This window comes from Dermacentor andersoni, chromosome 3 (genome assembly GCF_023375885.2).
Source record: "Dermacentor andersoni chromosome 3, qqDerAnde1_hic_scaffold, whole genome shotgun sequence".
In the NCBI taxonomy this organism is placed as follows: Eukaryota; Metazoa; Arthropoda; class Arachnida; order Ixodida; family Ixodidae; genus Dermacentor; species Dermacentor andersoni.
Genome location: NC_092816.1, coordinates 134,250,523 through 134,322,611, shown reverse-complemented (window position 1 = coordinate 134,322,611; position 72,089 = coordinate 134,250,523). Strand labels below are relative to the sequence as shown.

At 47.5% G+C, this 72,089-nt stretch overlaps 2 pseudogenes; both read right to left on the bottom strand.

Annotated features, from left to right (window-relative positions):
- Nucleotides 1–11,808: 11,808 nt before the first annotated feature.
- On the bottom strand, nt 11,809–17,679 carry LOC129383128 (piggyBac transposable element-derived protein 4-like; annotated as a pseudogene).
- Nucleotides 17,680–26,790: 9,111 nt separating this feature from the next.
- LOC126525248 (uncharacterized) lies at nt 26,791–52,513 on the bottom strand (annotated as a pseudogene).
- Nucleotides 52,514–72,089: the final 19,576 nt, after the last annotated feature.

The following is a 72,089-nucleotide window of genomic DNA, read 5'->3' as shown; positions in this document are numbered from 1 at the left end:
AATTCATTTAAACGGTAGATTAAAGGATCAATTATGCAGTTGAAAAGAAAAGGAGAAAGAGGATCACCTTGTTTGATGCCTCTTCTTAATGGTACACGGACATTATCTGAGATACCCCCGCAAGTGTATGTGGTGGTACAATTCACCTATAAATTTTTAATTAAGTTAAGGATACGTGAAGGGACATTGCGTGCATCTAGGGCACTGAAAATAGCCGAGCGAGACACTGAGTCAAAAGCCTTGCGCAAATCAAGACTCACAGCAAAGAAAGATATACATTTAAGTTTAAGCAACCTTATAATAGCTTGCAAGACAAGTAAATTGGAGGAAGTACTGCAATCTTTGGCGAAACCGGACTGATATTTATGGAAATGGTTAGTGGCACTAAACCTACACAGTAAGAGCTTCGAAAATAACCTAAAAAGGATAGGGGAGACAGAGATCGGCCTAAAATCGCCTGGACCCCCCGGATTGGATTTCTTAGGTATAAATACGGTCCTGCTTTGTTTCATTTCCAACGGGACTAAGCCAAAAGCTAACCAATTATTGAAAATATGACACAAGATACCGGGGGGTATCTTTAAGAGTTCGGAAGTTGAGATATTATTGGGTCCTGGAGAGGACTTTGAAGAGAGCAATCTAATGGCAACAGCAACTTCACCCTCCGTGAACAAAGATTCGTCAACCTCGAGTGCTATTGTCGATTTAAGTGGGGAAGACAGTGGTGTAGAATAAGTGTTAAAAATAGGATCAAACTCTTTATGCAAGCCTGTTAAAGAGCATGCAACTGAAGAATCACCCATAAGAAGGTGATCAGCCAGAACTTTAGGACCTAAGTGGTAAAGTCCTTGGTGTTCAACGTAACGCGATCGCTTACGTTGATTTCTGTTTTTAGTTTGTTGAATGTTAGGACTGTTCTTGTGTTTACTTTTCGTTTTCATTTTCTGTCTAACTCCGAAAGCTTTGTAGATGGTCCGGAGATCATCCATAGAAGTAGGACCTGCTACAAGACATGAGACAGTAGCCTCGTCTGCAATTCCAACCTCGCAGAGCGCGAGGCGCACCTCAGCAGCATACTGTTCGAAGACTTGTTCACCCTGCTTAAGCAAATGTTGGAAAGTGGCCACACCTACTCCATCTTGCTGCATGCATAGGCCCACTACTTTGATATTATGTATTTGAGGAATATATTGTCCTTTGTTGTGTAGGGTGATGGGCGGGGGCCTCTAGCGCCTGCTGTGCACAACCAGCAGTGGCTCCAACTTTTTCCAGGGAGCTCTCCTCGCAGCTCCCACTTGAGCTACATCTAGAGCGCGCTGCAGGGTGTCCTATATTGTCTCCGGAGAGCCTCTGCTGATCCATATGGTTATGTCGTTGGCGTGCAGTGTCTAACATATGTCTGGTATGGGGAGTACAGATCCGAGTATGTGACACATTGCTATGTTGAACAGTGTTGGGGAGAGCACTCATTGCTCTTTGTGGTGTGCCCTTCTGTGGGTGTGGGTAGGGGTGAGATGTCATGCCACCAATTTTGAGAGCGCATGTACGGCGTTAGTAGAAGACCCGCATGTAGTTTTATATCTTTGTGCTGCAGTTGGTGAAAGAGAGCTCAACAAGCATGGCATTCTGGGCCACTTTGTCGGGGGCTTTCTTCAAATCTATGGCTAACATTGCTTTACATTGGGAGTTGCTAAGATGTTTCATGCATCTGGAGGAGATCTTATGCAAGCTGTGAAGTGTTTACAGCGTTTCCTCTCTGAACGAGAGACTTTGGCGCAACTCCTTTGCTCATCTATGCTCGCCCAGTACAATCAGCCACTTGCTTCCAAAAAGCTGCCTTCACAATTCACATACCGTCGGACGGTTCCAGCAACTCCGCTTGCATTGGTTAAAGCAGTGAGACGACACTCGGGGTGCCTTGTGATCCAGCAGTATACATGTGGTGCCCACGGTCACTGTCGAACGGGTTGTGCACCCGCGTCGACATATGCTATACGGCAGCTCCAACTCGCTCCAACTCGTCCGTCAGTTGGCTCGCTGGCGCGCTGCCGCCCCCTGAAAAGACAGCACGACTTTGCATTATGCCCCAATCATTTCTGAATTAACTGCACACGGCTAGCGTCGTGCTAAGTGTGAAAATGGTTTAATCATTACTTTTGCGATATTTGCGTGAATGGCAGTGGACTCCTCGCCGTCTACAGACAGCAGCTAATTTGGCAACGGCCGGTGTGGACTCGAGCTCGCGTTTATTTTGGTACACGCCGTCAAGCCACGGCCACGCGAGAACGTTATAAAAGTGCGTGCTTGCATTCGAGAGCGCGACATCCACAACATAAGAAATTAAAAGTCTTGAAGCAAGGTGCGAACAATCGCATGCCATATTTCACGGAAGCAACTTATCCTGGCACGGCGACGGAGCTGATGCGGCTAAGCCGCATTAGGCATACATCAAGGAGCCTCACTATCAGCAAAATGTAGCTTTACTCAAGCAAAACTAGCGAGTAGCAAAAACCGAACAGAGAGAACAGGAGCTCACCTGTCGTAAAACTTCATGTCGTCGGCCTTCCCTTTCCTCCACTTTTCTTTTAAATTATCCCAGCATTTGCGCAGTTCGAGTTCGGTGCGAAATTGAACGTTGGACCAGCAGTTGAATTCGTCCGTGATCTGTTTCCACGTCTTTTTCTTTTGGCCAAAGACACCCTATGTCCGTTTGTTTTCCACGAGATCCTTGTACTTGCTCCCCAGATCGATCAACACGCTTCACTCCTCTTCGCTAAAATTTATCCTTTCTTTCCCCTCCATTACACTTTTTGTTGTTAAGAAATTAATATTTAAAGAAAATACACAACACAAGAAAGAAAAACACGAGAATAAAATGTCCAAGGAATAAAGAGCACCGACCGACTCGCAAAGTAAACACACACAAAAAAGGGACGTGAATAGCAGCAACCATGATTAAGCATGTTGTTGTGACGGCACGCCGGAAACGCTGCATAGTGGCCAGCCGAAAATAAAGTTGTGTCAACAACGGGCAAACTTTCTGTCTAAAGTTGGCGGTGCTTGCTTGTAGGAGTGCTGTGGCACAGTTTTATTATTCTATTGTAGGAATAAGTTTTACGTATATGCACAGAAGATTAAAGCGTAAAAATGTGCCTAGCCTCGCTCCCATGTGACACTTATTCAGATAAGGGCGGTGGCCTTAAAATGTCGTAAGGTGGGTTTTTGATGGGCGCCTTAACCTTTCCTCACCCTTTAACTTAAGTTCTCCTTACGAAAGGCCACCTTTATGAGTAAGGAAAGGAGCATTTGTGAATACGCCGGTGAGACTCGCATTCATTTTTTTCGGACGGCCCTTTTTTGGACCTTTCTGCAGCCCCTAGGAAGTCCGAAAAATTGGACGTTGACTGTACAACTGACCAAGAGGATGCTTCAACTGGTCCGTGGGGCGAATGCGGGGCAGAGGGAGGACGAGAACAGAAAGGGCCTATGCATTGAGGAATGAATGGTAAAGGAAACGTGCCGCCTCTTCTTTGAAGGAGCTTGAGCTAAAAAAGGAAAGTGTTGGCTGATGCCGAGGTGCAGGTGTCCCTCATCCAAATCAAAATAAACTCTTTAAAGCAGTGAAACGCAACACTGAGGCGTTGTGCGTGGCCTGAGAGTATGTCAGGACAGTTGAGGTTGACTTTCCAGCTGCTAAGGGAGAATGTCACTTGTGACAAAGTTTGGGCAAGCTCCTACCAAAGAGCTTGCTATCATTTAATAGGAATAGCTCATATTTGAAAATATTTGCTTCTGTATGCATCTCTTTTTTATTCATATTTGAAAACGTTCGACTCGATTTGCAGTAGGTTTTACCATGTTATCGAAAATATTTTATTCACTCTGCATTATACTAACCCCTCCCTTCTGTTTTCTTTTTGAGTAACATAAACACTACTCCTAAATATGCAAACTAGATTGAGGCCTTGTTTTTTTAAACATACTTACAGAGAGTGACAGCATCGGGCGACATGGTGTCAGCCCGTCTTGACATAAAACAAAGTTCTTTGTCACTCAGGTATTTTTGCAAAGGCGCTCAGGGAAAACATGGAAAACTGAGGGAATTTGAAAATGTCAACTTGGTAGACACCCTGGTGAGTGATAGATTTCTTATATCGATTATCTGTGAACTTAACGCCGCTTCGCGCACTACTGGACTCCAGGTAACAATGCTATACAGAGTTTGCAATTTTTCCTACCAAGGCACGTCACCAAGAGTGGCCATATAACTTGCCTTTGAATTCTACGTTGAAGATATTACGTCAGTGCATATTCCTATGCTAAAAAGGGAGTGAGAAATCTTAAAGCCAAAATGGCAAGCCATGCAAAGAGAAGAGCTACGTGTCAGATGCTCTGGTTGATTGTAAAAGATTTGCTCCCGAAATTTCGCACGTTCCTCAAGTCGTCTTCCCAAGACAAGTGTCATGGGGTCAAGAAGTGAGAGGTGTAAGAAAAGGAATTTGTTATGTGTGCGTCTACATGGTCGACAAACGTGCAACCTATTTTGTAGTGTTCTGATCAAACAAGGCATCGCAAAATTAGTAGAATGCATAAAAATGCAAAATTGTTGCAGAAATAAAAGTAAAGAATAGGCTTGTGTGAATAGTAATATCTTAGTTCGAATTGAAATCAAAGCGAATAGCCCTTGGGGTCGAATACTTTCGAAGCGAATTCGAATTGTCAGGTGTCCGAAGAACACAACTGAACAGTTTAAAGTTCTATGCAAAATTCTTTATTTCTGAGGTTAGAACAAAGGCATCACAGAGAATCCTGTGATAACATATCTTAAACAGTAAAAAAAATTTCTGTATATTGACTAGTTGTAAAAGGAGGTGCTCCCTTCCACACAGATAACCTACAACACATGCATAAAACATCACAGAATATCATTTGGTAACATATTTCAAGTAAAAAAATAAAGGCATAAAGACTAGCAGCTCCACATGCAGTGAAGAAGGCACTCCTTTCTACTAGTTACAAGGCTACAACACGGAAAAAGAAATCAGAAAACAATCGCAGCTCTACTTGCAAGTAAAAGGTGTTCTTTTCTACAGTTAATAAAATGAAAGTCGAAAATTCTCATGCAGAAAAACTAGTTGCTCCACATGCTGGGGAAGTAGGTGCTCCCTTCTGCTGGTTACAATGGCACCCACTGTCAAAAATAACCTTTCACTTGTTGTTTGGGTTGCTGGCACTGAAAGGTACCTGCGGGCTACCCTTGCAAAGGACGGGTGAAGATAGCTGCCTTTGCTCTCCCACGATTCGAGCGATTCCTCACAGCGAGGAAGGAGGGGAGCTTTCAGGTCGCTCTCAACATCATCTTTGATGGAAGGACCAGACTTCATAGTACCATCTGATGTGAAGCTTGCAAAGGCCCCCCACACAGAAGCATCTTCGGAGCTATCTAAACCTGTACCGCTCACACTTGATGTTTCACAGCATACAACTTGCAGCGTTCCCTCTGCTGCTATAGTGAGAACAGCACAGGCCCACTCCTTCTCTGCCCTTTCTGTATAGCAGGCATCCTTAAACCTTGGGTCCAGCAACATCGCTAGGGCTGTATCCTCAGGTGTCTTGACACCTGGAAACTTTGCCTTGATGCTGCATGCCAGACTCGGAGCAATTGCCGACGACTCATCTGATTGAGCTGCGTGTCGAGCAAGTACAATGTAAGTGCACTCCAGCTTGGGACAATGTGGGATATCTGTCCCCAGATAGCTCTATTGTGGCTTGAGCAAGTGGATCGAGTACCTTCACAGCGGCAGTCATCAGCTTCCATTCAGCTGCAGTGAGGTTGTCAACCCCATCACACTCCGAAAGCTTCATGGTAATCGGTTTGCGAAGCTTGAGCAGCCTAGTCATCTGATGCTCACTATTCCAATGCGTCGGAACATCTTGCACCACTTCCAAAGCATTCAGCTGCATTTCCCTTTGTACTTCCATAAGGCGCGCCTGAGCCTTTGAGCTTCTCTTATAGTGGCCAACAATAGCCCTCGCCTTCGTGCACAGTTCGGAAAATCCAGGTTCATCCCATTTGACATCACTCGCACACAACTGCAGCGTGTGCCCGAAACATTTGGTAGCCCTGAGCTTAGCGTCACCTATTACGTACTCCCCCTCCTCCTCTTCCTTCTGAATGGATTGGTGCGGCTCGCTACGTGCATGCGCGCTCCTTTTTCGAGCACACATTGGTGTGCACCTGGTTTCTACATTGGGCTTTTATACGATCGCTTGTCGAGGCTTTCCTTTCCTCTGGATTGATTCGGCGCGGCTTGGTGCTGGCGTACAGGCTTGGTGTGCGCCTGCTTTTTGCACTGGGCTTTCTGCCAATAAGTTTCTATTTATTGCGTGTGAACACCCGTGATCATATCCACAAAGTTCATGCTATGGTTTACTGTTTCTCATTGCAGATTGAGGCTCATTCTAACAAACGCAGAAATAAGTCATTGAAGTGCGTGTGGCCATTAATTGACTCCACCAGAGCCATGTGAAGTGTGACTCCAGCAGCGGTGCACTTACCCTGCAGCCGGCGGAGAGGAGGCAGCACTTCACTTTCTGCCAATAACTTTCTATTTATTGCGTGTGAACACCCGTGAGCAGGTCCACAAAGCTTACGCTATGGTTTACTGTTTGCCATTGCAGATTGAGGCTCATTCTAACAAATGCAGAAATGAGTCATTGAAGCGCGTGTGGCCATTAATTGACTCCCACCACAGCCATGTGAGGTGCGACACCAGCAGCGGTGCAGTTACCCTGCAGCTGGCGGAGAGGAGGTGGCACTTCACATTCTGCCAATAACTTTCTATTTATTGCGTGTGAACACCCGTGTGCAGGTCCACAAAGTTCACGCTGTGGTTTACTGTTTCCCATTGCAGATTGAGGCTCGTTCTAACAAACGCAGAAATGTGGCCATTAATGTACTCCCACCACAGCCATGTGAGGTGGGATTCCAGCAGCGGTGCACTTACCCTGCAGTTGGCGGAGAGGAGGTGGCACTTCACTTTCTGCCAATAACTTTCTATTTATTGCGTGTGAACACCCGTGATCGGGTCCATAAAGTTCACGCTGTGGTTTACTGTTTCCCATTGCAGATTGAGGCTCGCTCTAACAAACGCAGAAATGAGTCATTGAAGCGCGTGTGGCCATTAATGTACTCCCACCACAGCCATGTGAGGGTGCGACTCCAGCAGCGGTGCACTTACCCTGCAGCCGGCGGAGAGAGAGAGAGAGAAAAACATTTATTGAATCATAAAATGGAATTCTCGCGGATCGAAGTCTTCTCTTCACGCTGTCTTCTCGTCGAAGGGAAGCCTCTTCAGCATGGGTGGTCCCTCAGTCCAGGGCTCCACTGAGTTTGGCCACGTCCCTAGCGTGCTCCACTATCCTTCTTTGGACGGCGAGCTCACAGCTGACGAGCCGGCTCTCCCAATGCTCCGCACTCGGGGGTTTATGATCGCGGAATGCATTGTTTCGTTCACACTCCCAAGTTATGTGATAGAGTGTGGGTGTAGCCCCGCACCAGGGGCAGGTGTCCCTATACTGTGTTGTGAACATCCTGTTGATTATGAAAAGGTTGGGGAAGGTGTTTGTCTGGAGCCTACGCCAGCCCGTTGCTTCCTCCTTCGTCAGCGCTTTATGGGGCGGTGGGTACTTGAATCTAGTCCCCCTGTAGTGTTGCAGTAATTACGAATAACTGTCACTGAGGATCCCGGCGTAACTAGCGCGGTACTCCTGCTGCTGCCCAGCCCGGAATCCATTAGCTCGAGCTAGACCGTCCGCCGCCTCGTTACCCCTTATGCCCTCGTGTCCAGGTATCCAGATCAGATTGTGTTTGATTTTCGCCTCCTCCGAGGCGTTACCCCCTCTGAGGATCCTAAGGGCAGTTTTGCATATTCTGCCCCTCATGTAGTTGCGACAGGTCTCTTTCGAGTCTGTGAGAATATTTAGCGATTTATTCTCCCTATATCCTTTCATCGCCGCCAGCGCCACGGCGATTTCCTCGGTTTCAGCTACGCTCCATATCTAGGCCGAGACGCACGAGACAAGCTTTTCCTCCTTGTTCATTACTACCGCGATGGCCTTTGCCTCGCTTCCTATTACACTTATGCTCGCGTCCGTGAAGAGAGTTCTCTTCTCTAGCCACTGTCTTTTCTATGTATTCGGCCCTAGCTTTCCTTCTGCCTTCGTGGAGCCTGGGATCCATGTTCTTCGGTATAGGCTTTACGTTAAAGGTTTTCCTAATTCCCACCGGTACGTCCTCGTACCGGTTGACGTCTCCTATTTCGAAGCCCAGCCTACCGATCAGGTTTCGCCCCGTGTAGGTCCCCGTTAGTCTTTTCATTTGCGCTTTCCGCTGTGCTTCCGCCATTTCGACGCAGGTGTTGCTCACCCCTAGTTGCATCAGCTTTTCGTTGGAGGTGTTTCTCGGGAGGTGCAGCGCCGTCTTGTAGGCTTTCCTCAGGACGACTTCAATCTCTTCGTTGGTCGTTTTAGTCCTCACTTGGTAGGGCAGCGAGTACATGACTCTGCTGACGATCAGGCTGTTGACGAGCTTGAGAGTGTCTTCTTCTCTCATGCCGTGCCTCTTCTGGGAGACCCTGCTTATCATTCTGCTCACGTTCTCGGTCGACTTCTTGTGGAGGCCGATGGTGTGGTTGCACTTTCTGCTGCCTTGCAGCCACATGCCGAGGACGCGTATCATGTTGCGTTCGGGGATGAGTTGTCCTTCGAGGCTGGCCTCCAGTTTCGCCTTGGTGGAATGTCTGCCGACTCTTAGTTCGGACTTTTCGGTGGAGCACCTGAGGCCCCTCTCTTTCACATAGTCTTCGACGCACTTAGCCGCATCTTGCAGCGCCGCTCACTTTTCTTCCAAGGTTCCGCAGGTGGTCCAGACCGTGATGTCTTCCGCATACATCGCGTGCCGGATTCCCTGGATCTTTTCGAGTCTCTTCGCTAGGCCCAGCATCGCCACGTTAAACAGTACGGGCGAGATTACCGAGCCTTGGGGCGTACCTCTGCTAGGCGTTGCAAAGATACCGCTCCTCAGCTCGCCCAGGCCGACCGTCGCCATTCTGCCCGAAAGGAAGTCCCTGACATAGTCGTGGGTCTTCCTGCCGCAGTTTGTATTGTTGAGGCCCTCCATGATGGCCTCGTGGCTGACGTTGTCAAAGGCCCCTTTGACGTCGAGGGCCATGACGACGTTTTCGCCCTTTCTCGGCATTGTAGTCAGGACTTCCTTCTCGAGCTGCAGCAGAACGTCTTGCGTCGAGAGGTTGGCCCTGAACGCAAACATCGAGTTTGGATAGTATCTTCCATTTTCTAGGTGCCGCTGTATGCGCTTGGTGACGATTTTCTCGTAGAATTTTCCTAGGCACGACGTCAGCGAGATGGGCCTCAGGTTCTCAATCTGGATTTTCTTTCCGGGCTTGGGGATCATTACGACGACGGCGTGCTTCCACTCCGCCGGAACTTTCCCTTCTTGCCACAGCGTGTTTAGGTACTTGACGAGCTGGTCTATCGTTCCGTCACTCAGGTTGCGTATGAGGGAGTTCCGGACTCTGTCCGCTCCCGCTGCCGTGTTCTTGGTGGCCGATCTTTTGACCTCAACGACCTCCTCCCTCGAGATGGGTCGGTCCATGTCCGGGTTGTCTTCGCCTCGGTACTCGCCGCGGTATCCCTCCGGCTCTCCCGTTCCGTAGCATTTCTTGCGAACCTCCTCGAGCAGCTGCTCGTCGGTGCCTTGGTATTGGTGGGTCAGCCTCTGGATCGAGTTACTGCTCTCTCGCTTGCTCTTGCTGGGGTCCAGTAGGCCTCGGAGTATCTGCCACGTCCTGGCCGTGCTGAGGGTGCCGTTTAGCGAGTCGGTGAATTGCTGCCACCCCTGTCTGGCCAGTTGCGTCGCGTACTCCTCAGCCTTCTTGGTGATCTCCGCAATCTTCTTCTTTAGCTTCTTGTTCATTCTCTGCTTCTTCCAGCGCTTGGTGAGGCTGCGGCGTGCTTCCCATAGCCCCAGCAGCCGCTTGTCCACCTCCGGTGCTTGTTCTGTTCTGTCCACCTCACGGGTGTAGAGCTCCTGGATTTGCTTCAACTGTTGGCTCCATTCTTTCGGGGAAGTGATGTCGCCGCCCAGTTCTCTGCTGTGTCTTCTGAAGGCGTCCCAGTCCGTCAGTCTGGTCGAGCCGATCTTTCTCTTCGTGTTTTCCGCCTCGAGTACTAGGCGGAGGACGTGGTGGTCGCTGCCCAGGTTTTCCAGCAGGTTCTCCCATTCCGCGTTCTTGGCGTTCTTGACAAACGTCAGGTCGGGGCACGTGTCTACACTGACGCTGTTACCCATTCTGGTAGGCTGGGCCTCGTCGGTTAGGAGCTCGCATCCCGCATTTTCCACGGCCGTGCTGATCTCCCTCCCTTTCTTATCCTCTTTGGCGTAACCCCACAGGGGGCTCTTAGCGTTGAAATCTCCCGCTATCACTAGGCTGTTTTGTCCTGCTAGCCTCTTGGCTTAGGCAAAAAGTTTTAGAAAGTCCTCGTCCCTTTGTTTGGGCAAGCTGTATACGTTAATTACGAAAGTGCTCTTCGATTTCCTTTTCTTTTTAGGAATAATCTCCGTTATCACGTGCTCGATTTTTGTATCCTTCATCTCGTCGTGAGCTATGGTGACGATTTTGTTACTTATGAGCGTCGCGGTATTCCCTTTCTCCAGACACGTGTAGCCCCTAAGTGCCGGAGTGCTAAAGCTTTCCTGTAGTAGTATCAAGTCTGGTGCGGTTCCTCTGTGATAAATGAGTTGCTGCAGGAGCCCTTGCTTGCGCTTGTAGCCCCTGCAGTTCCACTGCCAAATCTCTAATTCGTTGTTTCCTGCCATGTTGAGGTCTATGGGTTAGTCGCTCCTTGGGTTTCTGTGCTACCGCGAAAACGGCGCTCGTTAAAGAGTCTTTCTCTAGAGTCTATTATCTTTTGGGTGTTCTGGTTCTTAATGTAGTTTCGGAATCCCTGCTCCTGGAGGGCCATCTTTTGTTGGGTATTCTGCAGTTCCTTCTGCATATCCTTCATCTGTTTCTGTGTTTCTTGTTGCATTTGCTGCATACTTCGCATAAAGCTCTCTAGCTTATCATTAAAGCTTAGTTCTCCGGTCACCTGTTGAACGGGGCTAGGGGTCTTCGGTGGCGAAGCTACCCTAATAGGCGAGAAGTACGAGGGCGGCGAGACGAAACCTAGCCGTCTAATCTCTTGTAGTTCTTTAATTATGTCATTAAGTTGTCTCCTTAATTGTTGGTTTTCTTTCCTTAGTTCCTCTATTATTTTGTCCTTGGTATTGTCTGTGTTTGGGTTTGAGTGCGGAGCATCTGGAAAAAGCGTGATGGGAGGGCCGGCTCCCCAGCTTACCTTAACTCCTCCTTGCTTCTGTTGCTGCTGCTTCTTTGGCTGCTGGCCTTTCGGAGGTGGGGGTGGCCAGGACCCGTCCCGGTCTCGGCTCCGCCCCGCTGCTGGCTCTCGTCACCCTCGTCCGAGAACCACCGTGGACGTCTGGCTCCGCCGCTGCCGCGGCTCTTGCTGCGGCTGTGGCGCTGCTGCTGCGGCTGTAGCGGCTTGCCCCACCGCAGCTCGCTCGCCGTCTTGAGTCTCATCTTGCAGTCTGTGGTGCCAGCCGCGTGGTCGCCCCCGCACAGCAGGCACTTGGGTGTGCACTCGTGGCCTTCGACTGGATTCTGGCTGCCGCACTGCCGGCAGGTCTTGGACTCCGGCTCGGGCAGACGTCTGTCCGGTGTCCTTGCTGACCGCAGGCGTAGCAGACTTGCCGCGTCGGGCGATACGGGTAGCACCACATCTCCCCGCCGTAATATATGACTTGCTTGGGGAGACGTGGGCCCTCGAAAGTGACAACGGCGGTGCTGGATCGCCCGAGCATTCTGGCTGCCAGGACCTTTACTGCTTGGGCGGAGAGGAGGTGGCACTTCACTTTCTGCCAATAACTTTCTATTTATTGCGTGTGAACACCCGTGATCAGGTCCACAAAGTTCACGCTGTGGTTTACTGTTTCCCATTGCAGATTGAGGCTCGTTCTAACAAATGCAGAAATGAGTCATTGAAGCGCGTGGCGATTAATTGACTCCCACCACAGCCATGTGAGGTGTGACTCCAGCAGCGGTGCACTTACCCTGCAGCCGGCGAAGAGGAGGTGGCACTTCAATTTCTCCCAATAACTTTCTATTTATTGCGTGTGAACACCCGTGAGCAGGTCCACAATGTTCACGCTGTGGTTTACTGTTTCCCATTGCAGATTGAGGCTCGTTCTAACAAACGCAGAAATGAGTCATTGAAGCGCGTGTGGCCATTAACCCATTGGCTTCCGCCCCCTGCGCGGCGTTTCCTGCCTGGTATTCTGCGTGGAAATAGCGACGCGCATTGGGTGCGCGAGCCGCCTTTAAAAAAGGCGATAAATTCCGCTGCACACCTCGTAGAAAGACAAAATTTACTTTATTCTGTTCGGATGGGCTCACTGCATCATCCCGCCTAATATGACTTGCGTGTATGGTAAGCTTTGAAGCACACAGGCATGTGAAGTGCAACTTCACATTTTTCATATTCCCACCGGCTCTCCGACTTTTTCCTGTGTGTCTTGCAGACTAAGCATAGCCTTGATGGATTCTGCTTGATTTTGTTTGGTGGGATATGGCGAGGAAAATTAGCCCACTCGGAAGCCTGCAGCCGCATTGGTGTAGCCGTGACAGGCGGTTTACGTCGACCATGGTACTGGGGCGAAACGGCGGCTTCGAGAATCTCCTCTGCGAGGTTCATTTTCCAGTCTGGGTAGTGGAGCCGCTTGCCTGATGCTTTGGCAGATAAGACGTAGCTGTTATAAACAGCGATGTCCATAATATAAAAGAAGATTTTCTTGTAGCCTTTGGCTTATCTTCGCATAATTGGAAAGGAAGCCAGTTGTTGGTCCTCGCGATCCACTCCGCCCATGCCTCGGTTGTAATCGATTACAACTTGTGGCTTGAGAACTGGCAAGCCATTCCTGCGACCCTTTTTTCCGGTATCAGTGAGATCAGTTGAACTGTGGCAGGTTGACAACATTGTGACCTGCTTTTTGTCCTGCCAAGTGAGGGCCATGATGCCTCGCGCAGGGAGGGACTTGCATTCGCCTTTTTGCAGTTTTGCCTTGAAATCCTTCGGCATGTTCTTTCGGTGTAGGCGGACTGTGCCGACAGCATTCGAACCAGCTTCCTTTAGGTGGCGAAATAGCAATGGCGAAGAATCCCAGTTGTCCATAAATACTGTGTGGCCATCGGGCAGACGTTTTTCTAGAAGTTCAATTACAACTACCTCGCTGAACAACAATCCAGCAGTAACTGCAGTCTTGTCACTTTTTCCTGTGTAAATCGAGAACTTCAGGCAGTAGCCGCTTGAAGACTCGCACAGTTTGTAGAATTTAAGGCCATATCTTGCCCGTTTCAAGGGGTAAACTGGACGCAGGACAGCCGACCACGAAACTTCATAAGGCTTTCATCAACTGCCAGACACTCTTCGGGATCATAGGCTGTACAATGCATTTCAGTACGTGGTCGAGCACAGGGCGCAACTTCCACAGCTTATCTCCACTTTGAGGGAAAGAGTTGTCGCAGAAATGCAGATATTTTGAGAGTGCCCAAAAACGCTGCCTCGACATCACAGATGCAAAAAATGATGTGCTTATAACAGCCCTTGTTGACCAGTAAGATTGAATGCTGCTCTTTTTTACTTGGCTCATCTGCACACACATAGCGAAGTAAGCTTTCATTTCATCCGGTGTTGTTTCATGCCAGCTGTGATCGGGGTGCAAACGTTGTTTCTCGCATGCAAAGGCATTTGTGTGTAATGCGATGGTGCTCCAAATCTGGCTCCGAGGAGAGCGTTGAACATTGCCAGAGCACTGGGATTTGCACTTCCTTGTACTAGCTGGATGGCTCGTTTGATGCCTCGTTGACCACAAAAGGCGTTCTTCACAACCTTTTTCACTGTGTCATCCGCTTCCCATTGCCAGTCTTCTAGTTTTCGCGCCTTCGGAGATGGTGGCCGAGAGTCGCACGGATCTTGCGATAAACACAAGTTGTCTTCATTGTCGCTGTCACTGTCCGTAATCCGGTCACTCTTGTCATCTGACACAACATCCTCTTCATCGCAGTTGTCACTGTCATCACTCTCGAACACAAGATTGAGAATTTCCTTCGCCGTCAAAGCGCGCTTTCTCCGCGACACCATGTTTGGAAAGAGACGGGATCGCAAACTTTTTGTCAATAAAAATAACAAAACTGACCTCAGACAGTGCACAACTACGTCCATCTGGTAGAAAACACATGAATCAATCGCTACACAAGTTGTGCTGTGCTGCCGTCTATTGAAGAAACCCAAAAGAAACCATACTCTGAGCGGCCGGCGATTTGCCGGCCAAAGTGACTTTGGCCTCAGCCGGTGCAGCCGGTAGATCGCCGGCCGCGGAAGCCAATGGGTTAAAGGGGTTGAGACACCAAATTTTGAGGCTATAAAAAGCATACTGTAGGCTTCCTCTGTATGCAAGGACACTCAACATGAAGTTTTGGACACAGAAAATGTTTAAAATATATTTTAATTCGCTTCCAAAGAGTGCCTAAATGCTTGTTCTCATGATTGAAACCCATCACTACCGCAATTGACACTGATGTCACTGTGTTGGAAGCACAATGAAAGTTTTAGTGACGTCATACCACATTAGAGTGACGTGCAATGAGTGGTGACCCACAGCACCGGGCAAGCCTGGAGAGGCTCAAGTCTAGAGGGCAATGAGCCGCGTCAGTCGTAGAGTCATAATTGGAGCTGCCGCAGCTAGCCAGGACAACTGTCGCCGTGGTTTTGTTTGCCTGCACTGGTAGAGAATGTGTGTGCGAGAGCAGACGATGCAGCAGTGTGTGCGTCACAGCTTGGTGGGCCCACGTGACCAAGCTTCCTAGACATTGACATCACTGTCCAACTCTGCGCCCACAAACCGAAACTGAAAATCGTTCACATAAATAATGCAATATTAAATTATTTACTGAGAAGACAAGAATATTCGAGTGTGTACCATGCTTCCTAGAGCAATAAGAAACGTTTGAAACAAAGAATGCGCAAGCCACAAATTTGATGTCTCAACCCCATTAACGTGACTTATTTTGCCATACAGAGACTGGCTGACGTGTATCTTAGTGTTACTGGTTTTAAGATGAAGACTGAAATTCTTAGTAAATTGTTTCAGAAATAACGTAATCAATACTCAGAGGAAGATAATACTTATGACAGGAACAACATGCTTTTAGTTTCTAATTAGCCATGCAATTATATTGCCAGAGCCAAAGCACTTGATCTGTAAGAGAACAACCCAAGAAAGGTCTATTTCAAATGTAAAATAAGGGCAAGCACTGGCTTCACCTCTGCTGGGAAGGAACATGGCGCTTCCACTCCTGTAAAGTTTTTAAAGCTTCCTTGCATGGAAAGCACTAACCACTTTTACGATGCACATAATACGTTTGGGAAATGTATTGATGCAGGACTCGCAAAAATTGATGTGTTGCTAAAATCGATGATGAAAGGTTTGTGATGCCTGCCGCTATTATAACAATGTCGTCAAGTAGTCCCACCATGCTCCATGGGATTCTTGTTGACAACACTTTGAATATTTTCATTCGCTGTATTACACGCTCTACATATACTCTTGCTGATGCTATCTTTTGTGTCCTAAGTGAATCACCCTTTGGCATCTACTTTTGTTTTCTGAATCAAGGCCTGAGTAACTCAATTAAGTTGTCTGCACAAATGTCATCTGATATCAGGTCTAGTTGCTTGATGGGGCCGTTTTGCTCAAACAGGGCCTTGTCTGATGTGCGGCCTCCATATCCTTGGCTTATGTGGGCACTGAGACCACTTGGTGTAACAGTCATCATATATTTAACTGTGAAACCTTTCTTATAGAAGGGGTAGGTCTGTAATGCACGTCGCAAACAGGTGAGCTGGCCAATAGGAATAAAGGTGCAATCTACAATGACACGCACGTTCTGAAGTGTTTAAAACAGACAGGCAAATGTTCAACATCTTTTTCTTTTGGTGGCACAGCCACAGTTATTTTTAAAATTTCAGACATCAACTGAGCAGTCTCTGCAATTGTGTTGCTACATGTAGTTAGAGAACAGTTAAAAAGGCGACTCAAGAATGCAGTGGAAATATTATGCTTCAATTTCACCAATGTCACTGCAATTGTTTTTACGCATAACTGGTGCCATCCTGAAAGTGGATTAACTTATGTGTAGCACGTCACAAGAGCATTCAGAACATTGAATGATGGCAGGCCTGTGAACGTTTCTACGTTGCTACTATTTATCGTGTCCACAAACTTCTGTGGAAAAGAACCCGATGTCATTTGGACAGCCTTGCTTTCTGTAAGCCTTGTCCCTGAAGCCATTTCTAATAGGAAATTTGCCACATCTTTTTCTTCTCTTGAGTACTCTGCCATTAATGTCCAAGGGCCAGGCTGGCAAGCACATTCCTGTCGCAAAACAAAAGCAAGAGTTATAATGTCTGACATAACTGACGCGAGATGCAGCTTCTTTTTTTGGCATTCCAAAATGCACGTCAATGTGTTCAATTCAATGTTGGAAGTAGTAAACCCCGGGCTTTTGCATCAGTTAATTTGCACCCATCACACACCACAATGCTTTCGCAAAGTAAATCCAGAAAGCATGCCGCCGGCTAGGTAAAGACAGCTACCCCAACACAAATACATATACAAAAAGAAATTACCATATTTCCTTTGTCACTTATTCGGTCCATGCTGTTGCTGTCAGGGGATGGGAGATTGTCCTGCAATGTCAGACAGAGTTTAATCCCAAGGAATTAGTGGTGAAGCAATGTGTGCACAAGTTGCAGGCAGCCAATTTACCATGGTGGTCGTGCTGACAGGTGCATGGGGCAACACCCTTGGTTCTAATGGGGAGGCAGCAGTTTCTTTGCTTGATTCATTCTGTAATGCATTAAAAAGTGTTGACTTTATTTATTGCATGCTTGTAGTCATGGTGTATGTACCATTAGCATATAAGTGCTGCACTATGCAGTCAAATTAACTTACTCTGGCTGACCGATACGCATGTCGGCGAAGTCTAGCCAGTGAAAGCTCTTTCATACGAGCATCCTTGTTCTCATCATAACATGACGTCCTTGGCAGGTTTTCAGTTGGTATTGCATTTTCTTCAGCCGCCGTCTTTGACTTGTTACATCGGAAAAAATAAATGAATTGTTTATGCTTTATTGTTTCTCATTATGGGCTGCACCCAGAATATTTTCTTTTTACCTCAGAAACGAGGCGACAATATTTATAAAAAAGCATTTGGAAGGAAATTAAGCACAGGTTTGAGTGTGCAGGGCTATGCGACGTTGTACACCGAATGTAGCATCTGTAAATTGTAGTTTAAAGCTACTCATAACACAAAGTACACAGGTGCGAACACCACCACATGGCCAGAGTATTTTTGCCACTGACTTGGAGATGGTTTAATAATACAGATAATGCTAGTTTAGGTACTAATACTGCACATTTATATGGGACACGTCAGTAGACGGCGGGCGCTGTAAATTTTCCTCGCAACTAGCGAACGCGTGTAAAATTGACATGTGGCTGTCGCGTAAGTGGCAAACTTCTGCAATGAATGTGACTGGCTCGCTGTCGATGCGAAATACCAGTGTCATATGGGCACTCTTGAGCGCGTCGGAGATTCTCAAGTGCAAGTGGCAAATTCGTAATCAGTCGCGCTGGGAAGTGCCCGTGTGCAGTGCGCCTGTGCTGCAAGTTCATCTGCACCACGCATGATATTTATTGCGCTTTAGTATGCCACATACAGTGGAATACGATTCTCATGGGCACCGAAAATAAAAATGTATTATCCAAAAATCGTATTATCCAAAACGGACTACAAAAGATCGCGAATAATACATACTTGGCACAGAACTTGCTTTTATTAAAGCACTTTAAAATAATCCGTCACTTTGCGCTGCACTTTTTGCTTTTCGAGGTCCTGCAGCAAGCTTTTCTGGAACTCGTAAAAACGAGTAGCAGTTTCCTCGCTGAGCTCCGCAGACGCGACAAAGCCACGAAGCCCGTCCAAAGCTTCGAGAGCACCGTCAGTATTTAATGGCCGACGATCGCTGCTGCAATCTCCGGCGTCTTGGTTGTCATCGTCGTCGCTCTCCTCTTCAGCGGTAACATCTGCAATGATGTCTTGGACGGTGCGCATTTCACATGTCGCCAGTTGGTCGTCCGCCGATACAAACTCTTCCGGAGACGCGTCGACATTGAGGTCACCCCAGTCCGGGATGTCAATCTCTGCGCCGTCATCTCCATTTTCCTCAGTATCGCCAGGTGCACAAAAAAAGCCACACTTCTTGAAGCAGTTGGCGATGGTGTCAGGTTTGACGCGATCCCATGACATCGCCAGAAAATGGATGGCATCAAGAAGATCCACCTTCAAGCTGGCATCTTTCCGGTCAATCTTGGCCAAAAAGCGTCTGATCAACAAGCTCCTAAAGTGAAATTTCATGTTTCTAATGATTCCTGCATCTAGGGGCTGCAAGTGGCTGGTGCAGTTGGGCGGCAGGAAAATTACTTCTACGTTTTGCAGCCACGAAGTATCGACAGGGTGCGCGGCACAATTGTCGAGAACCAGAAGAATTCTACGGTTCGCGGCACGCATCAGGGCATCCAGAAATGTGAGGAACTCTGTGAAAAGGGCTCCGGTCATCCATGCCTTCTTATTCGCTTTATAAATGACAGGAAGGCGTGGGTTACGCGAAAAGCAGCGTGGCTTCCAGTATTTGCCAATGACAGTAGGCTTGAGCTTCTCGGTTCCATCAGCGTTGCAGCACAACAATACGGTGACTCTTTCTTTGCTTTTTTTTCCGCCTTGACACGTCTCACCTTTTATGCTGAGACTTTTCTCGGGCTGAAGATTGATGAACAACCCAGCTTCATCTGCGTTTCCGGGATCGTATTATCCAAACCGACGTGGAAATACGATCGTATTAGCCGTACAAAAATGCATTTACCTCTATAGGGCATCGGCCGGGAACGAAAAAAAAACCGTATTATGCCGAAAAACGTATTTAGCCGAATCGTATCAACGAGATTTCACTGTACATGGCACATTTACACTCAACACTTCCCGAACTTGCTAGTACATAATTCGTAAACATTTGAATCTCCAATGCCCGTATAAGTTGCGCGAGGCGTGCTGGGCATCAAAAGCCTCCCGAGTTACAGCTGGGTGTAGTCAACGAGTGCTGAGGAGACGTTCCTCGCAGAAACCGCTGTGAAACGTCGAACGTGAGCTCTAATTACAGCCAATGTGGTCAACGAGCGCAGAGGAGACGTTCCTCGGAGAAACCACTGTGACAGGTCTCGAACCTGGGCTCGAATTTCTCATTGCAGCTAACGTATGCAGCAAATAATGCACAGCCCAATCGCCAGTCCTCGCAATGTGAAACGTGTTTACATAAGGTGCCACAGCGACATGTATTATGGCCATGCACAATGGTCATGTATTAGGTTCGAGCTCACAGGTTCACAATAGTGTCTCACCTGGTAAGGAGAAATTATCCCATGCAAAATGCCGTGAGCAAACAGTCATTGTCAGCGTCACAGCCCTGCCCATGCGGAGGTTAGGGCTCCACCTGGTTCTGCGGCTTCGGTCTTTCGACTCTGAGGGAAATGCGTGAAAGGAACTATCGCTGTCCTTCCATCTCACTGACACGCCCTGAGGAACACAGCAGAACTGCTTGGCCGTTCGCTTTTTCTTTGCTAGCAGCTCCATTCTTCCATCCGCGACAGCAGCCTCTACGGCACACAAGGTGACTGGACCTCTGTATAGCGTTCCTCCCTACTGCCGCTAGGTGTCGCATGAATTGCTGGAGTTGCGAATAAGTGCGAGCAGCGAGCAACGTGTTGAAAGCCTAGTGCAAAAAGCAAGTACACACGAAGCCTGTGCGCCTGCACCAAGTCGAGCCGAATCAATCCAGAGGAAAGGAAAGCAGCGACAAGCGATCGTATGAAAGCCCAGTGCAGAAACCAGGCACACACCAATCTGCGCTCAGAAAAGCACGCGCAAGCACTCCAATCCAGAATGCAGAGGAGGAGGGGGAGTAATCGGTGACTCTAAGCTCAGGGCTGCCAAACATTATATGCCTACCCAAGGCAACCAAGTAATTGCAGCAGGGAAATTTCTTCCATTATCTGTAACAACGTGCACTGGCACAGTACCTGGATCAGGAAGTGCCCACTCCTCCACCATGCTTTTCAGAAAGCACCAAGTTTCCCGGTGTGGGAGCGTCTGCCATTTCTGTACATGCCAGTGCGCGCACATGCAGTTGAAATGAGCTGTCCATGACGTGGCATGTTACCGACAAGTAGCTTTCATTAGCACGTGATGTCCAACTGTCCATTGTTATTGAAATTGCCCCTACTCCACTGTCAATCACCGCCTGAAGGCTGCTTATCAAGTTTTTCTTCTTCGAAGCGTAGAGCTCTGGAATTATTGCTCTGGAAAGTGTTGTTCGCAACGGCACAACGTACTCGGGAATCGCAGCGTTCATAACGGCCACAAAGTCTGGCTCCTCAACAACACTGTAAGAATGCATCCTTCGCCTTGAAACAGTAAGCTACTGAAGGCTGTTGCGCGTCTGGGTTAGCGACAGCAGTAGACTTCACACTTTTCCATGCTCACCATTTTTTTTTTGCATGCCACGAATACATCGGGTGTCTCTTTAAATGCGTCGTTAGAGTTGTCGTAGAGTCGCTAGAGTCGGCATCTTCAGAGTAGCGTGGCATTTGAGACACTGAGCTTCCTGGCCTGGGGGGACCTTGACAAAAAAGTTCCATATCGGGTTGGCACCCGTGGACGCATTAGCCATGTCACTTGACTGATTGAAGCAACTGATGCAAACTGAAGTTCAAGCGCGCAATGTGATCAAGCCTGCTCACTACACGCATGCCACAGTGTAACCAAACAAACAATAAAACGGGGGCCTTGACTACCTTGACGAACGTGCGCGCGTGATGACTACGACAACGATGACGACAACACTCTGAATGTGGCTTAGCTTGTCTTGGCTCCACATGTAGTCAAGATCAATGCCTCCTTTACTATATATAAAAAAGGGAGGAAAGAGACGCTTATATTCTGCAGCCCATCAGGGAGCACGGCACAGCGTCGTGTGGGGGAGGGGGAGTAGAAGGTAAGGAGAAAAGAGGAGAGAGATGGTTCAGGGTATAGAATTTCTCACTATATTACCTAAAGGGAAATCTGGTGCTGCTGCGCTGTGGTATGTATGGGAATTCCGGTATATTGTGACTTCGGATTGGCATTGTTCTCTGAGAGCCAGGCAAGCACTGTTCCGTCTGTCACAGTGATTAATTTTCTACTGCCAGCACGTAAAAAGCTGTTTTAGTTTATTATTGCACAAGAACATGTTTTGTTTAACTAGGAGAACTTGTTGCATGTACAATTATATGATACGTCAAAAGTATCAGCGGGCCGCTAAAGTTCGAGGATAGACGGCGAGATTTGCGCTCGCTTTGAAACAGTTTGTCGTCTGTTCTTGCTTTTCTTCGCTTGGTCAAGCATTGTAAGCTGATAAGAACAGAGGTTTTTTGAAAAAATGTTTGTTACGTTTTCCCATGAAGGACGGTTTTGTTGATGTGAAGTTACTAGAATTTGGTGTTAGTTTTTGGGCAGGCATGGAGGTGTGTGTTTGTTTTAGTGCTTGTTGGGTATTTTGGAAGTTTTTGTGCTGGCATAGAAGTGTGTGTTAGTGTAGTGTGTGCCTTCCTAGTGACGTTTTTCACTTGGCTGCGATGTGCGCTGCATATATGTTTCGTGATGCAGCGATCGCCTCGCTCACGGCAAGTTTCTTGAACAGCCGCAGATATTTGAGGCTGCAGAAGCTACGCATCAGCCGGTCGTTTTTGGGATCCCACGATCCAAGTGCCCCGATGATGATTGCCACGACGGTCACTTTCTGTAATTTCCGCAGCAGGTACTCCCGGACTGGTTTGTACTTCTCCTTCCCCTGGCAGGCCGCGTTCAGGGCTGCAGGCCGGTTCTCAAACGGGCATAAATAAAGTTGCCTCTAATCCAATCCAATCCAATCTCGAACGGGCAGGTTACATCAACGATGATCGCCTCCTCGCCCCTGCAATGCACAAGGTCAGGACGGAGATTAGTACTTCCTACTGGCCGATTCTCATGGGTGACAGTGAACTTGGCAGAGGCAGCGGCTTTCACTCGGTTCACGATCTGGTTGTGGCGGTTTGTGTATGCTTGACTGTGAGTCATGCAGTGACACGGGACATGTGGCAGGGTCTCGGGTTGACCGCCACAAATCCTACACTGTTGGTCTATGGCCGTAGCCCACGGCCTTGCTCCGTTCAGGGCAACGACGTTGAGCCGGGCCCGGTGAACAAAACGCCAGTCGGCAAACCTCGTAAATTGGCCGGTACACCCAAAGTGGGAACTGCTCCGGTCGGTGGCAGTGCACTCCATCACTTTCCCCTGACTGGGTTTTTGGTGGAGATCGTGATTTCGTGCGTTCAGCAGTGCCGTCCTGAGTGTCCTCACCACCTTAGTATGTCTCCTCAGACCAAGTGTTATGTCACCCCTGGAGATGTGGGGGCCGTCTTCTTCGAATTCCCAGGTGACACCAAGGTGCCGAGAAGCCTTGCGGGCCTCCGTCCACACGGACTGGAGCTGCGTCGCCGGGGCCCGGATGTCACCCTCAGTCTCGCTGCTCAGGTAGGCGGCCATGTCACCAGGTTCTGCAATGCGTCTCAACCTCTTGCTTGTCACAACAATGAGCACCTGCAGTGCCACGTCCTGGACTTACCTGCAGTGCCACGTCCTGGACTTCAGTGTCTGCAGAGGAGAGAAGTTTGAAGGCATTGTCACTTCTGCAGATGTCACTGACTTCTGCCACCACAGGAATGCCAATGGCACCCGCTGTGGAGCTACCATAGAGGTAGTCGTTAGCAGCGTTGGCAGGCAGGTAGAGTGTCCGTTTGATGAGTGGGTGAAGCGTCGTGTCCAGGCAAGACCACTCTGTCTTACCAAGGGAGCCACACCTCATGGCAAAGTTGAGCGCCGGAAATACAAATGTTTTAACAGCGTCCGATCTCTGCCACGGGACGAGCATCGAGGTAAGCAGGCGGCGACCCACGTTGATGGCTTCGTCCACTGTTGCCTGGTCCGGTAGTACCGAGAACCCCACTGGTCGCCCAAGGAAGGTGTGTGCCTCGAAGTCGCTGATTGAGGGGATTAGGGTGCCGTAGACCGTGAAGGTCGTAGGTCTTGTTCCCAGGGATGTCTTCGTGGAGAGGTGCAGTGACTTGCACTTCGCGGAGTTCAGATGTAGCCTGAGCTGGCTCGACAGGGTTGCCACTACGTTAATGCGGCTCTGTAGCGTATCTTCCTCGTCAGCTAGCAGTGTTAGATCATTGGCGTAGACAAGCACATTGCGCTGCCTGTCGCCTCCCTGAAGTGCATGCACAACTGGGTCGAGCACCAGGTTGAACAGGAGGCTGCTCAGTGGGCAATCCTGACGTATGCCGGCAGAGATTTCTGTTGGTGAGGTGATCCCGGCTTGTGCGATGACGCTGGTCCTGTTTTCCCTGTAAATATCAGCAATGATGGCACGAAAGTTATCACCCGCACCAGCGCCATGCAGTGCGTCAATGAGAGCGTTGTGGGGAACAGAGCCAAACGCGTTGGCGAAGTCGAGGAATGCCGCGCACAAATCCCCAAGGCCAGCTCTCTCCGCATCCAGGCGCTCCTGCAGTACGAAGTTGTGTTCGTACACACCATCATACGGCAAGAATCACTTCTGACAACAGGAGAGCACTTCTTGGGAGGCGATCCACTCCTGCAAGCGAGCCGCCAAGCAACCCGCGTACAGTTTTGAAATCGTGCTCCCAAGGTTAATGGGGCGCCAGTTCGCAGCATCCTCGAGGTCTCCCTTCTTGGGGATGAGTACGGTCTGTGATTCTTTCCAGGCAGCAGGTATCCTCTGGTATTTCAGGCATACGTTGAACACTGCGGTGAGAAAAATAGCTTTGGGATCAGTTGAGCACCAGTGTTGGTAGGTAAGGCAGTCACTTCCGGGGGCGGTGTTCTCGCTCTTGCGAAGATGGGAAACTACCTCGCCATCAGTGAACTACGCAAGGCTGACTTTAGCCATGTCGCTTCACCTTGCTCAGAAGTAGAGCGGTGTCGACTTCACGCGGCCCCCAAGCCTCGCTGAAGTGTTCCTCCAGCTCGTCAAGGGGGATGGCGCAGAGTTGGGACTCACTCTCCATGATCAGCCTCTCTGCACGTCGGCAATTGCGTCGGTACAGTGTCTGAATCTGCTGAGCATTTTGAGGATTCAGAGGGTGGTATGGCTTCCTGTTAGCGGAAGCTACAGGAAGCTTTACTGCCTCGCATACTACCTGTATGGCGTCGTCCAGGATTCCGGTAAACTGCTCCTGTCCAGCGTCCAATATTGGCTTGCGTTGCAGCTGCCTCAGCTGTTGGGCGTGCTTGGCTAGCACGCCGTCATCCTCAATCGGGGCTGCAAGAGAAACTGGGTCGGTTTCCTGGGAGGCATTGTCGTTCTCGGTGGCTGCAGGCAACAGCAGTGCACCAGGAGAGGGGATGGCCGTGCTGCTCGTCGTGTCATGTGCTGCCTCATTGTTGACGTATGCCTGCTGAGAGGGGGAGAGAAGGTCAGCGCGCAGCAGGTTCGCTGCTTTCTTCTGAAAAACAGGGAGATGCTTCTATTGTCAAAGTCGGTGGAGACGGCATAGCCTGGGGGCTGCTACTTGCTGAAGCAGCTGGCATCGGTGCAGGCGTGGTCTCCCTCGAGGGGACCGGAGTCAGGGTCACATCTGGAAGTGGAGCGTCAGTGTTAGATTCGCTGCCAGCTGCTGAAGTCTGCTGGGTTGTGGACGAGGCTTGCTGCGCTGCCACTTTTTTCCTGTGTGCCTGCTGGTGGTTGTCGAGACCCTTCGTGGAAGGAAAGGAAGAGGGGCACTCAGTGCATTTGTGCGGGTGTTGAATCCGCATGGCGAGGTTGTGCAGGATGCCAGCGAGGCATCCGTGCGAAGTCGGCCGGGATCCTAGTATCTTCCTGCAAAGAGTGCAGAAATGTGTAGTTGTCAGGATCCTGGTGCCATGTTGTTGCTTGAGGCGTCGCTGAAGGGATTGTCGTCGAGATGTCCAGACTGCTGGTGAGTAGCTCGTTGAGCAGCCTTCTTCTGTACATCTGAAGCAACTGGGGAGAGGAAAAAACAATATTAGTTCCTGCTCGTGGCATATCGGCTGTGCGCCGGGACTGGCGTGGTTGAAGTCAGGTTGCGGCAGTGTAGCAAGCAGCGAGCGAACTGGGATCCGGCTTGGTGGTCTGGTGTCTGGGGAGCTGACAGGTGGCGCCATCTTGTCTGATAGCGGGAAAGTAAAAAAGAAAAAGGCGTCACGTGACCATGTCGCTTACAGCAACCCATGGAAAGACAGCAGGTTTAGTGAATGCAAGAGTATACGTACAAAATCAAGGATGCCAGCTGAAGAATAATAAAAATAAAGAGAAACCGCGGCGCAAAAAAGCAGGAGAAAAAAAAAAGCAAATGGAGTAAAGCGGGCTTGTGAACTGTACGTGGGCGTATAGCTCACGGCACCCTACGTGGGGCGAGCGGGTTCACTACATGCAAGAATGTGCACGCAAAGCGAGGGAAAAAAACAAAGCTGACCAGTGGGCCTGTGAACCGCACATGAGCGTATAGCTCACCGTGGCCCCAGGTTTGTTGATGCAGACATCAAGTGGCTGCAACTGGCCCGTCATGCCGCCCGGTATGACATCAAGGTCCATATTCGCTTGGGCAAGCACAGCCTTCACGTTGTCGGACCGAGTTCTTTGTCAAAAGGGCTCCTGGATGCCGTCACCACACAATCTTAACCCACTCTTCCACCATCGCACCCGTCATCCACCCGTTCTCATTTGCCCGCACAATGTCAATTCTTGGGAGAGTTTCTCGAGCAGGCAGTGTCTTCTTTTTAAATATCATATAAGGAGGGAGTTTAAGTCCATTGGCTGTGCAGCACAGCATCGCAGTTGCACGCTGCTTCTCGTAGCGGGCAGAGCGCACCTTCACCTCCTTGGCACCCTTTTCATTCACGGTGTACGCCACTGGCATATCAAAATACACAGCCGTCTGGTCGGCGTTGCCGATTTGCCCAAGGTTGTAGCCTGCCACTTCTCTCTTTCGCAGCACGTAGCGCTGAAAAGCTATCAGCTTTTCTTTTAAATCGCTTGGCAGCTTCTGGGTGATTGAAGTGCGACGTCGGAGGCTGAAGCCGAAGCGCTTCATGAATTTCTGAAGCCAGCCCCTGCTGGCTTTGAAATCCTTTGGCCTTATGCCTCGCTCCCTCGAAAGTTCCCTAGCTTTTGCTTGGAGCACTTCTGTTGTCAGCTGGTGGCAGCTGTTGGCAGCTTGTTGGCTGTTGGCAGCTGCTCTCTGCGTCCGAACAAAGTCAGCCAAAACTGTCTCCACTTCATGGTGACGGCCTTTCTTTGGTCCGCTAAATGCCATCCTTGTTGCGGCGCACGCAAAAAGCTGCTGTCTTCCCTTCCAACGACGGAGGTTTTCTCGTCAACGCCGAAGTCCCGCCGAGCTTGAAGGTTCAACGATGCCTCTGCGGCTATCACAACTTTTCGCTTGAAAGCGGCGCTGTAGTGGCATCTCCTGCTTGGAGCTATCGCGATAACACCACGCCGCACACCGACACGGCCAACACGACACAGGTCAAAATGGCAACCTCACTTGTATAGTGCCTAGAAGCTTCCTTCCTAGTGTGTCGTTCGCGTATGCTTGAGAGGCTACGCAAGCAATGAATGCCGACGGCTGCTGCGTGGGGCGCTGCCAGGCGAGAGGGTGCTGGCGGGTAGTAGTTGTTATGCGAGCCTTCGGCGCTGTCTCCAGAGCCGTAATGATAACTGCTGGCTTTCTCAATTTCTTCTTGTGGTTTCATGTTCTATCCAAAAGTGGCTTGGAGAGCACAAATTTGCTGAAGTATGCTGCATGCTTATCAAATAAAAAGAGCTCATCTCGAGCGCTGGTTGCTTTTCTACGTACATGGGGTGGCAGATTCCAGCCATCAGCCACAGAATTTACCAAATGGATTTTTTTTTTTTCGATTAGACGAAGCAATCACACTAGAACGCCAATTGCATATCTCAAATCTGCAACAATGAAATTATTCTCCTTTGGAGTAATCGCCCAGGCGTAACAAAGTTCGCGCCTCCCCTGCACACGGAGTAATAACGCAATGAGCAAAAACGAGAAACACAGTTGACAGAAAATGATATTTAATACTTGCGTAAGTCAAGCAGGCTTAGGACACACCGCGAAGGCAACGCTTCAACTCCAGAGGCAGCTAGTCACTGGCAGTGGCGTAGCTTGAGTAATTTCTGCCGCTGCCTCCGAGCGTCCCTTTCTTTCTTAGTGCTTTTTTACAAAGAACCAAAACCTTAGTAGCTGTGACGGCCCACTTATGGGGGCCAAAGGTTCGTGTTCTCAATGTTTTCACGGTTCTCTTAGGCGGAGCCTCCGAGAACCCAATTGAGGACAAAGCCGTTGGTTTGAACACACACACAAAGACTTTTAATCAAAAATAAAAAGGCATAAAGCAAATAGAACGAAACAGAAAGCATGCATAAAATAAACTTTGAAGAAAACATTGGGGTAAAGAACACACTTAGGGCTTTAACGAGGGTGCGAGTCCGGGCTTGCCAAGAGGGCGGGGACGCGTCGCAGTCTCGACGCGGCAACGCGGCGACAAGCTGGCAGAAGGAGTGGCGCCGGTCTCACCAAAGGTCGCAGCGTAGGTTGACCGACCGGGCGCCGGGAGCGCGCCAGCTCTGGCGAGGCGAGGTAACGCTGGCGGCTGGGTGGCAGGAGTGGACGGCGGCGGCGTTCTGGCCGGGCAGAGAGCTCGGGCCCGTAGCCCGACTGCTCCCCTCTCGCCCACGGCGCGGAGGTTCGAACGCCGGCCTCGGGCAGCAGGCGGCACGGCAGACGGGGGTGGCGTTCTGGCCGGGCAGCTGGCGTAGAACTCGGGCCCGAAGCCCGACTGTTCTCGTCCTGCCCACTGGCGCAAAAGCTCACCGGCCTTGAGGAGCTGACGGCACGCTCAGGTAAACGGGCGACGCACAGGAACAGGTTGGCAGGAGGCCCCGGGCGGGTGAAGTCCTTGTGGGCTCGGGTCCGGAACCCGACGGCCCGTCTTCAACGCCCGCTCCGGTGGTTGACCTCCTCCTGCCGTTGCTTCCTGGGACTCTCCTGGCGTCTCCCCGGCGTCTCCCTGCGTGTCCTCTTGCGTGTCGCCCCCCGTTCTGCCAGCGCACCACGCTTTTTCTTGTGGTCTGGCCGATTTGGCATTTACTGATTGGCTGCCTGACGCCCCGTGGTCTTTTCTAATTGGTTGCTTTTTTCTTTTTGTTGTCTTTCCTGCACCGCACGTTCACGTGCCGGGCGCTCTTCGGCGTCGTCGTTTTCCTCCTTCCAGCTCGGCGCGCGTGCACTCAGCGTCGTCTGCTCTCGACCGTCCCGAGCCCCGCACCACGTCGCGCACCACACATCAAATAAAACTTCACTATTTGTGATAAGGTAGCTCTTTCATGCTCTGTGCAGCCAAGCTGTGGCAGCGTCAATGTGTCGAGGTGCTTTGTGAAGTCAGCCAAGCTTCCTGCATGTAGTTCATGTTTGCTGAAGAAGGAACTAAAAGCATCTTACATGAGCTTCGCAGCTAGGGCCAGCGCTTGGCTGGGATATATAAGGCCACCATTGTCGAAATTGACTGTGAAGCAAGAGTTGGCATCTGCACCCGCTTGTCTTCTCGAAACACAAAGGTGCTCTGCATGATCTGGGCACGCATTTTTAGCAATCATATTTCTTGCTACATATCCTGCTGTATAATACATCAAAGTACTGTTGCTCCATTTCTCAGTGTATCCGACATGATCCCCATTTGAGCAAAGAGCCTGAATAATTACTTCAAGTTCGCTAAGCTTCCCTTGGCCCAGGAAATCATCTACGGTGTCCAAAAGGCATTTTTTGGTTTGTTCAGGCTGTGCTGGCCGGTTAAGTAATGCATTTATCATTTCTGGCGAGCAATTTCATCCTTTTGGTGGCTTAGCAAGATTATACGTAGTCAATAAGCTTACTGTGTTTCTCGTGCGACTGGCCCACCGTCGGCGGAAGTGGCGGTCAACAAGTTCGCGACAAAGGGCAGTACCTGCGGTCGCTGTGGTGGTGCCCACTCCCCTTCACAGTGCCAGTTCTCCGTGCTGTACAACGAGAGCATGCAACTCAAGACTCAGCTGGACGAGTGTCGCTCCTTGCTGTCGACAGCCAAAAACTCGCACCTTCGCCACATTGAGCAGATGGAAAGCGAGGAGTTGATTGTCCAGAAGAAGCCTCGCTCGGAGGTCATCCGCCTCGAGGACAACATCGCGCAGATTCATCGAGAGTATGAGAATCTACACATTGAGTTTGAGGCGTTGTCGGTGTCCAGCGAGCAGGCTCAGCCAATCAACCGGGAGATGCAGCACATTATAACGAGCCTGCAGAGCCACAACAGGCAGCTCAAGAGCGAGGTCTCCCGCAGCAAGCGCAAGCTGTGCGAGGCCCAATCAGAGACGCAGAAGCTGAAGCTGGCTGCTGACCAAGGGTGCCGTTCCGGGCCTTTGCCAGAGTCGGGAGCTTCAGTTATCGCCAGGAACTTCCGTCCTGGCCCACCCTGGTCTGCCGGACAGGTGGTGTCTCCTGCCAGCGCCTCATCGCTGCTCGTCCGCATGCCAGATGGGGCCATGTGGCACAAACACGCCGACCATGTCAGGCCTCGCCTCGGGACCTGGCCAGCACCCTCGACTGCCACTGAGTTCCATCCCGCAGGAAGACTAGCGGCAGCACCAGTCGCTTCCAGCGGAGCACCACCTACCTCGGAGGCGGCAACCGTAGCCAGTGGTGCGGCACCCGTTGGACCGGTGTCGAGCCCAGCACCACTCGCAAGGCCGACCACTAGGATCACTGTGGGATGATCATTGCATCCAGATGACTGTCTAATTATGCCAAATAAATTCTCTAGTTTATCTTGCCTTAGGTGGGACATTAAGAGGTATGTGAACCCTACCACTGAAGTCAAATATTCCATCAGATCCAGTGTGCTCTTAAGAGTCACCCTAAATCCAGCAGCAGTGCTCTTCGACAAAAATTCACCCCCTGCTGGTTTTGCATGTTGCTCCCATTGTTCTAGGTAGGTTACAAATTACTCCAGATATCGTGCGTCTGCACTACCGGGCCTCAGTGCTCTTGTGTTTATCCTAGACGTCGTCACACGAATAAGTCTGCTAATTTTCTTTATGAAATCTTCCGTTGGTTGCACTATCTTATAAGAAGATTTAATGTGCTTCCTGTGAACAAAAAGTCCCTTGATCACTTCATCACCGAAGAGTTTGAAGGCAATATTGACCTTCATCTTTTCGAAACAATTTGGTCTGATGTGAACGTTTGTGATGCTAGGCATAGCTTTGAGTGTGACAGCGTCACGGTCCGCTTGCAATGCTGCCTCAACAATGCCACTGTGGACATGCCCAGAAGGTGTTAGGAAGCCTTTAGCTACAAATGCATTCCTAAGGTTCTTGACAAGGTGCGGAAAGTCTGAAATGAAAAACAGCTGCCTCTTCCCATCAACTGGATGCTTGGCATTGTTTCTGATGGTGCTTGGTGAACCTGTAATTGATCAAGCTCAGTCAAAGCTATGAAAACGAGGTGTAGGCTGTGCACAAAACACGTTTCACAGATATATATTTGTATACTTCAAAGTGAAAATCTACCTTGTATTCCAAAAAGCCGCCACATGCTTTGGTTCCACGCGGCCCCTTCACAAGTGATCAAGTCAACCTACAGTCCAGCTTGTTCAGCGAGAACAGTAGTTTCCACAATTATTCTTGCTAATGTTGATGCCTTGACATTACCCCTTGATGCGAATACGCCAAGGACCTGTGTCCAGTTCTTTACGAAAACCAAAGTAGAGTACAAAATATCATCTGACATATCTGCTTGCACGTTACATCTGTGATCTTATCAAGTTCACAACTTACCACTGTACGGCTGAAATAGGACAACCATTCCGTGATCCGCCAGGACTCCCTTCCTGCTCTGTAGACATGCAGTCGCCAAGGACTACAAAACCTTCAACGTGTGAAGGTTATTGTGTTATTTCATATTTTTGACTTCAACATTTCATTCATGAAGATTGATAGCAATCACAACAACCCACCCTTTGTGAAAACGTGTACAAGGCAAAGTGCATGATTATGTGAAAACTTCAACTCACGAGCTGTTTTCATGTTCAGATGTTCTGAGAGCTTTATGTCATCCAAAACAATGCCTCCACAGCGGCTGAAGATGTCCATGGTCTTTGTCTTCTCGCTTAGAGCAGAAAATATTTTCGGGCTGAGGCCGAAGCCACCTTTAAAGCGCCTCACATACCGTATTTACTCGCGTATAACCCGCCCTTGCATATAACCCGCACCCCTAACTTTGAACCCCATGAAATAAAAAAAAATATCCTCGCGTATAACCCGCACACTTACCTGAAAAAATGAGGACTAGGAAGTTACAACTGAGCAAACAGTCACCATTTTAGTTTTCAAAACAAATATATTTGAAAACGACTGCCGCAACGTTGTCAGTGCTGTCGTTCAATTGTCAATCGTCGCCACTCTCACTGCTGCCGTCTGAGGCTTCATCGCCGCTCTCAAAGACGTAATCATCTTCGGTACCATCTAGGCTGTTGCTTATGGCACACTTCTTGAAACTCTTGCGTACCATGTCGGCCGGGATCATCCCCCATGCATCTACGATCCACTGGCACAGCAGTGCAATATCTGGCCTTCGCACGCGTCCCGTCGGCGTAAGGGCGTAAAGGCCATCGGCCATCCACTGGGCATATAGCCGCTTCACGTGAGCCTTGAAAGGCTTATTGATGCACACGTCGAGTGGTTGGAGCATGGAAGTCATGCCGCCAGGTATTACGACAAGGTCTGTGCCGTTGTCAGCGAGGCGAGCTTTCACCGCGTCAGTGCAGTGGCCTCGGAACGAATCCAGCACCAGCATCGAACGGCGTGCCAACAAGGCACCTGGTCTTTTTTCCCAGATTGCTTGAATCCAGTCAATGACGAGGTCACTGTTCATCCACGAGTTATCTTCCACTCGCACAACAATTCCTGGGGGAAGTGGTGTACTCGGTAGAGTCTTGCGCTTGAATATTACATACGGGCGCAGTTTGGTGCCGTCGGCCAAAGCACACAACATCACTGTGCAGCGCAGCTTGGTGTTGCCGCCAGTCAGCACACTAACAGATTTTGCGCCCTTTTTTTCCAGGGTCGTGTCCATAGGCATCTCGAAATATACTGGCGTTTGGTCAGCATTTCCCAGCTGAGATAGCAAGTAGTTGCGCTCTTTCCTCAGTCCGATGACGTAACGTTGAAAGTTGAGCAGCTTCTCCTCGTAAGCGTCGGGAAGCCGCTGGCACATGGTAGTTCGCCGCCGCATCGAAAATCCATGCCTGGCCATAAAGCGCTGCAGCCATCCGCGGCTCGCATGAAACTCGCGTGGAATGTGCATTTCCCGGGCCAGCTTCAGGGCTTGCATCTGCGCCATCTCTGTAGACACAGCGTGGCCACGACTCCTCTGCTCCTCGATGAATTTTGCAAGCTGCGTCTCGAGGTGAGGGTACGCGCCAGTCTTCGGGCCGCGAAACGCTCGCCTGTCCTTGTTCGCAGCTTCGAGAGAGTCTTTTTTCTTCCGCCAGTCGCGAATGCAAGATTCGTCGACATCGTTCTTTCTCGCAGCAGCTCTGTTGCCGATTTGTTCAGCAGCGGCGACGATCCTGAGTTTCTCCTTCGCCGTGAATGATTGCCGCCGAGACACACTCATGATGCCTAGACAAGGCTGGCGAACTGTGCAAACTGGGCGTACAAGAAACGGCACCTTACTCAAGGCCCATCAACGTCTGAACAAAGCGTATGCAAAGCATGCGAAACGCGTGGCTGGCGTGGGACTAAACAGACTATGGATGTGGATCTGGCTGTGACCTGCGTTGGCCTCTTGTTGGCTGGATGGATGGATCATAGTGGCTTAGCCCTTTGTAACGGTGGTGGCTTGCGCCCCCTAGCCTAGGATTCCCCCCTTTTTTTTCCCCCGTAATTTTGTTCGTATTGTGAACTGTAATTTGTCCCTCTTTTATAGACTCACTCGTCCCTAGCCCCTTTTGCACCAATCTTCCAACCTACTCTTTGTCACCACTACCCTTCTCTCATCCACACGTCCGTCCTCCCCTGCAAATCCCAGGGCACCCTCTATATCTATCGCCGCGTCTTCGGCAATGTCCGGACGAAGTGTTCTGCACCGCAAAACGATATGCTCCATGGTCTCCGCTTCCACGTGGTCTTCTTTCAGTCCATACTGGCCTTCGGTGGTCAAAAGGTTGGTGCAATATTAATATGCACTGCAACACACGTTGATGTCGATGGGGATGCGGACTCTGCACGGCAGGCCGCGCGTTGCCGTGAAGCCGACCCGCCGAGCCCCCCTTCTCCGGAATATTCGCGTATTACCCGCACCCCCACTTTTTAAACACATTTTTTCAATTTTTGGTGCGGGTTATATGCGAGTAAATACGGTATTTCTGGAGGCAAGTGTGGCCTGGCAAGACCATGATATTTTCCCTGCGGAGGTGCTCATAGAGCTTGGGACTCCGCATCCTCATCATAATGCACTCAACGATCCACTCATCGTCATAAGTGACGCCCTTCTGCGATTTCCGACGTGCAGCAAGGAAGCAGCTCTTGACAGCCAGCTGCTGCTTTATAGGGAATGACTTAATATTGGACTCAAAAGGTTGTTGATTAAGTGTCTCATTCATCTCTTTCACATGTGCCACTTGTGCCTGAGCAGTCGCCAATTTTTTCTACATCCTTAACAGGGCGCGAGATACAGTCTTGCGCTTGTTTTTTTCACTGTAGGTCACTCTTTTTTTCTTTCCTCTGTATGCCTTGTTGATACTTGCACTGAGCACAAGATTCCCGTTCAGACTTTGTAAATACTTGACATTTCTCTGCAAAAAACATACCTTTATATGTGGTGTAATTTCCACCTCAAGGATAAACCACATCCATCGCAAAGGGCTTTTGAGGAGACTTCGAGAATAAACAATTCGGCCTCTTTACGATTTGTAAGCACATGCTTTGCCTGCTCTCTTCCTCTCACGTAAACAGTGGATATCACTGATCCTCGCTCAGGCAGAGGCTTTCCAAATGTTATCATCTTTTGGATAAAAAGGCTGCTAAAATTGTTCTGAAGAAGGGTTGAAATCTGGGCCAGTTGGTACATACTTGAACAAAAAAACCAGTCAAAAACACAAAGGACAAGAGGAGAGGTTCACACCACAACGACTGGAAAGACGCCCAGAGAAGAGGAAATGTCGTTGTGGTGTGAACCTCTCCTCTTGTCCTTTGTGTTTTTGACTGGTTTTTTTCGTTCAAAATTGTTCTCTTCGGCTTCGCAGCAGGCGTAGGCCAGTGTGTCAGATTGCACATGTGGCACCTGCATCCACGTCACTGGAACAAGTATTCCGGAGAACGGATGACGACTCTCGGGAAAGCCTTGAGTCTGCTGCTCAGAGGTGTCACTATGAGATTCAGCAGTGCTCTGTCCTTCACTGTCAGAGTTCCAACTTCTTCTCCCCATGGGTATATCTGCATTTTCAGAATCACAAGCATAGTCCTGGCTCTCCTAGTCGACGCCTTCAATAACGGGGTCGAGCTTGGCCACCTCCGGCTTGGTCCGCTTGCGCCGTTTAACAGCAGGTTCCTGTTCGCACATATCTTGTCTTTCTCTTCGTAACCTGTTTGGGGAGAAGATGCTTCGGATAGTCATCAAATATTGTCGGAGTGGCACCAGGCTTCAAACGCGGTTTGTCGCGAGCAAGCTCGTTCACGACTCCATTCACCGTGATCCTGAAGGAGCTCTCTATGCAGCTCTCCTCAAAGTGTTTCTCACACTTTGGCTTGCAGCATGGACTAGCATTTCTTCAAACTCTCAGTTCTTTCAGTCCTGGCTTGTGACACCAAGGGGTGGTACTTCTCGCAGTGATCAGTTTGGTAGTGCCGGCGTAAATTATACTCTTTGAATACTGAGAGAGCATTTTTACGGTCTAGGCAGACTGCCTTATCCTTGCATTTAACAAAGAGGTAATCATCTGTCCACCAATCTTGAAATGTTCAATATTCCTAAGCTATTTTTTCTTTCCTTGCCACCCTTAGAAAAGGACATGTCGACGAGAAAAGCATGCTGAAAAAAGAATTATAATTATAAAAGCTAATACTAGCAAGCAAATAATGCATTGAATACAATATTATTTGGAAACTCTGCTCTCATATTGTTGACAAGCACCTTGAGAAAGTCGGACGGAGGCAACAGAAAAATGTGCACCTTTCTGCTCTGGCAATCAGCTATCAAAACGAGCGCTGCTAGGGACAGTCGTAAAGAATGTTCCAGCAGTGGGATAGCGCCATCGGTTGCTCGTCGTTCGAACCGTTTTTGCGCCTAGTTCCTGCCACTCTCACGGGGTGGCAGCACCGTCACACGTTGGATCCGCCCAAGAGGACGAGACAACTAGAGATGCCGCGAACTTTTTACAACAAAGCTGTGAAGTGCTAGTTCCCCCACTATAGTGTCCACAGACAAGCAGCACGTCAACACAAAACTCGAGCCAGTTCACCGTCCTCACTGGCGTACGATGGGGAGAGTTTCCCATTATGTTGGGGGAGGGGGGAGGAGTAAACCTTGACATACACTTAGAGATTCTTGGATGAATGTCCTTCCCTAACCTAGTATTTCCACAAAGAATCTTTCTTCCCCCTTTTTTGGACTTGTGAAAAGAAAGGAAGTGAAAACGTCTGAATAAGTGATGGGGGACAATGACAACTGGAAGTGATCTTCCTTTGTTCCTGTCTAACCCCATTTAAGGTCAAAATTGCCATGTCGGCCTTCATATAGGAAGTGACAAGGAGAAGGGGGTGGGTTCTGATGTCGTGCCGGGGGCCACAGGTTGCTGATCCCTGCTCTATAATTTCATCTAGTTGATCTGGTCCCAACCAGATGTCTTGCTTAACTCTTGAAGCAATTTAAATTCTCCCATCTTAGTTAATCATTTTTCTTTGCTGGGATTTTTATTGAAAGCTTTCCTTTGTATGTATTTGTGATCTGACTCGCTTGGTGTGTCCCAGTGGGTAAAGATTGATTGCTATGCAGCTGTTATGTCAATCCAGCTCCGTCTGTTTTTAGTTTCAAATGTAGGAGAGCTGTCGTTATTCTGTTGAGATTGTTTTCATCTATAAATTATAATAATTCTATACCCTTCTCGTCTGTTATTTCTCCTCCCCATATTGTGTTCTTAGCATTAACATCCCCAGTGACTGATATGTTCATTTGAGTTTAGTTGTACGTAACTTTTTATTATTTTAATTGTATCTTCTATTTGCTCTTTTGGTGGGATATAACAGTTTATTATAATGAGAGTTGTTTTTTCACCCATTTTGGTTATGATAAGTTTTTGAGTTATTTGATTGCTGAAGACTTCGATATCCTTATGAATAATAATGGCAGCCATAGTGAATTATCTGATAATCTGTTCTTTCGAGAAAATCCAATTATTTTATTATTTAATGCATACAGTTCTCGTACTAAGGTAATGACCTGTTTAAATTCAAGAAAGTTATTGTGAGTGTTTGTATAGCTTTGAATGATCTACCAAGGTTAACTTAGATTAGGTTCAAGTGGTTCTCTTGACTCTCCACTTCTGCGAGATTTGCCACCTGGCTAAGGTTGAAATAAAAAATGACAGAGGAATAAAGCAGAAAGTATAACAAATAAAAAGTGAAAAATTAATAGTGTACTTCGAAAACAAAGGTGCAAATAAGATACAAAATGTGTGGAATTGGGTTTGTTAATTGCTGAAACCCATTTCCCACTTGATATGATTGTACTTCATCTTATATTGTTGTCATTAAAAACTCTGCATGGAATGATCTCTCACGTCCTCTTTTGCAAATTTGCACGCTGGGCACTCCTATCGCACTTTGCACTTATCATGCTGATGTGTTTCTGCACACTTTGTGCACCTTGGCGATTTGGCCGAACATTAACGTTATGTGTGGCCAAATTTCGGACACCAGGAGTATCTGTGGATGAAAATATTCGAATATACAGGGAAACGATCCCACTCCAAGAGGACTTTTCCCTTGATTAGCAGTTCCTTTGCCATGGCCCTGACTGAGCAGATAGTAACCACTTTCATGTTTTTTTTTTGCTGACCCAATTACTTTGTTCTGTTCGGCACCTCCGTTGTGGTTGTTCTGCATTACAAGTCTCTCTGGATGTTCGTGAACTGAGACAGAGCACTCAGTCCCCACAATTTTTAACTCTGGTTGTTTTCCTTCTGAGATTCTTAGCTCTAGATGCCTCAATTTTTTTTTTTTTGCTTTCACGCTTCCTTACAATTTTTTTGAGCCCTTCATTCAAACTGGAGGAGATTGCCATCCTTCCCCTTATGGGCTTGGTGTTGACATCATTGAGGCCAAATCTTTCTGGTTGGAAGTGTCTCATCTGAACTTTCTTTGAACTAGGGAGTCTTCTTAGTTCAAAGAAAGGGAAAGGAGGGAATGGGCTGTCTTGGCTGCAACGTCGTGGCAAGGCGTGAAAAGCAGCAGGAGTGGCAAAGGTTGCCTTCTCCTCGCTACTCTCTGTGAGCGAGAACGTAATCATTGTGAACTACACCCATCTGCTCCGAAAATATTGGAATGCGTGTGCATTCCTGCACGTTCAAGGATCAAGAACAAGTCTTTCAAGTGTGAAACTTCTAGTAGCAGTTACGGGCTTTTGTCAGGCAAAGCAGCACTTCACATTTCATGCGAAAAACTCTTGATGGCCCTTTGCAACCAATCAAGCCTGCAGTTAGAAAGAAGTGCTTGGTCCTGAGCAACTGGCCAATGAACCATGTCATCATAGTGTGCATCGGTGCAAAGCCATCAAATGCGGGATTTCTTCTCATGAGGAACGTTCATCTGCCGAAATGTCTTCAACTTCGTTGGATGGCCTCCCTTGCTACTTCATATATGGCATACAGCTGGTGAGGGCCTCCCAATTTGCAGGTGGAAATGCATGAGATCCAGTACCTTTGGCTGCCATGTGTGTACATTGTCCTGTAAGCACTCTATACATGTCTACAAAATGAAATATCGCTCTTAGGGTCTTATTGTTTCACACGATCTTGGTGTGTTAAAGGCTCAGTAGAGAAAATACATCTTGTCAACACCTCGCATCTTTCGATTATACTTGACGATGACCTCGGGCTGTATGAAATACATGTTCATGCTTGTTTTGTCCCACCTCTTAACATTCTCTTGATTGCCAATGCTGACAGAGTTAGATGCAACAGACAAGCATTGTTGTCTTTGCTAACTATCACAGCATCATCACTTGTAACATATTCAGCACAGTATCTTCACGGCTTTTTTGTGATGTCGGTGTGGCCGCCATGATCACCACGCCGGGCACGTTGAGCACGCCGGGACGGCAGCCCGACGAAGGAGAAACGGAGGCAGGCGAGGACAGAGGCTAAGAGAGAACTTTATTCAGAGTGAGGCCACCTAAATAGGCTCAGCTTCACTATCACAGTGCCTCCTGAGGGCAAATTAGTTTCGGTTCCGAAACTGAAACCTCGATATAACATCATCCCCCTCTTCTTTAGAAGCGAGGGCAAGAACTTGGCTGAGAGGTTCACAGCAGCATGTACCATCCGCTGAATGTGTTTCTTCGCAAAGCCTGAGGGGTGGTTCCAGGCCCCTTTAATGACGTCGTTCTGGCAACTAAGATTTGAAATAATATGACTCTCTGAGGAAGTTTTGTTTTTAGGTCAATTAGCTGTCTTGGATTGGCTTATAATTGCTTTCATGGCAGTTAGAGTTATGCGGCTTGTTCTGGTTCAGGAGTCCAAGTGGATTGGGCTCTAAGTGGTCTCGTCCCGGTATCTGGTGCGTTGTCTGCAAAAAAAAATATCTGGTTTTGAAAATTCCGAGAGGTCCTTGTGAAACTCGGATTCATTTATTGTGTCGTTCCTGGGACAAAAGTTTAGACCCTTGCTAAGTACGCCTATTTCTTCCCTTCTTGCATATTTTTGAAATGTCTACAACATTAGACTGGTTTAATTCTTTGGAGACTTCAGCCACGTCTGGTATATCTTGGTTCAAGTTTCCTCTTGTTTGTATCAAAGGTTGTTTTTGATTAAAGCTCGCTTTCTTCCTCTGTTTTGAAAGCAATTTTCTACACTGTATTTCGTGGTAATGTTCTAAATCTTTAATCTCCTCCGGTGTCAGAGCTATGTTTGAAGCCTGTGGCTTCCAGTTTTCTGCAGGGTTCCTTGAGTATATTCAGAAGCGAGAGTGAGACATTGTTTAATGTTGTTTGCCAGTTTGCGCTATGGTGTGCTGGGAGTGTTCCTAGAGCTGGCATAGCCTTCAGTGTTAGTCCTTTAGGGTTTATATTGTGTTGTGCACAGTCTGTGAAAATGTCTAATGGAAGGTGTAGCTTGGATGGTTCTTAGTGTACTTTCTAGCCTGTAGAAATTCGGTGCTTCATGGCTGAGAAGGGTCATTAACTTGCAGTGGCTGTTGTTTATTTGACTTTTGGCAGGTAGATCTGCGTGGGGTGTATTTCTGTTAGGCAGGCTTCTTTCCACATGCTTCACTTATTTCCAGCTCTGTTTCTGTTTGAGTCTGTGTGTGCAAACAGGCGTATGATTGTCTGTGTGAATACTTCAGTAGTAGATTTTGCATTGTCTGCAACAGTTGTGTCTCTTTGCACGGTTGTTGCTTTTGTCTTTGGAGTAGTGTATGTCCAATGGCTCATTTCACATTTCGCTGTCTGTGTTCCTGAGGTGACTGTTGTAGTTGTGTTGCTCGGCGCGGTCAGAGTCAGTGGATCTGGTTTCTGTGGTAGATTTAATAAGTGTTTCTCTAAACTTGTCCTTAATGAAGGATTCGATATGTTGTGAAACTAGCTGTATTCCTCCATGGTTTAGGTGGAAGCCATTCCAAGCTAGGTGTGCATTGTGCCAACATTCATGTGGAAGTGCTCCAAGTTGAAGATTAAAAGTTAAGTTTGTTGGTCTCCTCATTGTGTTTCATGAGTGCATTAGTTTGGTGGATTAGTGGAGTGGGGTGGTGTTTGTGTTGTAAGTGGGTAGCAACAGTTGTCACAAATGTGTGCATTTGGGCGAGCAGCTTCTATTGTGCGTATTACGGTGTTCATAGACTCGATTCTTTCCGTAGTGTTCTGTGCGTTGAAGTTGTTTGTGCCTACGCTAATAACAAAGTGTGTGGTGTCCACTGGCTTATCATAAACAAATGGCAGAATCTCTGATGTTTGTGCCCCACTCAGATGTATTATGTATGGCACGTGTGGGCCTGGTGGGAAGTGTTCCTTCAAGTACAGGGTGCCTGTACTGGCTGTCTCCAAGGGTTGCTACATTAGCAAAGGATAACAAGGGGCACTTACCCTGTTCCATCATCGTCAGCTGGTGTGGAAATCCATAATCAAAAAGGAGGGCTGACAGATGGAGTAGCACACGTGGTTTGTTATAAACAGGAATAACGTGCCTCGGAAAGGCTGGCCAATGTACAAGTCTTGTCAGACATGTTATATGGAAGACTCGCAACGATACCCTGTTCCACACTGCCAAACTGTTCCTCTTGCATTAATAGGATGTAAAGGGAGACAAACTTTACATTAATGTTATGGAGGTGTAATATTTGATCAGAGTACCAGACACTATTGCTTCACAACAATTGGGGTATCTTACTTGAATTCAGAGACAACCTACACATTGAGAAAACCATGAATGTGGGCACTCCTATCCTTGGGAAACAATTTCTGAAGCAATTCCTTGTAATGTTCAAGTGCGTGAGTGAGGCCTGAATGAAACCAAAGCCTGTCACACACGCAGCACACACTTCCTAAGTCGTCCGGAATGATATGTTATGCTCACCACTGTACACGTTTCTGATACACAGTCCTTGCTGGGTGGGTACATTTCGATTATCACTTGCTGAACATATTTCATGCAAGCCATGCAGAATTGCTGTTGCCTGCCATATTTAGCTAATGGGTAACAAAGGGAACACAAATGGAACAAAGTTTAATTTGCAGGGCTCACTTGCTGGTCAATTTGCTCATGAGTGTTGAAATGTGACCACATACTTCCATTCTAGGATGGGACATCCCATGGTACTGTTTCAAGCTCATGAGATTTTGGGTATCTTCTAGCATGTGTTTCTCACAGCAGAGTTGTTTCTCTTGTAAAGAAGGTGGGAGCAGTGCTGTGGGCACCAATATTTTTAGATTCCTTTCAGTTTGCAAGCTCCCCCGAGTCGTGCGCGAAAAGGTGACCCCCTTTCGTTTCCACTCACCATGCGGCGCTGCTGTTGCTATTGGCCCAAACCACTCGCGCTTGGCAGCTGTTGTGGAAGCCTTCTCCGCCATTGAAATTTGCTAGCCCTCTCTGAGCTGTCATCTTGAAACTTCAGTCTCATGGTTAAAGAACTGTTTGGCCTGAGCAGTAAGGGTGAGGTAAAGAGCAGGCTAATGCAATATTACGAAGAATGGATTGTTTAATTTCTTCACACTTTCAGCGTTTACCCCAAACATATGAGTGTTTGTTAGAGTAATGCTTATTTGGAAGAATGCACAAAACAATAAGGAAAATCTATAATTAGCTGTGTTCCATTCCATTTCTAGGCCACAGTCATGAACTTCCACGAGTGGTTAGTCGAAAACTTAGTTGAACGCATGGAGGGAGTAGCTACAGAAGATGAGCTTTTTTATTTGCAGTGGCGGCCTTTTCTCTGTTTTCCAGCCAGCGATTCACATCTCTCGCATAAAAATGCATGCGAGTCATAATGACGAAATGCAGCACCTGGCATGTAAAAGTGACCATATTCTGCACATCCAAGTCGAGCAAGGTTTAGCAATTCCAGCTCGTCCAGCACTTCCCATAAGATATCCCACAAAACGGGACCTTCTTTTAAGGAAATAGAAACTGCTTTGTTTGCACTATTTGTAAACTCTAGCATTCTTTAGTTGGATGCTTTAGGCACCTTTGCTGGAAGCTCTTGTACACTGTAAGGTATGAGTCACTGCCAACAACTGGCACTGGAGATCTGATATCTTCCATATAGGAAGGGCAAGTTGTGCTCTTGGAGAATTTGGTCACTGTCTTTGGGTGAGTCAGCTTTAGAAGTTAACTTGAGCATTCTGGACTCAATCAGTTCATGCAGGCGAGCTTGCTTCCAATGGTGTGCTTCTCACGTCTTTGAACTAGAGACTTGTAGCAGGAGGCACGTCACCAGCCACTCCTGATCATAGTGTCTCCCAAGTTCTCACCTTTTCGCAGGCATTGAAGCAGTCTTGAATGCCAGCTGCTGCTTTTGTGGGAGCATGTGAAGAACTCCATCAATTTTTGCGTCACTGAGTGAACGCAATTGTGCTTTCATGGCAAGAACCTCTTCCTTCACCTTTTTCTTTTCAAAGTAGCGTGAATTGCTTTCCGCCTCATAGATTTCACTTGGATGCTTTTCTGTCTCGGTTTCGCGCTCGTTTTCTTCGTGTGCTGCAGAAAACGCTTCGCGAGCATTTTGTATTCAGGGTAAGTTGCGCCCAAGCACGAAATTGTGCATGTTTTTCGTCACCAGGTATGATCATCCTGAGTAGCCACCGGCAATGACAGTATATGGGGATACAACTTTGCAGGGCAGCCCTCGCACAATTTGAACTTTTTCATGTAGTGAACAAAACACTTGACGTCTTCAAATGAATGTGTATGTCTCTGATTTCATTGTTAGCGCACACTGTCGATGGCACAGGTCGACCATCAGCACTGACTGAAAATTTAAGGCAGCTTGTCACTAAACGGCCTTTTCTACTCTCGGAACAGCATCTTCAAGTATCAGCTTGTATAGGATAACGAAAGTGTCGGAAGAGTTGGTGGACCAACCTTCAGTCTTTTGGCTTGTTTTTGCCATGGCCAGGAGTTCGTTGTACAGCGACGAGGCCTCCACAGGTATGGGATGGGAATCCTCATTGTGAAGGTCCATTGGTGCTGTGCTTTGGTCGCCGTTATCTTTTTCACCTCGCTCCACCTTAGGGGCAATGTGCACAGCCTGTGTCTTGCGCTTCGGCATGGTTTTTGACAGGTACTTCAGGCAGTTGGGAAACAAGCGTGGTATGGCGTCATTTTTCAGTGCCCATTTGTCACGCAGAATGACGACAGTGTCACCATTAATATGGTGCGCAAAAGGTTTTAGCACGTCCTCGTCGTGAAAGTGGAGATTGCACACAGCAAAGGAGCTCGAAGGCTGTCTGTCGAGCTGGGGAATCAGGTACTGCCATTCTTGGAGACGTGCAGCATCACTGGGCGGCCGGAAAAAAAAGCCTTTTCTCGGGCGGAGGTGCCTTCGAGTTGTAACCGCTTTTGTAGCCAGGCACGGAGCAACGTGGCATGTTCACTACTCACTCAGTAGACATAGCCAAATGGCAATTTTCATGAACCCACAGACTGCAAACACCCACATGTGAAAAGGTACAGCTCTCTACTTCGATCAGGTGGCGGCAACAATAAAAAGGGACCGCGCCAGTCGGGCAGACAGCACGGCGAGTGCCACCGCGCGGCAGGAACCAGAACGACAATCCGCATGCAGCAGCTTTCAAACTGAAAGGGAATCTAAAAACGTAGGTGGGTACTGTGATTGCTCTAGTACGTGAGACAAGCTTGGGTTGTTGGGAAGCACAAAAAGCTCAGACTGATCTTTCTGAGGCTGCTTCAATTACTTGCGGAAGTATTCACAAATCTCCTCATTACAGTTGGCGGAAATGCTGAATAGCTGCTTGCGCTGAAGCTGAGGCTCGAGTTGGCCATGACCAATATGGTGGCGATTCCTGCCTGTGTCATATGCAAGAGGCATGTGGCACAAAAAGAAGACGACGATGTATGCTGATCGATCCGAACGGCACAAGCGCTTGAGGCGCGTGACCCGAGGTGTGATCGGGAGAGAAGCAGCGCTGAGCCGGGATGATCGACGTGGCTCTGGGCCAAGAAGGTTGAAGCGTCAGCTTCGCACTGGCGACGGGAGCCATGGAGGTGCGGGCAAGCCCGTGACGCTGGCGATCCAGGGTGTCACGATCCACCCGGGTTCGTGAACAAGGGAGGGCTCGAGGCACCCTCCGTCAGACGGACGCTCCGCAGCGTGGTAGTGCTGAATGATGACTGATCGCCGAGCAGCCGTGCTCGTCGGTGTTTATTGCAGTGCGGTGACCAATGTTGCCTGCTGAGCTCAGCAGGCCACCGAGCCTAGCGGCGAACGAACATTATGCCTGAGGGGGCGTCACATGCTTGCTACACCCCCTTACCCCCAGTTTGTTTGTTAAATAACAGAAACAAACGTCTATGTTCAAAATACAGTAGAACCCCGCTGTTACGTTCCTCACTGCTGCGTTTTCCCGGCTGCTACATCGTTTTCATCCGGTCCTGGCATAGCTTCCATAGGATCCAATGTATAAGGAACCCCGCTGTTACGTAGTAGCTGTGAAAACGTTCCCGCATGATACGTCACAACTTAGCACCCCCAACCAGCCTGGGCTAAAGTAGGCAACATGCTCCAACCGCCATTTTGGCTTTTGACGAGTTTTGGCCGGGCTTGGCTATGAAACTGGCTGCAAGAAGCTGCACGCCAGTTCGAAAGGCCGCCACTAGGTGGCTATTCGTGAAAAATGCTCTCACTATCATCACTGTGGTTACGGTCACCGCATGGTTGTTGGACGGGTCGACTCACGAAGGAAGGAAACTCAGGAGAGGCCCTGCTGTCACTCTTTGTGAAGCTAAAGTGAAGCCGGAAGTTGGCGTTGCTCCGCCTATCGGGCCAGCTCTTCTCTCTTGTTTACATTTCTCGCGAAACCACGCTGCGATGTGCGCAACCGGGCTGCTCGGACGCGCGCGCTCTGCAGCAATACTAAACAATCGTTAGCACGTTAGCATGATTACACCAAAGAGGGCAAAATTTCCCGCGGATATTCCTTCATCCAACCAAAAAAAGACCTTCTGCCTGGTGATCGGCAACGGATTCATCAAGAGTTTGAACTGCATTTATTTCCTGTCACTGCCACATGTATTTCCTCTTTTAATGCCACTTGGACACATCTTCATGATATGGCCTCACTGATGACACTGGTGGCACCCCGATGAATGGTATCGACATAACCCAGAACTGTGCACTGTGGTTCTGCAGCTGAAGCATGGGGAATTCACCTCACAATCATTCCGCCGTGCACCTTATCTGCTTATCGTGTGCATGGTTTTATCCTCAGGTGCACTTCGAAGGATCTTCAGGTGTCCCTCTGTCATTTCCTTGCCAACACGAGTTGCTCTGCTTCGCCTCTTGTCAAGGACTCTTTTGTGAGCTGTTTACGACGTATCGCAGGACCTTGAAGACCGCAAACTATCCGGTTATGGAGTGTCCTGTTTAACGCAGAGCCGAAGTTGCAGGTGTCCGCTAATTGCCGAGTAGCTACTTAGATATCCTTGACTGGCTCATTTGGCAACTGGTTACGTGAAAATAATTTGTAGTGCTTGGTTATCTTGTTGAGGCTAGGTGAAAAATGCTTCTGCAGCACGTCCAGTGCTTCGCTGTACGTCAGTTCATTCACCTTTCTTGGTGCACACCATCTGCTTACGACGGTCATGGTGTGGGTGCTAAGCCAGGCCACCAGCAGCGCCCGTTTATTCTTGTGATCCGTGATGCCATTGCCTTCGAAGGAAGCTTGCAGTCTTACTTGATACTGCATCCACTCGTCAGCAGCATCCTTGAACTGGGGTGGGCTTGCGTGTCCCACCATTGCTTCCAAGAATGCGGCCTGAGAGTGGAAGGGAGCGATTATCCCACTCTCGTCGCCACTGAAGCAATCAAGAATGGCAAGCTAGACGCAGCGAGCAAGAAATCCATTTTTTTGCCAAACAACAGCGTGTTTATATGCGCTCGTCGCCGAGGAGAAGGGAGTTGGGAAAGAGCACAAAGGAAGTGATCGTGATAAATACACGAAGCACGCATGTGCCTTGATAAGTGAACAAAAGATGCAAGTGTAGACACAACAGAGTCCACTGCACTTATTCCAACGTTCCATCCTAGAAGAACAAGAAAGAGACTACTTGGCAAAGTTCAAAAACATTTGCCGGCTCACTGTGGTACAAATACGAAAAAATACTTGGAAATCTGTGCTGTCACACTGACGCTGGTGTTTCGGTGTAAAATTTAATAAGGAGAACTGTGACCTTCATTTGGTCCTTTAATAATCTACTTATTACCACGAAGTTGAAGAAAAAATATTTTTGAAAGAATATTGTCACATTGTAGTGACCTTGAATAAAACAATGTACAGTCATGGACAGCCTAAGCTGAAGCAAAATAACAGCAGACGACAGATACTAGTGGCACAGCCTAGCTGCGAGAACAGAAAGCTATGGCGAGATGAAACATGGGTTAGTGCCCTTCGCTGCTGCCCTGAAAAACAGTCAGTTTCGTCTGCTGCACACTAGATTGTTTTGCTAGCGCACATGTGTTTCTTCCGATTTCGCTTATCTGGAAATGACTTTCTTGGAACCTGCTTACGTTTGAAAGTGATGCACTGCATTGGCGGTGCTTTGAGTGATGAAATGAACTATATTTTTGTCAATAAATTTGTTTTATTCTTCATTAGCCCTGATTTCCTTGGTTATTGTGGTGAGATGAGTGTGCATGCAGCCAGTATCAAATAATTAAAGTATGTGAGAAGAAAACCATTTATTTTTGCTGCAGCAGCTTTTTCACGTTTATTGTTTCTGTTTTAGTACCTTGGCTGTAATTATGCTAGCCATCCTGTGTGGCAATGACACGTATAAGGACGCAACCACATCGCTTTGATGCAGCCACTCCCATTCGTCAGCAACTGCCGCCCACAAATCATCAGCACTGCTTTTGTGCAAGCACTTTTTTTGCCAGTGACTTTTTCATCAGTGCCCTGATGTTTTCAATTATGTTTAAAATCGGGACTGTTTAGACTTAGAAAACTTCCGATGAGCATGTGGAGGCGGCCTAGTGCTGCCCACAGGAAAAACCGGCACAAGAAAGGAGAGAAACTACAGGAAGAATCAGACCCTAGTGCCACGCTTGTGATACCCTGGGCAGCTGCGTAGGTGAAAACGACCGCGGCGCTGCGTTCGCATAAATAGCAAAGCAGAAGTGATACTAGGAGCTTCAATTCTGCACTTAACCGGCTACACTTTTTTACTCTTCACTGATCAGGATGTCAATCGGTGTCATGTAGCTGCGGTGCTATGTGGCCAGACTAGGAGAAGGATTCAGCCGAACAAGGGCACGTTTTCGGGAGATTTCTGTTTCGGACATACAATCGTACAAAACCATCAAAATTCAGGAGACTTGGCAGGTATGTTATCGTGCTCGGCGGCCGGCAAGGGCCGCAACACCACAGTTTCACCACACACCACACAGTCACCACACAGCTCACAATTTAACCACAGTTTCATTCAGCTAACTAGGAAGTATGCACAATCTCAAATTACAAACAAAGGTGTTTTGTTCCGCACACTCCTCTGCGCGCACTCCTTTGGATTTTTGGACTTGAATCAAATGATATTGTTGCTTGCATCAAGGTTTGGTTTAATGGCCACCTGCATCTAAACAGCACTCCGTCGCAGCTGCGTCAACAACGCCTGTGGCTTGAAAGCGGCGGCGAAAAAGCTTTTCGGCTGTAGCTCTTAGTATGCATGAGAGTGTGTGACATAGTGCGTGCCTGATATTTCTTTGTATTTCGCATAAATGACACATTCATAATTATATTGTTACGCGCTTTCCTACGCACTGAAGCACGCATCCTGCCGAGCATGGAAGAATGCGCCAAAAAGACGGTGAAGACGACAATCAGAGTAGCGCTCGTGTTGTTGTTCTGCCATCTAGCCTGCAGCTGTCTCTCTCCGTGTAAATTTTAAAAATACAATTTCCTATCCCTTTTGGCTACTCTCCTCCCCGTGGCATTTCAGTGGGAGTTGCTGGGTATTGTTGCACTTCAGAGGGCGATCCCACCGCTAGCAACCTGTTTGTTGCATTAGTAGGCGATCCCCCCGCTGCCACCAGTTTGTTGCACTTCAGAGGGCGATCCCACCGCTAGCAACCTGTTCGTTGCGTTAGTAGGCGATCCCACCGCTAGCAACCTGTTTCTTGCGTACTCCAGGGTAGCGTACCGTACTGCTGCCGAGAAGTAGCGGCGCCTGCCTATCGAAGCTCGACCGACATTATTTATTGGGTAGCGTGGCATTCTCTGCGGGCTGCAGGCATCCGGTAGATCATGGCGACCAAGCAAGGGCGAGACGATTTGCTAGTGCGAAACTTGCACGGTTTATTCAAAGGTAGTTGAAAGAAAATAAGAAGAGCATGAAGTATATCAAACGTACATTTCGGAGCCCCTTAAATAGGCTCTCTACAAGTGTGGGCGGGATCTTGCTTCTGTCGATGACACGTGACAGGCACAGAGAGAGGACCCCTCCTCCTGCAATACCGAGCACGGGAAGGAAAAGTCAATCCTCTTTTCAATGAATCCGGGGAGAAGGTCGGGTGAATGACCTCTTCGGCGCCGTGGGGTCCGGCCAAGTAGAAGGTAGGGGGATGACGTATCGCCCTTGGCGTCCGACCAAGTAGAAGGTAAGGGGATGACGGGCCTCTGTCAAGGAAATGAAGAGAAATGTGAAACACAGTTGATGTTAAAACATTGATGGCATTAGTACTGCAGCAAATAAATGTTATAGCATGGTCAACCAAGGTTGATCATGAAGGTGGTACAACGTCATACAGTTTCTATATAATGATAGCTGGTACGAGGAATGTACAAGCGAATGTGAGCCAATCCCAAAGACAGTGCCTCAAAGCACGAGCTCCCGAGAAACTACCGCATGACACACTCGCCACACATTTCAAAGGGCTAGTGGGCTTCAGCACATTAGGAGTCTCCGTCCGATCATGGCCTAGTGATTAGAGCATTGGGCTGCTGTGCTCAAAGGCAGAGGTTCGATTCCATTGTTGGTCAGGCATTTCTTCCTATTACAGAGGTCCAAGTTGAGTAGAGGCATTGCAACAAGGCTAGTGCATCTATGCAAACAGCAAAGTAAGCTAGATCTCCATGCACAATGTTTGAGGATGCAGATGCAGAATGCATATCAATAATTGAATGCATTAGTGTGGACGAGGTGCCCAAAGATGGAGCTTGCATTCCTGAGAACAGTAGACACTGCAGCAGCATTGGACCCTGATCTGTGCTAGAGCTGAACGAGGGTGTGCCAGCATAAGCACAGGCACTCCGTGTAAAATATGACAAGGCAGCTCTCTACCGACACCGTTCCCTATGTTTATGTCATGTGCCTCCAACAGACATCCTTGAAAGACAACCCGTGGATCTCGCACGCTCAGTTGGTCGCAGCACATTCAATGATGCTAGGGTCGGACCTGTCGAAGAGCGGAGCGGGAGAAACAGAAGAGCTCTGAAGCACAGACAGCATAGGTCTCAACCAGCGAGCAACCCGAATAACAAACTATACAAGTGAAATTCCAGCATGTAATCATTCAAGGAATACAGTTTTGCCATCATTTTAAACGAACCAACACTTGTTTTCACTGTCAGCATGCGGCATCAAGAGAGTGCTCAATGAGCTGGAGCTGGATATTGGAGTTATACAACGAAGCACGTCCAGCAAGCAACTAAGGGGAGCAATTCACAAGCACAGACAAGGGTGCTTGACAACTCTAAAGTTGAAAAAAATAAAAATAACGAAGTGAGTGTCACCGAGCAGTGCCATGTTGAACGGGGCCCAACTTATGGAGCAAGGGCCTTTGACTAATCACTACCCTCCTAAAAGTTGCATGTTCTGCTATTTTTAAATTTATTCTCCTTTGCAAAAAGCTGCTCTGCTTTCAAGGTCATTTCTAGAGTGAAATTTTCAGAAACAGGATGAGGTACTTCTCACGTAAATTAAATTTCTGCTAACAGAATGAAAATATCAGGTATTGTAAATATGGTGACAACACAAAAAATAAACTTGGTCTTCAAGTGATGGGATATTTACAGTTTTTACACTTCCTAAAAAAGAAGTGGCTGCCCTTATCCTGCAACACAGGGTACCTAGAAGGTATCAAAGACTAATTAATATGTGCATTATTTTTTAAATGATGTTTTTGTAAAGCTGATACACTCATGCTCAATACAATGATCATAACTTACTTTCTGTTTGTGCCAAATTGATGAAATTTGTGCAAAGTTTTATTAAAATAGGTTAAATTGTTCAAAAGTTGACCTTTCAGCCTTGCATCCGTCCTTAAATACCAGGCATGTTTGTTTAGCTGCAGCTCATATTTAAAAAAAAATCGCCTGTGGCGTATAGCATAATTCTAACCCTTAAACTACATTACTCGGCGATTTGGCCATAACTGCTACGAAAAAGGGAAATGCATAAATAATTTTTAAAAGATTGCTAATTGTTTACTCCAATAGTTCATGGCACACATTGAAATTTACAAGTTATAGCTGGTGAGTTCGCTAGGTGTGTCCACTTGGGAACAAATTCTCATTATGCGATTTTTGAGGTATTGATATTCAGTCTATGACAAAATACATGGTGATTTTAGCTACTAGTTTGACAGTGCAAAACCCATAAACCGATACCATCCTCAGAATTTGTTCTGAAGTCGATGTGTTTTTCGTACTGGCTAGCTTCAATTTGTAAATTGCGACATGTGCTGTAAATAATTGGTAAAGAACTAATTAGCAAAATTTGGTAGTAGATTTCACATTTGCTTTTTGGGGGGATTATTCTCTGCCTTATCAAGTAACTTGGTTCAAGTATTAAAATCTGCCACAGACAATTTTTAAAAATTTTCCGCAGCTAAAAAAAAAAGAACTGACATATTAGCTGTCACCAGTTTTAGTGGCCCTTAGCTGCCGGCACATTCGCTTGAACTGAGTCGCTTAATTTGTGCCCGCGTTTTGATTTCCTTGTATTGCCAGCTTTGGCTGGCCGACCAGAAGGAATTCGGCCCGACTTTCTGGTGACTCCACTTCAGCGCCTTGCTGAAGCTGTTAGCTGGACCCAGATTTTTTTCCCGTGGTGTCTATGTGCTCGAGCAGCAGCATTTAGCCTCAGGAGCATGCTGTATGCTCCACTGCTGCTGGAAACTTTCCTATTCCAGCAGTAAAGCTCCTCAACAACACTCCGCAGCCGGGGTTCCCTTCTGCAAGCTTGTGCATTCTCCTGAATGCCCTTTCCAATGCAGTGTAGGTTTCTTCAGTGTCCTGCAAAACAATTTTTTAAAGCATTTGTTTAGCATGTATACATTGCAAAATTATTTTACATCATATTGCACCATTCTGTTCACACAGGCAAACAGCACAAAAGCTCAAACATCAAGCAGAGTCAGACATGCAGCTACACATAATGTTAACTATTGTAAGCAGTTCCATCGTGAAGTCTGTAATCTTTAGTTACATCACATGCCTATAGGCTATTTGCATTATGGGAAAACCTTGTTCTGTCTTTGCGCAGACGAACGTGTATTCTTATTGATTTGGTGTTGCCACATTATGCAATGTTCCTGCACATGCTTTGGTCGCCTGTTTAAGTTGTGTGCTTTTAATACCAAACATTACTGCCAGCCGTATGCTGTTCTGCATCAGTAGCAAAGGTTGTGAGAAATAGTCACCCTCAAATAAGCTTGGATGACATAAACACATTTTGTGGCCTTGAAGTATGCATGTGGTTTCAAATATGTGTGGAGCAATATGTAAAGAAGACTTTTGTGTTCGCAGCTTCCATTGTACACAATCAGCCACAATTATGTCAGCTGCAGTTGTACATTTTCGACTACTATTATTACTCTTCTAAGCATGGGGCACAACTCAATCTTGGCTATAAAGCACCGCACACTGTCATTCACACCTCGAAATGACTTCATATGGAAAGAGTCAGAATACCTCTGGTTGTGCACAGAAGTCGGGAGCAGTGCTTGGCCCTGACTGAGGACAGAAGTCAGGAGCGGTGCTTGGCCCTGGCTGTTGTTGCGATGGTGTGCCTGAGGCACTTTCCGCCATGTTGAGGGCTTCATCTTCTGTTGGCTCACTGGGGGCATCGCCTTGCTGTGCTGGCCTCATCGGTAAATAGAACTCCAGCGGGGGGCATCGCTCACCTAATGCAAGCTGCCCAAGCTGCTTACAGTCTGCTGGTGTGAGCTTAGGGCTATTAGGGAAGCACCCTCCGAAGGCCCTTCTAGAGCCATGGTAAACGAGATGGACACACATCTTTTTGGTAACAAGGTCTAGTTTATTCTGTCAAAAGAGAGAATTGAGCGGGCGCTCGCAGCGCGCAGGAAGTGATGAGGGCTTTAGAGAGAGAGGAGAAAAGAGGGAAAAGGAGCATAGAGAAGTGCGGTGCACGGACCTAGTGCGAAAGGAAAGCAGTAAACAAAGTAATCAGAAAAGGGAGCTCGCGCACGACGTTCGGCACAGTGAGTCTGATCATGTGTCCGTGTGCCTGGTGCCCAACACTTGCGAAGGTCCGCTTACGGGAGGCCCGCGGGACGCCGCGCGGAGTTGTTTATGGCTGCGGGGGTGGTGCGCAGCTCCATCGCCGCGCCGCTACAGATTGCTCCCCCCTTAGAGAGGAGGCTGAAGCGACGAACGATGCTCACAATGCACAAGTGGCAGCCAAGTGAACGCGACGAAGAGGTGACGAACCGCGTACTTGCAAGGCGGAGTCCGCATGTCCCGGGAAGGCGAGATAATTAAGCGCGGGTGCCTCGCTGAATGCTGGCTTGAGTCGCTCAAGCGCGATCGTATCTTGTGTCCCGTTTACGTCGACGGCAAAGTTAGAAGGAAAACATTCTAAAACGGGGAATGGTCCGAGGTAGTGGAGCTGAAGCGAGGGCCGTAACGCACAAAAACGTGGGGCTGTCTGCAAGTCCGAAGTGATGTACACTGCACGGGGTTTGCTAAAACGTGTAGGCAGCGGACGGAGGTTTCAGAACACATCGCTAAGCTCGCTTGCTGTTAGAGAGGATGTGAGAGTGTTTTCTTCGCAGAAGTCTGCTGGCAGGCGAAGCAAGGTGCCGTAAGCAAGCTCCGCAGTAGCGCAAGAGAGGTCCTCTCTCTTACCTCAAGAAAAAAAAAACTCAAGAAAAAAAAGAAAAAATAATGAAAGGAAGAAATTTACAGAAAGTAAAACAAAAACTTCAGGATGCAGTAGATACCTCGGTGATACACCTGGCGACGTTGCTTGAGCTGGATCACTCTGTGCAGAGGGCAGCATACTGGGAGACACTGGACCCATGCTGAAGCAAAAACCTTTTTATCAAAAATAAGGTTACAATGAGCCTTGAATGCTTCAATAATAAAAAAAATGGAATACATAAACAAGAAGTGAGGAAAATTGCTCATATTGTATGGGCGCGAACTGACCTTGCCCCTAGACACGGCACTTCCTCCTGCTGCGATCTCAGCAAGCGAGTATGCACGCGACGCCATCGCCCTCGCGGACCATGCACACCAGCTTGCCCATACTTGACTGACGGCCTCACAAACCACTCAGCAGTGTCAGTACAACGCCCGCCACTGTGACGTACAGTTTTTGCCTGGTGCGCTCGTGCTCCTGTGGTCACCCTCTCGTCACGTCGAGCTTTCAGAGAAGCTCCTTTCGCGATATACAGGGCCCTACCACGTGCTGCACCAGGTGACGCCTGTGACGTACGAAATTGCTCCTGTGCGTTCAACCTCGTCCTCTACTCTGGCATCTAGTGATGTTGTGCAAGTCAGTAGGCTCAAGGCCTACTACACTGCTTCCGAGTCCGGCGTTTAGTCGCTCCGGGACGGCGCTTTTGCCGCCGGGGGTAGTGCTACGGAACAGTATTTGCGATGACAATGAGGTGAGCAGGGTGAAGACGACGACAATGATTAGAGGCTAGTGCGGGCTGTTGCCTCTTGGCCAAGTGCGGCGCATTGCCTTGTAGATATACTTGTCTATAGCTTTTCGTTGGCATCTTCCTATGTAACAATATCTACCAGTTTGTCAGCACAAGTTTTTCAAACATTTGAGAAGCGCCAGACATACCTCGATGACAGAGCAGAGGCACATGGCACGGAAGATTCCAGAATGGGGGAGGCAGATGCATGGTATAACCCGCAATGTAGACAGAATAGTGTTGAATGTGACACGAAATAAATTTTTATTTTTCTGTTTTTTTGCTAGTGGAAATCAAATCAGCGCAGTGCTTAATATAGCAAAAAGGATAATTTAAGCGAGAAAAAAAAGCAGAATTTAATTCTGGTGATCACCACAATCTTTCAGAAGGCTGATATGAATTTTATAAACTTTTAAACATCAGCGCACTACTGTCACTTTAGGAGCAGCTAGCATCACAAGCGAATACACTGCAACCTAAAAAAAAAAAAGATTTCGATACCTTGTAATGCTCTGGCTGGGTCCCACATTCTCTCTGAAGCACACAAAATTCCACTGCGCAGTATTTTTTCCATGTTGAATGTGACTGCCCTCGCATCTAGAGTCATTTCCTCCTGTCATCTGTCGCATAGCGCTGAAAAGCAGCTCAACCGAGTCACTCGAAAGGTCTCTGGTCAGGACGTAGAAGTAGCCACTGTCCAGAAGGTACCTCACACAGAGAACAATAGACTTGCTGGTGAGAGTCAATGCTTCATATGTTTCAGAGCTGAGGAACTTCTTCCCGTGCCTCTTGCAAGCGTTATGCAAAGCCTCCAGATACCGCAGAAACTCATCTTCGAGACAGAGCAGGCATTCATCAGTGGTACAGAAGAAATGCATTTTGTCAGCATCTCTTTGGTAGACGTGAGCATTTCTGTTCGATACGTTGTGAATTGAAAACCACTTCTGCATGAGTTTCATAAAAAAGATGCTTGCTCCGCAATCTCTGAACGCTTCTACTCGGGCATTGTATGCCGGGTACTCCTTCAAATATGATAGTGCAGTGATTACTTGAGTAGAAAATATTTCTACTGCCCTGCCTACGTGCATTTTTAAAAAATTTGACGGCTCCATGTGCTTTTGTGTCAAGAAACGAACAGGCTTGATGACTTCATTCTTTTGCATCTCGTAGAGATCCTAGACAAACTTTCCTGTAATTGGGTAACTTCCACCTGTCATGTCACCCTCCAGAAAAACGTTTCTGACATTTCTTATGATGTGACACTGATCAAAGGCCAAAAACAGCTTTCTTTCTGCAGAGCATGGGTGAGGTACGACAGGCTTCAAAAATCCGTTTCCCAAGTGGCGCATCATTGTCACATTGATTTGGTGATTGTCACTTACGGTACGCAGGACTTCTAGGCCACACTTCTAGACTTCTGTGAGGACGTGCAGTGTCAGCTGGTGAAGCAGCTTCCCACTCAAACGATTCGTGAAAAAGAAACCACATGGTATTCTATATGACATTGACAAGCCTGTTGCCATGAAGCACAGTACTTTGTTTGCAAGAACAACACTGGTGGTGTCACTCCCTATTCCGCTCTCTTCTTTTGCTGTTTGATGGCCAAAAAAACAGTCCCATCTTTCAGTCATATATGTACTTAGAGCTAACGGCCATTTCGTCAAGCACGGGGGAGCAGAGTCGTGCTTCGTCCCTTAAGTGTCTTGCTTCCTCCTTCAGGTGCTCTTTCATCAAGGGAGTGACTCCACTCTCACTGTTCGATTTTCCAATGTAGCGGAGGAGGGTATTTTTTGAAGGCAGCTTAAGCAAGCCTCGGTTTTTGATGTAGCGGTATGCTTTGGTCAACAGATAATACAAGACCACGCACTCTCTCACAAAGTCTGTAGACCACACTGGCTTTTGTCAGGCAGCATTAACTAGTTGCCCAACCAAGCAATCTTCAAGGGAAAACTTGGCAGTCCCCGTCATGCATAAACATTTTTTCAAAGATGAATGCAGTGTGTGGTTTTGAAACGAACTTAATTGTTTCCTTAAATTTTCATTTTCTCTTTGTAGCCTTCGCACGGCATCATTCTTGCGAAATAGCTGCACTTTCAAGCGATTTATTGCTCTTGCATCACACGGGTTACGTGGGAGATCAGTGCTTGTCTGTGCTGTCGAGTCAACCACCAGAGCCTGTTCTTCCAGTCCTTCTGTGTGCTGGGACAGACTTTCATGTGCAATAACAGAACAAGAGTGAGCCTGCCTTTCCGAAAGGCAATGTCCTGAATGCATGGTCGTCGCCAAAGAGGGGCCTGCATTTTCGTTCCTAGCTTCTCCATTTCGAGCTTTCATTTCATTAGAAGGGACGCCTGCTTGCGTTCTTTCCAACTTTCGTCATTTTCTTGGTGGCTGAGGTTGTGCAGGTGTGATGGGTAGGCTGGAAACACGCTTGGAACTGCCCCGGGTTTCAAACGTCGTCGTGCTGAGGAGACTAACTGGTAATCATAGTCCAAGAAGTGCAGGCTACAAACGACGCTGCTGCACGACTTGTCATTTGGTACAAAATCTTTACAGGATATTGCCTTGATTCATGCTTGCCGCTGGCCCTCCTGGACAGGAAACTCATGAAAACTGAGCCCCAGTTTTTGCGCCAGTCGGATGTGCACAGCGGCACACAACAGCACGTCATTGCTCTAAAAGAAAAAAAGGAGTAAACGTCACATAAATATTTACAGTGAAAACCTGAAGCGCTGTTTAATCGTGAACATGCTGGATCTCATATTGCAGCGCAGCAGTGACCAAAGAAGCAGTTTCTTTGCGCCAGCATAACTAATGCCGCTTATAAGCAAGAGCACAAGTCTTAGGCTTAAAAAGGGGAAGGAAAACAAATGCCATGATTCACCAAACTTCAACAGGACCTTGCTGCTAAAAAGCATGCATGCCTTTGACCACTAGAGCGACGCTGATTGACTGCCGGCTCCACAAGTAACCGTTAGGCACACAAGTACTACCACCATTCACACAAGAACGGCTTGCCGACTAACCATTTGGCATGCAAAGACTACCACCTTCACGAAACAGTCTTGGCTAGTAACTGTTTGGGTAGCAAAGACTACTATCTACACTAGCACAATGCGTAAGTTCCCTGTAAAACGGAACACACTATGTGAGCGCGGCAACAACATCAACACTCCGCTTCGCTAGTAAACACAACACCTAAATTGTGAAATATTTCGAACCTACCTTGCGTTCAGTCCTTGCTCGAGAAGCAGCTAAAGATGAAAGGCTGCAGGACACGCTACGAATGAACGTTTCCTGAATGCACACATGCAAAAACAAGAGGAATGGGCAGGACGATGCGTAGGTGCGCACTGCCGCCTGGTGAGGCATGGAGGAATCGACAAACTTAAAATATTTGGCTGGGGCGTGTGCTGATTGGCATGGCTAGAGAGAAACGCACGCGGGGGTAAATCTCGGAGGCCGCATTCATGCATGCGTACCGTACTCGTTGCTTCGCGGTTGCGCCGACTTTTGAACCTCGATGCCCTTTCACCCGACGTCTATCCCGCATTCATAAAAACAAAACAATCCCGCGCCCTGCTCCTGCAACTAATATGCATTATAACCCTTTCCGTTCCTTCCTCTTCCGTTCCTGTCCCTCCTATGCTTCCTGATGGTCACTAGTGCCCTCCTCCTTGTCACTCTTGTTTCACTTTTTCATATTACTCTTCTATGACTGTTCTTTGCCATCCGCATTGTATAAGCCAACTATGGCGGGGCTTCCCCGTGTTGGATGGCACTAACCGTATGCTACATTCTCATTCTTCTCCACTTCCTCTTCTCCATTTTCCATTCCCCATGTGTCGCCTACCATTGTACAGATTTTGCAGTGCTCTATCCTGTATACCGGACCACTCAAGTCGATTCGACGCGGCAAGAGTATGGCCAAGAAAGAAGCACGGACGCCTTTGACCTTTTCTTTGCAATAAAACAGCTGCGCGTCCCTGCGCGGGCGTCGGTGGGTTGCCCTGGGAGGCGGTGTCGGTTTGGGTGGGTGTGCTGCTTGCAGACCCCTTTCTTCGGAGGCAGTTAACCATCTACTGCTCCGGTCCTCTTCCTCATTACCATTGTTTTTAACATAATCCTTGCCTAATTACAAGCTTGCCTCCGCCTAATTTTTTTTACCAATTGATTTTTTTCTTTAAACACCATTTTGGACTGCCTTGGCCACCCCTTTTCATTTATTTTATATTAGCTTTACACCCGTTATACCTTCAAGGTGGTGCGGGTTTGCCCCTGCTTTATTTTTCAATTTTCTTGTGTATATGTGCGTGAAAGTTTTCTTTGTTTTGAAATTAAGGGGTTTTACATGCCAAAACCACTTTCCTATTATGAGGCATGCCGTAGTGGAGTACTCCGGAAATTTCGACCACCTGGGGTTCTTTACCGTGCATCTAAATCTAAGCACACGGGTGTTTTCGCATTTCGCCCCCATCGAAATGCGGCCGCCATGGCCGGGATTCTATCCCGCGACCTCGTGCTCAGCAGCCCTACACCATAGCCACTGAGCAACCATGGCGAGTGTGCGTGAAAGTACTGTGCCAAGATGTACTTAAAATGTTCTATTTGAGATGAAATCACATAGACAATTTAGCATTCTGCCGTGAATTCCCAGGTCAGCCATTGCTCTCAAGATTCTATATTGCCACGTCGTATCATATGCCTTTTCTAAATCGAAGAAAACCACGAGACAGTTGTGTAGAAATGCGTCACGTATTTCATGTTCTGGTCGCACGAGATGGTCACTGGTGGAGCAGCCCTTTTTGTATACGCACTGGTGCATGTCTATTAGGCTTCTTGTTTCAAGGATGAATGTGAGTCTTATGTTTATAATGCTCTCATAGGATTTGGCTAGACAACTTGTCAGTGCAATGGGTCTATAGCTGCTAAGGAATGTTGCGGGTTTACCAGGTTTTAGAAAAGGCACTACTACCACTTTATTCCAGTCTGTAGGCATTACCCCAGACTCCCATAACTTGTTGAAGAATTTAAGAAGTGCCTCAACCGATGCTTCAGATAGGTGTGCCAGCATTGTGTAGTGGAGTCTGTCAAGACCTGTCACCGTTTTTTTACCAGCAGAAAGAACTCTGTTCAATTCATGTATTGTGAGGGGATTATTACACATTTCAGCTGAAGCCCCAGTGGTGGGTAGTCTCTGTTTTGCTGCAGACTCTTTATGTTTTAAGAATGTATTTGAATGGTTTGTTGAGCTGGAGATGTAAAAGTGTTCGCCTAAGTTGGCCTGGTCCTGTAGCGTCTGTGTACCTGAACATCTAAGTAGTGGTATTGTGCATGACGAGTACTCTCCTTTGAATTTCCGCACCCAGCCCCTCATTCATTTTGATGTGACTGTACTATTGACTGAAGATATGTATTTTTGCCATGACGATTTCTCTGCTTGTCTTCGAATAAATTGTGCTTTGGCTTTGGCCTGTTTGAAATTTAAAAGGTTGCTATAAGTAGAGTACCTCTGTAGGATCCCCCAGGCCTTATTTTGTTCTTTCTTTAGCTTCAGTACACTTTTTTGTCTCCCAGGGATTTAGCTTTTTGCGCACAATACCGGGTGACTGGGGTATTGCCTTTTCTGCCGCTGAGAGTATGACCTCAGTGATTTTTTTTAAGTTCATCAGTGCTTAGTTCTAGCGAAAAGACAACTTCCAGTTTCACATTCTGCATAAGAACCGGCCAGTCAGCAAGCTGCAATTTCCACCGGCGTGGCCAAGTCCTTAAGGTTGGTGGTGATAAGAGTGACGACTGCGGGTAAGTGATCACTACCATATGATGTGTCGAGGGCTTCCCATTTAAGATCATTAAAAAAAAGATGGTGAGCAAGAACCTAAATCTAGAGAACTAAAAGTGTGGGAAGTTGGAGAAAAGTGGGTCGGTGCACCTGAGTTTAAAAGGCACATATCATTGGACAGAATAAAATCTTAATGAGCTGCCCTTTTGGTCAAATTTGACACTGCCGCAATGAGCACCACCAGCATTAAAATCTCCTACTAAAACAAATGGCTCCGGTAATTGATCTGTTGAATTTTCTAAGTGTTTAGTAGTAACATGGGTATGGGGTGGAATATACAGTGACAAATGGTGATGGCTTAGTGAGACAGAATGGTGACGGCTACGGCCTCAAAAGATATATTCAATTGGACATTTCAGGTAGGAGTGCCACCCTACACAATTATAGCGACTCCTGACGAGCGGTTGGAGCATTCGCGGTCCCTTCAGACAACGGTTAGGATAAAATCTTCAAGTGCTTGAACCCTAGTGTCGGTTGTTTTACTACCCCATAACATGTTATGTGCATTAATATCACCCGCTATTAAAAAGGTTCAGGTAGCTGGTTTAAAATTAACTCTAGATCTCTTACAGTAAAATGTGAATATGGTGGAATGTATATTGAACAAATGGTGATGGTTTCGTGTGTTAAAATAGTGACAGAAACGGCTTCTATGTGACTGTTTATGGTAACTTTTCTAACTGCGATACTGCCTTGCAGAACAATGGCTACACCACCCGACAGCCAATTCGCCTGAGTACGGTTGCGCCATACAACAGTGAAGCCTTTTAATCTTTTTTGTGTGTTTTTCACCTAGGTTTGTTTCCTGTAAGCATAAGGTCACAGGAGAGAAGTTACTTAACAGTTCTGTGATGTCACCTAAGTTGCGTAAGAGCCCTCAACAATTCCAGTATATAATAAAAGTCATTTTGAGAGTTAACGGTAAGAAATGGCATTATGAAAGAATAAGAGATAAGATGTTAGGCGACATGGATTTAAAGAAGGCTAACACAAAGAAGCGATAACCTTTAGGTTATTGGTTTATTATTTAACGTGTTTATAGGATCTTTGCCCCTCTTTCCATGCTCAAGCGAGCGCTTGTCCTTCGGTGTCGATGACATCGAAGTTTTCGCTTCGGCCTCCATCACTCTCTCCGAGTCGCTGGAGGACTGAGAGTTGGGCGCCGAGACACGTGTCTCGGGCCTTCGAGTTCGGTTGATTTTAGGGCCCTGCGGGACTGGTGTCTGAAAGGCATTTGGAGAGGATGGAGCCGCACTGGCTGCTTCTATCACAGGGGCAGGAGGGGTCACTGCGGGACCACTATGCATGGGCTCAGAGGACTCCTGAGGCGTCTGTGACACTGCCCCTACCTGCGTCACATCGGCATAGCTTCTCTGTGAAAGGTGACAATCGCATTCTTGCTTCAAAGAACAAGATTTTTTCTTTAACAGTTAGTGCAATTCTTCTTTCCAGCAAGGGCAAGGTCACGAGTAAGCTGGAGGGTCCCTTTGCTGTTAACACAATGTGGATAGTGTAATTGTCACACTGGTGATCGTTGGAGCTGCATTTAGCACAGGTTGTTTGCCCTTGGCATGCGTGTGAAGCATGTACAAACCTTTGGCATTTGAAACATCGTCTGGGGTTCAGGATATATGGCCTGATATTTACTTTTACATAACCTGCGTACAGCGAGGTAGACATTAAGCTCGTTCCAAAGGCGAGTGTAATATGTTTTGTCAATATTTCTTGGTCATTCCTGAAGATGACAATTCTTTGGACTTTGGTAACATTTTGTTCCTGGATACCTTCCAGCAGTTCATCGCTCAAGCCAAGAAAGTCGTCCTCGGATATCACACCTCTGTTTGTATTTAGTGTTCTGTGAGCTGAAATTGTCACTGTCATGTCACCAATACTGGTAAGTTCTGAGCGTTCTTGCGCTTGATCTTTGTCACTTAGTTCTAGGACGTCCCCACTAGACATTTTTTAGGCTTCGTATGTATGTCCGATTTTGCCTTTTAGACGCTTGGCCACCAGGAATAGGGAGAGCTTTTTTACTGGTATGTTGTTTTCGCTGTGCAGTACATAGTACGTGGGAAATGATGGAGCGTTGCTCCGAAAAGAGAACTGGAACAGTGCTTCGGTGTGGCAACTTTTCAGACTACAATCACAGACAACGGAGACTTGCATTGCCATGAGAAAAATGTGTATGTTCGGCAACAGCGCCGACTGCCCACCACGGAGCCGAACGAGGGGACGCGGCAGAGCTTGCATACAAGCCTGCACCACGCCAGTCGTATGCCATCACTATAACCAAATATGGTGTACTCAAGGTAGGACAGCCACACAGGGTTAACCCTTGCTACCAAGGAGAAAAAGTAAATGGGAGAAGAAAAGAGGAAAGGCCAGACAACGAGACAAAGATTTGATGAGAGAGAGACAGGAAAAGACGACTGCCGTTTTCCTCCAGGTGAGTCAGTCTTGAGGTGCTGTCTACATGATGCAGAGGCCAAAGAGGTGTGTTGCCTGTGCCGGGAGGCCTGAAAGGTCCAAACACCCGGTATCACCCTTACCCCAGACACAGCTAAGCTGCTCACAGCTACATGTGGGAGTGTCCAACCTTCATTTGCTCAGGTACGTGGTGTCGCAACACACCAAATGCCTATTGACGCAAAGGCCCCTGTGGCGGATTACCTTTGCTTCTCCATAGAATAGCAATTGAGAAACTTCTCAAAACGTCTTCCCCTCTAAAATCTCTCTTTCTTGATTAAAGATCCAGAGGGATTGGGAAATGCCTGGTTTAATTTGATTGTTTCTATCATCATCAGGCTATATAACATATCCACTGCGAGACTGACACCATTTGATGCCTGAAACTTTGTTATTATGCCACCTAATTATCTGCTGTTCTTCACTGCGCTTCCCTTATCTATGCACTCATTCTGTAACTAATAGACCACCAGTTATCCACTGTATGCATTACATTGCCTGTCCAGTCCCATTTCTTGGACTGGACCACCTCTCCCACAGAAGCCCACATTGCAGCCATCTGCAGGAACGGCACTTTTCTTGCGCGCAGAGCAGTCTGTGTCGTTTCACCGCACATCATGCATTGCCGTTGCAAAGGCCGGGTTTGTCCTACCTACTGTCCTTGCAGTAACGGTGAATACCAAGCTGGACATTGTTGTGGCCGACACGGAGATGCAGGAACGACTACAGGCGCTACTCTCAATGGACTCCACCTGTAGAGTGACTGCTCACACGGGCCTTCCATTGGACCAAAGCCAATCCGGGGGATACGTCCACTGCCTCGATGGGAAGTACATGGACGAGCAGCTGCTTGCTGCCTTCCGAGTGCTCTCTGTTGGAAGGAATGGCAGCTCAGTAACTGTTGCCTTTACAGCAAGCAAACCTCCAACCCACCTGGAAGTCTTCAAGCTGCCGTTCACAGTTCGTCCATTTCGCCCGCGTCCTACACTGTGTACAAACTGTGGAAGGCTGGACCATGTTACTGCTACCTGCCAGTGGCCAACCCACTACCTGCACTGCAGACATGAAAGTGCCTGTACTCCTCTGAAGGCCTGCTGCGCCAACTGATGTGCCAACCATGCTGCTGATGATCCCAGATGCCGTTGTTGGCAGGAGGAGTGAAAAGTTGCCATCATAAAGGCTACCACCACAGCAGCTATCTTGCCCCAACAGGCCTTCGCTGCTGCAAGCACTGGAGAACTGACCGAACACTCGTAGCAAAAATGACAAATAGAACAACCAATAGGCTATGGGATTATTGAACGTATTGGTCTATAGGTATTGTATAAGCCTATTGGTGGCTTACTGGTCTATTGGCGGTCTATGGGCCTATTAGTAATGTACTTCTTATGGGCACTGTATTGGCCTATTAGTTTTGTATATCTATTAGAATTTTATTGGTCTATTAGTAGCGTATTTGTCTTTTGGTAGTGTTGCCTACCGGTCTAAGCACATTGTCCATGTATCAAAACAGTGGTGCTATACAGCAGTGAGGACTGCAATGTAGCAACCAGTCTGTAAGAAGCACAAATTCCATTTGAAAGTCGGCATGTATTGTATTTACAAATATTTACAAAAGTACTTTTTCTTCATGATATCAGAAATTTTTCCAGCAACAAGCTTTCCGAGCATGGTGTGTCTCCTTGTAAGGTCATCTTCACTGCGTCACCGCTTCTCAAGGTAGTGCCTGAAAAAAACTAAAATGGGAAAGGCCAGCCAGTGAGAACAAAGATTTAGAAGTACTACTAAAAGGACAAGTATATGGCACGTTAACATGAAAAAAAATGTGCCAATCCCACACACTGTGAAAACAATAAGCCAAATTTGGTGAGCCAGCACTAACAGCTAAACATGGTAAGAAATCCAGAGCGATCTTACGTCACATCTCTGCATGCAGTGAATTCAGTGACGAATGCATCTCGCAATCACCCTTGGTCAGAACAGCATAACTTGCAGACATTTGCGGAGAAACACAACGGTGTGAACACCAAATGGATAACAGCACCTAAACCTTCATACATCACAAAGAAAGCTTAACCAAACAGCCTCCCTCCTGCAGCCAGTCTTATCACACACACACACTTGAATGGGATTTCCAAAAATTGGTTGCGAATTATGGCATGGCTTCGTGGGGTTTTTTGGGGGGCACTTGTTCCAACACCACCTACCACAGTGCAATGTTTCAATTTGAAAAGTACATTGCTGCTAGGCAATCTGGCATATGCGCCATGTGTTTCAAAGTGCTAAATTGCAAGAGGGAAATGGGTAAGGTTGCTATACTGCAGTTCTGTGTGCGTCTATGGCATAATGGACAGTGCATCTGATGCTGCACTGGAGTATGCAGGTACAAATCCCACCACCAGACCCATAATTTCTTAACTGAGTGACAGCTTGTGCCAAGTCATCCAGGCAGTAAATTGGCCAATTTATACCATTGTGCCAAGCTTTGGGAGGCAGGCAAAGAAAGCTTTGAATTGAAAAAGTATTGTTAAAAAATGGTGTAAATCTCGAACACACAAGCCCTGAGCAGCTACAATCAGAATAATACATTGAGCAAATTGCAAAGGAACATGTTGCCGACTTCTGAAAGAACAGACTTAAGGCTAAGTTGTGTATAAAAAAACAAACATGCCTTCCTGGACACCAATCAAGGCACATGATTGAATTAAAGCATACCGTTTAGTGCATTATACTTGAATGTATCGAGAGCTGGTTTGGCTTCACTTTTAGTGTGATTCGATGCAGCACCCATGGCACTGTTACCCATAAGGCCTGCAGTTGAAAAAATCTGAACACAGGCCTCACGGACAAAAATGCCATCTTTCAGGCGCTGCATCAAATGGTCATGGGCTGCTTTTGGCACCCACACACAGCACCTGAAATAAAGGAAAATAAGCACTAACTGCAGACTACCAGTTTCAGCAATGAGCAGTTATATTATGAGTAAACTGGCAGGTCAGTAGTGCTCTGCAATTCAAGAAACTGGTGCGGCATTGTAGCTATTCTTGCACTGACATGCTGCAATGATCACGCCCCTAACTTACGTTGGATGAGCTTAATACAATCTTGAGGAACAAAAATGCACCCTTTCTTGATGCCTAACTAGCTTTGTCAATTCAGTGATAGAAAGGTGTGCAGTACACCTATCGCATACCCAGGGTGGTGAAAAAAGAAGTTAGACAGTCAAACACCGAGTTGCCATTTATCAAGAAAACAAGGCTGGGTGCACAGACCAGATCTGGATAACAACAAGAAAGCTACATGCACATTCTGAGATGTTAGTCTATACTGTAATGCCCACGAAATATATAGGAGGCATTGTGCGCACCTTGTCTCCCACTACTGAAATTAATTGGTACAGTGACAAGCAGTGACAGCTGCATGGCAGTAGAAATTTCTTCATCCCTGGTGCAGCTGGGGGGCAAGTCTGCATCCACTGTAGGCGTAGCACAGGTGCCATGCGGCACCTTATTATCCTTATGTTGGATACAAGCCGGGCCCTGCAGCAACTTGCTGTTTCCATGGCCATGTTACTGGTGCTGCCATAGCTCCAGTAGAATTCTGTGCCATAGATGGGATGCGGCTTTCTGTGCACGTTAAAGAACACATAATGATGTTGCCATATTGTCAAAATACTCTTCTATTTTACTCTCTTGGAAACAGCATACATACATGCAAACCCTATAAGTACAAATGAAATATAGGCAAAGAAGATGAAAAACTTGTGTCTACAGTGCTATACAAATTAAGTCTGCGTGCAAATATTGAAACATAAAATCCAAACTTGATTCAAAAATTTTGCTGCATAATGCTTTCTTGAGCATTTCCAGTGTGCTGTTCAGCTTTTATTGTCTTTCATGAGGTTTTCGTTTTGTGCTCTCGGTGATCTGTTTTCATTTCTGAGACGTGTCACTTCTTCCTCAAAATCTGGCACTTCATTCTCTGCAAGAAGTGACTTGGCTTCGGAAGGCATCCTCTGATTTTCTACCAGTGCACCTTTTTGCTGCCTTCCTGAATACCTGTTATGGTGAACAGTGGACGAGCACGCATAAATTAGGCATACTTGTGAAGCCAACTAAAGTTTCCGATGAAATTTGTCGAATATGCAAAACAGTAGCACTGAGGTTTCCAGGTTGGGAATATATGAATCAGCTCCACGTGAGCTATGAGCAGTTTCTTTCACCAAACAATGAAATTCATCTATGCCACGATTATATATATGTGAACAAATAACCTATGCAAATTGCTAAGCTTGCAGTTTTCTCCCTAGTTTCTTACAAGTTAGGGCAATGTGATTGTGAGAGAGAGCTTTAACAAAAATAAAGGCATTTTGTTTTCCACACAACAGTGTAACACCATTTTCCTTCTGTGCTGTCAAACACACTGCATGTCGGGCTCTATCTTGCTTCATACTGATCAGAATGATCGATATCTGTAGAAGCTGGGCACGTGCAGCGCCATAAAAGGCAAAGCAGAATTTGTGTGGCCAGACGTAAGAGTGAAATTTTATTACCTCGTGCAATGAATCCGCGCTGGACATTCACATCTCATTGTCCTCACTGTCCAACGCAAAATCAGAGCACAGCAAAGTCAAACACAGTAAATATAAGCAAAAATTATAGATTAAGATATGTATATATTATAAGAATTTCACGTACCGGTGCACTTTGTACCCCTTGTTGCTGTGGTAGCCTGAAATGCTTTGAGGGCAGAAATTTTTTATATCTTTGATGCTGACTTCTCACGCATCGTCTTCATGAAATCTGACCGACGCATACATTGCAGCGCAAGCACAAGCGACGAATACGCACAAAGACTAGAGCTAGGGAACACGCACGCTAGATGCTAGACATGCACCAATGCAGACACAAAAAGGGATGCTCCACCACTGACCATCTTGTGTGACTAGAACATGAAATATGTGACGCATTTCTACAGAAACAACTCTGTCTCACGGTTTTCTTCGATTTAGAAAAGGCGTATGGTACCATGTAGCGATATGGAATGTTGAGAGACCTGGCTGACCTGGGAATTCGTTGCAGAATGCCAAACTGTCTATCTGATTTCATGTCAAATAAAACATTTCAAGTACGTCTCAGCACAATACTTTCATGCACAAAAAAATGGCGTTCCACAAGTTTGCATTCTGAGCACGACACTCTTCACAGTCGAAATGAACTCTGTTAATAAGATCATCCTATCCTCTGTTATGCACTCAACCTATGTCGACGATTTGCAAGTGGCTTGCCGCGCCTAAAATCTACCCACCTGCGAAAGACAACTACAAATAACAATAAATAATCTCACAGAATGGGCGGACAAAATAGGTTTCAGTTTTTCAACACACAAAGCTGTTACAGTTCTGTTCTCCCAGAAGCGAGGGTTACACTGCAATCCATATGTGACCTTGGATGGTACAACGCTGCTGGTCAAAGAATATAAATTTTTAGGCGTAACTTTTGACAAAAAAACTTCTTGTTTACCTCTCCTTCAGCTTTCAAGATGTGCATTTGTATTTTTACTCCTAACTGAACATGTCTTGTGATAACTTAGTTCCTTCCAATAATCTTGATTTTCTTTCTGCATTTTTGTTGTTTCTCTTTCCACGCATTCGACCAGCACAACTTTGTATTCCCTCTTTTGCTGGAAGATGGGTGTGCAGTTGTTGCCAGCAACTGCTTGCATGCTTGTATCCACTTACTTTTTGTCAGCCTTGCTTCTAAACCGGTATCAGTTTCCCTATGTTGTCTCTGTCTGACAACTAAACACGGTCCTCAGCCCCTCATTTCTCTCTCTCCTGCCTCCCCTTTTCTTCAACATTCTCAATTCCGCTTATTCTCCTCCCCTCATCAAGTGAGGGAGAGAGCAAGCTATGTGTACATAAAGATGCTGCTAAAGCAGGCAGTTGCTGTTCTGACAAAAAAAAAAAAAAAAAAAGAGGCAGTGATTTTCCTAGAAATTACTCAGCTGTAGCTGAAAATCTTTACTGCTGTGTAGCAATGAGTTCCTCCTTGGCTGGCTTTTCATAAGCGTCTGTCATGTGCAGTTGTGGCCGAGATGAGCTGCTGGCAAGGCTGGTCTGGTCTGAGCTGGCCTCATACTAGAGCAGCCTCATCATCACTGCTTGGATGAGCTTGTGAACGTAGCCTATAAATAAAAACATAAATAAATTGTGTCAGAGCATGGCTCTTTGTGAGGTGGCTCATACCACAAGAAACGTATTGCCGAAGCAGATGTTACAGGCATTCTTCAGGTGTGGTAAACATTAGCAACAAGCCTAGTAAATTTCTCGAGGAACGAACTTTGTTTCAGTACCATAGGTTGGCAGTGTCTTGCAAGGGGCGACGGTGAAGTGCCCCTTCTTTGCTTTGCTGAGCTTTACTTTCCATTGTAGCGCTCTTTTCCTGGTGAAAGCCTGATATCTTTTAGCGTTCTTATTATAGTGAAGAACAGCTAGTTGAGTCCTGGAAAAAAATTTGGGAGCTGGTATGGTTTTTCATATCACTTCATTTAGGCAGTTTTCCTTGCTTTCATGCCGTCTGGTGAGTAAGCCACAAATTTAGGGGCAAAGCGAATCAAAGAGGTGTTGACTGACTCTAATGAGTACGTCTGTGCTCCAGGTGAAAGGTGGCGCAGATAACTCGGCAAGCAAGGGTTTTACAAAATTGGTCTCACCTTTTGGAAGGCGGGTGCATCTGTCTGCAAAATATATTTTCAAGAAGGTGTTAAAATGATGAGCTTCGCAAAAAGTATGAACAACCATATGAAATAGCGTGGCTTTCTATTGACATTCACCGACAAAATAATGTGATTTTATTTCTACTGAACCATAGAAGCACAGTATCTTTTTGGCAAGTGTGGTAGTTGGTGCATGATTGCTTACAATAGGTATAGCCAAAATTGGAACGGTGTTAACTAACGACCACCGAGAGAGCATGACACAAGGACAGGCATAGTCCTTCTATAAGACTATGCAGATGACCACGCATTCAGATATACAGGAAAGCACTGCAAGGTTATACATTAAAATGGAATAGAACTTTATTTAAAGTGCATACACTCCAGGGAGAAGGCTGAAAGGCACAATGCCTGACCACGGCCTTCCTGCCCATGGTAGGCAGGTTGCACGCGGAGGGTTACAAACGGAAATAAATACACAAGCAGCATAGCGTATCATCAGCTCGTGTTGGCAGAATAACAAAACAAAAAAATTAATCCGTGGTCATAAAAACAAAAGAAAAGCTGCAAGCCTCTCCCATGTCGGCTATCTGAGGTAGTACAAAAGCACCCGACAGGAACATTTGCAACTACAACCTTTAGACTGGCAACGAGCAACCACGTAGACCAGTAAAGTCTCGGGCTCGAGAACGGACACTCGATCTTTTAGCGTAGCATTCTTTTTAATCTCGGTTGGAACGGTAGCCCGTGCCGGAGCATGCCAGCCGCTTGTGCCTCATGTGAATGCAGGCGTCTATGTAATTCTCATGCGACGCCGATGCTGCTGCCGCTACAGAGGGCTCCCCCCTAAAGAGGAGGAAAGTTCGACGAACGATGGAAAGTCCATATGACGCGGCGTGTCTTGACATTCGTCTTGGGTGGGCGGAGGTGGCAGCGAAGGATGCAGCAGGGTTGCGTCGCATATTGGTGGAGCCAATGGCGTGGGTGCTTCAATGTAGGTGGGTTTGAGACGTTCCAGGGCAATTGGGTCTGAGCGGCCGTTGACATTCAGGACAAAAGTCGTTGGACGACGCTCGAAAACACAATATGGCCCGGAGTAGTATGGCTGCAAAAGCTTCCGCACGGCACAGTTACGCACGAAAACGTGAGTAGCAGAGGAGAGTGCGGGAGAAACGTACTTCTTGCGAAGGTGTAGGCACGGGATGTAGCTGGCTGAAGAAAGCTTGCAGTTTGTCCCCGTAGTCGGCAGGTGATGGTGACAAAGAAATCGCACGGAAGGCGTAGGTGAGTGCCGTAGACTAGCTCAGAAGAGGAGCAACCTAGGTTGCTCTTGAGTGCGGCTCTGATGCCAAGTAAGACGAGGGGCAAATGCAGGACCCACTTCTCCGGCGATTCATGCGCCATAAGGGAAGCCTTGAGATGCCGGTGCAACCGTTCAGCTAGTTCATTGGACTACAGGTGGTAAGCAGTCGCGCGAAAACGTGCCGTTACAAGTAGTTTGAGTAGCTCGTTGAAGAGTGCGGAGTCAAACTGCTGATCGCGATCGGTGATTATTGTGGATTGGCAGCCGCACCTCGCGATCCATGTAGACACAAAAGTTGCTGCAACAGTGGACAGTGAGATGTCAGATATTGGTGTAGCTTCTGGCAACCGTGTATAGCAGTCGATGCATGTCAGTATTGTTAAGAACGGCCCGCTGAGGTGCAAGTTTTGCCAGCCAGGTGCGAGAGCGGCGTCGACTTTTCCTGGAAAGCCACCGCGCGTCCTCGACTCTCCGTCGCAGGAGCCGAGATGAGTTCGACGAACCAGGCTTTGTGACGGAACACGCCACCGCTGACCCGGTCTGCTGTGAGCAAGCGAGTCCCCGAGGGAACGTAGTTGGAGGCCCCTTCCCACACACCGTTCCTGACGTCAGCCCCGAGTTCTGCGAAGAACGTCTGACCTCAGTTGGGGACCGTGAACCTGTGCGGAAGTGTGTGTGTGTAAGCCCTCGTGCAAAGAGGCGGCTCGTCTACGATGACTGGTCGAACGGTTCTCTCACCTAGGTATTGAGGGAGGACCGAGTGTTTATAAACCGCTGTTGTGCGACTGCTCAGTGTACTTTCTCTCGCAGTCATGCTAGACTGATGAACTGCAACGTCTTTATGTAGATACTGTAAATAAACTCATATTCCTCATTCTCGATGAGAAGCAATCCTTGCCTTCAACAACGTCCTCAGCTTGGATAAATTGGACGACGGCATGGGCCAGCTACCATCTAATTCATGCCCAACTCCAATCTTGACAGTGGGTTACAAGCGGTGGGATTGACCTCACAATCCTTACAGTATGTAGCAGTAACCTTTCGAAGATGTGTTTCAGTGTTTCGAAGATGGGAGAGGGCCGACGAGGTCCAAGTGTACGGTGTCAAAGCGAGCATCCGGTAGAAGAAAAGACTTGGCAGGTGGAATGGGGTAACGCCGGATCTTAGAGCGTTGACACGACAAACAGCAGCGAACCCAATCGCGAACTTGCGCGTTTAGCTGAGGCCAAACGAAACAACTGGAAAGAAGCTTCTGTGTACGTACCATCTGGAGTCACAATGACGTCCTCCAATTTCAGGGATGTTGACGAATTCCGGAGTGTACGAAGTTCGGTGTCGTCACGCTGTTGACTGGCGAGTAAGTCGTAATCGATGATGAAAGGTTCCGACGTCAACATGGAAACGGCATTGACGTGACTCAGAACATCGGCTGGAACGTTGTCGATG